This window comes from Bacillus rossius, chromosome 3 (assembly GCF_032445375.1).
Source record: "Bacillus rossius redtenbacheri isolate Brsri chromosome 3, Brsri_v3, whole genome shotgun sequence".
Classification (NCBI taxonomy): Eukaryota; Metazoa; Arthropoda; class Insecta; order Phasmatodea; family Bacillidae; genus Bacillus; species Bacillus rossius.
The window spans coordinates 19,757,086-19,829,174 of NC_086332.1; the positions used below are offsets into that span (position 1 = coordinate 19,757,086).

Consider the following 72,089-nt stretch of genomic DNA (forward strand, 5'->3'; position numbering starts at 1 on the left):
GGTACGACGGTAACATCCTGGTTTTCATTTTAGGGCCTATTACGCCACAAATGCGAAAATGCTTTTAATGAAAGGCATTAGGTCGATCTGCTGGGTGAAATCGGACTCCTGATGATACTCGAGAGGTTTAAAATAAGAAAAAAGTTAGGTTAGTCATTGAAGTTCAGTTCTTGCGCGAACCCGGACGAACGTTTGGCGACGGTGGCGCACTTGCGCCCTTGTCGCGCGGTGCCAGGGGTTCGTTCCTGCAGGGTCCGCCTCGAGGGGGGTGTGGGGCGAAGGGCACATCGCGTATGTGAAGAGGGGCCTGGGCGAAGGCTTGGCATACACGCCTCTCCCCCTCCTCCCCCTCTCCTTCACGGCCCCGCCACGGCGACGACGAGTGGACAGGTCAAGTGCGCCGCTTTATATCAGCGGGCCCTTCCTCCCGTCGTCGGCGCGAAGCCATCGCATTTCAGCCTCCTTTCCGGACACCCTTCCGGGACCCACCCCCTTTGGCGGGAAAGAAAGGAGGGCGACAAAAAAAAACCTTGACCCCCCTTCCCTATCCACCACACATTTCCGGAACTCGACAATGAGTCGCGCGGACCGCGGGCTTTACCCGGAGAACAGTTTTCCAATCTCCCGCGGGATGGGTGAGGGGGAGGGGGGATGGTGACCGAAAATGGATTTTTCGGGAGGAAAGTTTTGATGGTCGCGTTGGAGTTGAAATGACCTCCTCGGACCACCCCCTCTCCTCTGGCGCGTGCTGCGCGATACGGCAGTCCGGTGGGGGTTGGTGAAGGAGGAAGGGATAGGGATTTAGCCTCGCCGGTCTGACGGTGACGTGGATGACGCTATTAACCGAAGAAGGACCAGAACTCGCGCGCTCCCGCGTGGGACGTCCTCTCCCCCCCTCCCCCCCAACCATCTTGCTCTAGCGAAGGAAAACATCGAAAGCCGCGGAGGATGCTGGGAAAGGTTAGCCGGTGAGGTGAGGACTGGAAGAAGGAGAGGGTGGGGGAAGTCTTGTCGAGACGTCCTTCTTGACTCGGTCTGGAGGCCGGAGGCCGTGACAGCGGCGAGCTGGCCCAGTGAGATATTACGTCCGAGGGACGCACTTCCACGCCCGCCAGTGGGAAGTAGCCGCCCGGAACTCTTGAAATAAAACTGTAACAGAAATTCACACGGGCTCGGTACGGGCTCCTTTACGTAAAAAAAAAAAAAAAAAACCCTCAATGACATTAAAAATAACAGTCTCTGAATCTTATCCTGCCAACTTACACATGAATATTACCAATATTTCTTGTGACTTGTATGCTACATTTAAAATATAGCTGTATGTAAAAATTAATTATAATTTTATTTCCCAGTGTTTTTTTTTTTGTAAATTAATAGTCTTCAAGCTTAATTATTTTTTGAAGAAATATACTCAACTTCTAATTGTGTTGTCGCACCTTTGAATGTTGGCATCGCTGTTTAAATGAGTTATTTTTGAATCGGTTTACCCATTCACCTTGAAAAACCTTATTTTCGTGAATAATAAAACGTAAAATCAAAATCATATTATTAAGAAGTCACAGCTTTGTGTGGCACGAAATGTTTTACCAGGACTTTTCAGTAATTTCAAGCCTAATAAATTAAATGTTAACTTTAATGCGTATTGAAAGAGCACTTTAATAACAAATTCACATGATATAATTAGTTTTTTTTAAAGAATTAATTTCCTTTGACAAATTCAAGTAATTTGTTTTCCTAATAACTGGGCTAGCTAAAAAATTCACCAGTATTTTGTACCATAAATAATTAAACAATACACGTCTATCAAACTAAAACCATTGATAAGTTTACATGTCAGATAAGTGCACTCGTTGGTTTGATATAGGCCTACATAGACCTACTATATCAATCACAGGATTTTTTTTTTACAGTCACGGGCACTAAGCTCGTTAACTACCGTTACATAAGATTTCTAAGTCAAAACTGTCGGTTCACTAGTTTACAGTCGGTGAACCGAGGCTCGTGGGTTCTATTGCCAAGCGGGTTTGAAATTTTCACACCTGGTGGAAAAAAAAAATTCCTTGCCGGTTTCGAGACTGGGCCTTGTTTGGTCCAGTGACCACCACACCACAGAGGGCAATGGGAAATCACATCAGCATCTGTAGCCACGTCGTGGGCATCACCGTCGCGGCAATGGCTATAGATCCGGGCCAAAATGCTTGCTGTTTACATCTTCATCGTCATCCATATCAACATTATGATGAATAACTCGTTTGAACTTTTAAATTACTTAAAAATCTTTTGGTTTTAAGCTTTTATGAAACTTGCAATTCCACTGGAAGCAGAAATACAGATATTTAAGTATAATTTATTTTTATCCTTCCCGATGTACAGCGAGAGAAGGGGAATCTGGTAAGCGACGATCTTAGTTAACTCAAGAGGTCTTCCTTATTTTCATCCAGACTGTACAAGACGCTGTACCCAGTAACTATGGCATGGATCGGATGATGCCTCCAGCCAACGGGCGGCTTCGCTGGACGCCACGACGCCCTGTTCCCCCTCCTAGACGCCATGTACTCGCCACTTCTTCCTTACTTCTTCACCAGTCCGCACCCCCCCCCCCCTCCGGCTCCGGGGGCTGCTGCTCGTCTTAACGACGTGTCGAAAATTAGCAATTAGCAGTTATCGACCGGTCCGTGCTGCGTCAGGCGGAAATACTTCCCCGCAGGCCTCCGAGGGTCGGCGAGGCGACTGTAATTCGATCAACCGGTCACGTGACACACATGAATTTTTCTCCTTTTCCTGACTCCTTTTTTCCTGATTCTTCTTTTTCTTTCATTCCGTCTCCGTCTCTGTTCCTCGCGCCAGGCGGAAGAGAAGCCTACTTCCGGCGCGCCCAATCAACCCCTGTACCCCAACCTCCCTCTCCGACATTTCTACTCCAACGCCGTTCTGGCACGATCGATACACTTCAGCCGACAATCGATACGCGGTCCGAGTCAATCATATCCTTTGCTCTTGCGTTATCGCGCTAATGACGGTTTCCTGAAGAGTCCATGCCATCTTGCGAACTATTATTTTCGGAGGATGTGCTCGGGAGTATGACTGAAGACTCGATCTCACACCTTCCATTTTTTGGTCATTACATTTTTTTGGGCTATTTCTAAAAAAATTTTAATTAAATGCCTATCTTGCACCTTGCATTTGTTCTGCCACCAATATTTTTCAACAGATATTCACTTAGAATAATATCATGGGTGTAAAAAGTCGCGCAAGTGATGATAATTGCGAAGACTTGCGTACATTTTTACACCCTATGATATTACACTAAGTTAATATCTGTTGGATTCATGTTTTATGGTAGTACCGCAAATTCAAGTGAGGTATCAAGTTAGAATACTCTAAACATCCTTTACATAACAGTAACGAGGGGGGAAAAAAATCAACATTGTGTGTGACTGGAACCAGCGTTGTGTCACGATAGTACAAATACGTCCTTGGCATTCTAAACGAAAATATCGACTTTTTTTATCCATCGACCGTGACACCCGACAGTCCTCCGGATGCGAAAGTGTTACCTTCGGTCCGCAGCGAGCCCATCGGCGAGATGGCCAGGACGTTTTTCGAACAGGTTTTGCCGTAAGCATAATGCATAATCGACTCCCATTTAGATGAAACTTAGCGCGAGAACCGTCGAACTGCTCGCAATCCAGACAACATTCATATATAAGCGCAGACAACAATTTAAATAAACACTTGAAACGCAACACTAACGAAATAAAAATATATATCAAAATTTCAATACTTGTACACGATACATGATTCGTATTTAAAGAAAGTTCCATGAAATCAAATGTTTGTAAAATGACATTTTTAAAATAAAATAGTTATTTTATTTTGTTTTCGTGAATGGTTTTCAATGCACTTATATTATGTACTTAGACACACGCATTAGTTTAAGATTAATTAATAATGTTAATATTGACATGTATTTGCTCTTTTGTATTAATGATAAGTAATAACATTGACTATGTTTTTTAATGTGTATGTGGTGATCAGGGCCATGATCATACTTCATTTTAATACCAACTCAATATTTATGTGTTCTTTATTAAGATAGTATTTAATAACACCAGTAAATAATTTCAATATGATATCAGGAAAACATTTTTTTTCATGATATCCAATTACGGCTGACATTTGAATTCATAATTTTAAGACACAAGAAAACTCGGAATTATTTTAGGGTCAGTTCAGCGAGAGTTATGCTGTTAAAAATATAAACGTAAACGCAATATTACAGTGTATTTTTCGCGATAAACACGTTTTCATGTATGTGATATAGACCAACCGCGTCTCTCCTCCAGGCAGAAAGTCCAGGAAAAGCAGGCCTGTTGGAAATACCTACTCCTGACCTTTGGGAGGAAGATGGTATGACTGCAAAGCGAGGCAGCGAGAAAGATGACAGTTTTGACAGTCACAAATTTTCTGAACTTATGTCTGAGAACTCGTAACACGTCATCATCGTTACAACGATACCAGTTCATCACCCAGAGCCCAAGTTTCGCGGCTAAACCCCTTTAAATAGTTTTCCCCAAATTGTAACTAAACCTTTTACATTTTCTAGGTAGAAATTATTTGACTCCCATCATTATATTAAATGACTAATTTTGCTCCTTTAGACAAAGTCACGCTTAGTTAGAAAATACCTGCAGTTTCTAACAATTAAAATTAAAAGTAACTATAGCTTACTTTCTAGTAGCACAATAATTTTTTTTCCTCGAGTAAGGAATCTTAAAAGTGTGTCTACTCAGACAGTAGTCAGGTAGTATATTTAGTTTAACAAAATGTAACAAAATCACTAATTAAAAATATGTTTTTACCATATTTGATACAAATAACTAAGTGAAGCTCAAAGGGCAGCCAACCTTCGTGACGCAGTAAGATGCACTCTAGCTTCCGATGCGAGAGGTTCTGGGTTCTGGTCCCGAGTAAGTGATTCGATGAATCATTGCAATTGTCGAAAGAAGTCACAAAATTTATCACCATCATTGACATTGTCTAGACACAAATTAACATTGTAAAACTTTCGTCATTAAATAAGGGATGGTTGGCTCATTGGTGATAAACAAGCAATTCTTGTTTAAGGAACATCTGTCCGGATACGCAAACGCGCAAAGTTTGAATATCGCGGGTATCAGGGCAACCCTCCAAAAGTTGCGTAGGAAGCAGGCGACGTTTTTGTTTCTCTAGGCACTCTTTAAAATATATATGTTTTTAACAAACCAATGCCATCTCATTATCAATTAAACAGAAAAAAAAATATTCACCAATATATTACGTATGCTTTTATTTTCCCTCTATTCGTTACCTTTAATAAAAACACAAGAATAGGTAAATTTATGCTCATTGCGTTAATTTACTTTCAAATGGTCTGTTCATCGGTTACCTTGCTCGCTGCAGTATCAATGCCATGCAGCAAGCTGTAGCTATATTTTGTACACTTTGAGAACAAAAAGATTTCATTAAAAAAATGTGAGCGGACCTTTCAGTACTCGCCAGTGATGTATAAACATCGAACCTCAGTAACGAGCAAATTCATGTGTTCTCATGTTGCAAATACTTTTATAATACCAAACTCTGACACGAAATGCAACGTAGTTATCTTTAAAATAATTCCAAGCGTGATATATATATATATATATACGAAAATTGTGTTTTCAACTAGATTTCTTGAAGCGAATCACACGTAGTTTCTGAACCCCCCCCCCCCCCCTTATATATTTCGATGTCGGAGCAGCTACGTCGACTATCGAATCATTAGGTTAAACTGTGTAATGAAAACACCTCCGATGAAAGCAAAGAGACTTAAATAAAATATGAAACTCCGGCTTTAGACCTGAATTAATACAAGGAAGTGAATTAAAATACTGCCCGTCTCGTTAAAATTCATGAAACCATTAATAATATGTATAATGTTTCCCTTTGGCTTTGTGAACTTTATTCTGCGCCATCCACCAAGATGGTAGCATTGTGGTTACACATTTATGTTCCAAGCGACTTCTGTTCCATTTAAAAAATACCTATAATTTATAATCCAGTAATATTGTGTTGGATAAAACATGTCATCAAAGATGTTTAACATTTTGTTAGTTCTATAAAGCATTATGAACGTGGAGCTATATTTAAAGTATTTTTAAAAATGATAGTTGCAGTCCAATAGACACATTAAAACCAAATCAACCTGAAAAATTTTAAAATACATATTATAAAACTAAGTACATATACGTACATGTATTTATTTTTGCTTAAATTACAGAAATCAGTTCGTAAATACTTTCTACAAACAAACCTTATTGACCTTATTTAGCTTATTCAAGATTTAGGATTTTACAGTAGATTTCAAAGAAATTCTACCTATTGTAGCCGTTACCATGGTGTGACTTTCGGAAATTGTTATATAGTTTTTCGTTTCATAGTTCATCGTCATCTCAAAAGTTTATAAATATACATGTACATAACATTTTTGGACACAATTACTGTCGCAATTTTTCACAAATCATTTCTAAACTGATACATACAATTAGTAGTGAAAAATCGCGGTCGAGTTCGTTAATGGGCAATATCCGACCAAATGTGTAGAAATGGGGAAGGTTTTTGAAAAACTGAAAAATCGTTGTAACTTCCATAATATGGCAAATATCACATCAGTTAAAAAATATTATAACTCGTAGGAGTAATACCAAAAACTTTCGTTTAAAAACATTTTTGCTACGACCAAACATAATTGCAAGGGGTCAAACAAACAAGGGTTGAAGGCAAAAATAGGCACAATATTGATATTCGTACAAATTATGTATTACTCTTATAATTTTTATCTAAAACTGTTGTCTGAAATATTTTTGATTAGACAAACCATTGCTGCAAGGGGTGGAAAAAATAAGGGATATAATTTAAAAAATCATAACTCCCTTTGTTGGTACACTATCAAATTCGTTCAAATTGTCTGTAAATCTTATAATTTTTATATAAAACTTTTGTGTCTGAAACAATTTTTAATTAGACGAACCATTGCTGCAAGGGGTTGAAAAATGACATAACTTTCTTAGTAGTTAACTATCAAATTTATTCAAATTATTGGTAAATATTTTAATTTTTACCTTAAACTTTGGTCTCAAACAATTTTTGATAATACATACCATTACTGCAAGAGGTAGAAATAACAAGGGTAGAAGGACAAAATGTAATTTTAAAAAAAGTATACATATATAAAATTCATTAAAACTTATTGTGAAGCGCCTAAACATTATCTAAAACATTTGGATAGACAATTTTTGATTAAACCAACTATTACTGTAAAAACAGGGGTTGAAAATTTTTTATATAAAATTCGTTGGAATTTTTTAATAAATATCTTAATGTGACCTTAAAACTTTGCCCAAAAAAGATTCATACGCCCACGGTTTAGTGCAAGGGATGAAAAAATAGTGTTTGAAGATAAAAAAAATAATTGTTAGTAAGCATAATATGAAATTTATTAATACATTCAATGCTGATAGCATTAAGTTAAAAACATTCATAATATTTTCGCTGGATGGAATATAACAAAATGTTAAATACATTTTTTTATATGGCTGAAAATATAGGATGTTATGTTTCAAGAGTTTATAGACGTTTCCAAAAATCTTCCAGAAGAAATAGGTACTTAGAAATTGACCTACCACTGTAGGCTATAATAAAATTTATATTTTTGGTGGTATTTATTTTAATGTTTGAAATTATATAATAAAGAATAAATAATAGCTGTACTATTATAAATTTTTAGTTTTTAATCCCTATGCGTGGTGTAAATTCTGCGGTGTTCACAAAAGCAAAATATACGGATGAATTACGTGTGTCCGTCATCTTTTCTATATTTTTGAGACTTCCACAGATGACAGCACCGTGGTTATACATTACTGTTATAAACGACTTCCTTTCCATTCACGAAATCACTCCTACCAAATGCCGACAACCGATAGCTAAGATGTTAAACATCTAAACTTCACATTGATTTTATTGGTTCATTATTGTTTAGAATTTTTTTTAACGAATACGCGTTTGGAAGAACTGCGAAAATATAAGTTAAATATTCTGGTACCTAATTTATTATTCAGCATTTTTAGTTTGAAACAAAATCAACTTTCACGCAAAACTACAGATTTTCTTAAGATAATATCAACGTGTACTGAAATACACATGCTGGCACAAAATATATTTTATCTGCGTTTTGATGGCAGACATGTTCTTTTGAACTCGGCCGTATATCGTTTGAGATTGTGGAAACGTGACTGGTTTATTCACTTTAGCGCCGCATGTGATGTAGGATACTGGCATCTGATATTTCGGCGGCTTTAAGATATTTCATCTGGAACTGAAGTATTTTTAGCTGGGCTGTAAACTTTTCAGTCCCTTTCGTAATAATTCTCCCCGGAATGCCTATAACACGTCCATAAAATGTAAATGTTCTTCCCAGATTTTTTTTTCTTTTCGTTCTTTGAAGTGGTAATGCATTACTTGCAAGAAATAAACCTTTTGAAAAATCATTTTACATAGATGGCGTAGTAACGGTTAAACATTTTTATTTTATTTTAATGTCAGGGAACTACGAAAACGAGAACCATACCAAGGAAGAGTGCAAAGTGATTTAATGAAAAATTATATAAATGCCTTTTGATCCTATCTTGCCAGAACAAAAGATAAACGCAAGATAATATGTAGCTGGTGTCTGAGAAAAAACAATTCAGTTGCTTAAAAAAAGATCATTGCTTTCGGAAAATTTTGTTCCTTAGTCACTTCTTGTTTTATAAAGTTGACATGAATCACGCGGCATATGGTGATTACCGATATAGTTTTTTGGAAAATGTTTGCCAACTATGCCAGTAACCGAGTTTGAGCTATGTTGGACATGGCTTCTATATTCGATATATATCTTACAATACTAATAATTTCAATGATAACTTTTTACGTGACTGTTAGAATAGTTTTGTTTTGCAAATTACATTTAATTAAACTTTACAATTATTTAATGTTACTAGCATATGCCTGCTCTCGCCTGCAACTTCAACCATATTTTAGATGCTGAAGTAAGCACTAAACTTAAATTAATTAATTTACAAATAACGAATTTGTGACGTATGCAAGTGTTTTATAAGGGGTCAAGATTTAATTCTGAACCTTAAAAGCGCAGGTAATTAAAATTTAATTTTTTTATAACTAAAAATATATTATTATCTAAGTAATGGGGCTGGTGAATTACGTTGCATTTACATAATACGTATTTTCATCCAACTCTGCTTGAAATCGAACTGCTTTGATTGTCAATCAAGAGAATAATTTAGGAATTCGGCCTCATTCTACTTTCTTCTCCCGGTAGAAGAAAATTTGTTTTTTATATACTGATATTGCATTGAAGCTTTATAATTTCAGATTTTATATTTATACATAACCGACTACATAATGTTGAAGAATTGTAAATAATTCTTGGGTTTCTGGGAGAAGACATGTCACTCATAACCCCTGCCGTAGCCAAACCACTGAAAAGAGTTCAAACATTTTTAAATTAATGGTGGTTAATGTACTTGACAGATATTTTTTTTTCAATATTTTAGTAATATTTCTCAAAATACACCTTAATAGCCAGCAATCGTATGCAACTAGAGCAAATATATATTTTAACATTAAAAAAAAAAGAACTTGCTAGCCTAAAATGCGTGAGTGTCGACAGACAGACCAAAACACTGGAAGTTTCCTGTAAGTGCTAAGTGTGTAAATAATGAATTTATCCTTCAACTCCTTAATTTAACAGTTAAAACAACAAAAAAAAAACATATGTATTCCAATATTGCAATCCTTAACACAATTAGGATCTGTTACAATATGCATAGAAATGGACAAAAACATTAATTATTTTACGAAGATTAAAACGAGACGTATTATTTAAGACCAACAATCAGTCAATTAAAAATCCTATACAAAAAAAGTATCATTTATATTCTCGTATTCTCTTGGATGCATGTTTTTCTGAAAACGCTTGATAGATTGTTAATAAATGCCATGTGATTTTCAGGCCTATTTAAAAATTATTATCCCCAGGTGAGGCTCGAACTCACAACCCCGGCATTGCTCGGACACTGTCTTATAAGTACCGTGCGCTAACCGATTGCGCCACTGGGGACTACATCAGAAAATCATGTCAATATAATGAAATTTACAACCTTTATGGCAACATTGAATATTGTTAAACAGCTTATTTAGGCTAAGAAAAATAAATGACTCAGATTTTACTTTGAGTCTTGTTTAAATTACCGAACAAGGGTAGTTGTTGAAAGTCAGAGAAAATGTGACGATAAACCTGTCCTCCATATGCTTGTACGTTTTCAAGCATATTTAGCTCATATTTCGCGGCAAAAGTATGATACGAATTTCTTACCATTGCACACGCGTTACACAACGTCTTTCGAATAAAATCAACTGCGCTGTGAAAGAAAAAAAGATAGTAAGCAAGACAATACTTTTAAGTTATAGTTATTAGTTTGTAGTTTGAAATTTTTAAATCATATTTTTGAAAGCACATATAATTTGTTTTAATGCAGTTGTAACAGAAAACTTTTTAAACTGTCAAAATTGCCGGAAATACAAACGAATTATTATTACGACCGAAACCAAAACATTTTATAATTTATAAAGTTGTGTTTCTCTCCCTTTTCTAATATTTATTTCAAATATTAATGTTATTCTTTTTTTATGCATTTCGCTAAACTATGTTAAGCGATAAATTATCGTACATAGATAGTTATTGAAGAAGTGCATATAATAAACCTGTAACAGGAGGAACTTATACATTTAATACACAACTAAATAAGCTTTTTTACTAGCCGTGAAACAATGTAATAACTCAATAAACCCAAGCTGGGCATAAAAAAAAGACCTGAATCAAAAACGGATATTTTAAGTGAATATAAACAGTAACTTTTTCCTTAGTATAACCAACAGGTAACATATGGTGCTACATCAAGTCGTGAAAAAAAAATTTAGTACACCCATAAAATTTATTATTAGCAATGACGCTATAAAATATATATTTCTATAAAAAAACTAACGAGCTATGGAATTAAGTACAAAAAACTCAAACTGGTTTTTAGTATTTTTATGAGATGTTGCAATACAATCATTAAAAAAATTAAAGAACTAAGTGAGACCGACATAAAAAAAAACACTTTGCTCGGTTTGACATAAAACAGGAAAAAAATAGTTTTTTTTGTATAAATAATTCACTAATGTTAAGTGTTGATAAGACCACCCTCTTTTTTTTAGGTACATTTTATACTCTTGCCAGTAACCAAAAAATATATTTGTAAAATATTTTTATGAATAAAATTTAGAAGAAGAAAGTCTTTTAAATAGTGACAAAATTTGCTTTTTGGGTAAATGTTTTATGTTAAGTTTCATAAATAATAAATATTAAGATATTTTGTGAAAAAACAAAATTGTTAGAAATTTTTCAAAATTTAATCTCAATGGATAAAAACAAAAAGTAATAAAGTATTTTCACGACACTTTCAGTACATCTCTTAAACCAAATTCGATAGACCGTTTCTTAAATTAGTTAAAGTTTGACGCACTTTTCACCACCTGCCAGAGTCTCGGGCGTAATCCACACGCGTCAACAACGTAGGTTTCCAGGTACCGTCCGCCGACGCATTACGCAGTACATGCCAGTCAACCGGGCTGAACAGTCGGTCTGTGTAGCGTCGCCGACCCGGCCTGGTTTAGTCGGAGGAACTGAGCACTACGGATATGCATCACGAAGAGACCGAAGATCCTGCGCGTGCTCCACTTAAGGGGCCCCTCCTCGTCAGTGGCGTATGTGTGTTAGTGAGGCGGGATAATAAGCGCGACGCTCGCTGGTGCTTCTAGCGCGGTGTCGCCTCTAAGCGCAAGGCCCTGAACTGGCGCGCAGTCTTCTCGTCGTCACAGGATAACTGTTCAATTTGAGCGGTGACTGTAACATTATATTGCGGAGAAATGGAGATAAATGTGTAATGCAAGTCCCTTAAGTGCTTTAAAGAATCTGTACAAGTTGTTTTACATCTAAAAATTACTCTGAAAACATGCGTTTTAGACATTTTCACTCTTCTGAAAATACAGTTTAAAAACTTAATCCGAAATTAAAAGTACTTTTCGGTCCTCAGCGAACTCTTAAATGCTTTTCGTAAGCAGACCCCGCTCGGATTTCTCGAGTAGTTTTGAAATCGCGTTGATTTTCCTGAAGCTCTGCTCACTTTATTTGTGCCCGGGTAGGCGGGGGCCTTAAGGCCTGTGTTGGGTGTGACAGAAACAACGCAAAAATAGTTCGAATAATGTATTGGTCCGTTGGGTGGGGATAGTACATATCGTGGACGCATTGGTTTGACGTTGGGGCAACTTATCGCCTGGATGATGATGATGATGATGATGATGATGATATTGATGGCCACAGCCGCGGGTGGAAAGGGTCAGACTCCCAGCCGTAGATAAGTCCCGGGCCGCGCGCAGATCGCATCTGGAGGTGTTTGTCATCTGATACGTCCGTGCGCCGGCAGATTTATTGTGAGGTAATTACAAGGTAGCGGCGCCAGTTGTAAAACACAGTCGGTCCGCCTTCGCCTCGTCCCCGAACAGTCCGACACGTGTCCCTCCCCCTCCGCCCTCCGCCACAAGGACCGAGCCAACATGCATACCTAGTCCAGCGCCGCCCCCCCAACGCCCCCGCCCAATCGAGTTCATCCCCAGGCCCCCAGGCGGCCGGCAAGACGAGGATGAACGCAAGTCGTGACGCGGTCTTTGCTCTGACTCGGCCACGACCGCCACTTCCGTAAACACAAACTGCCACGTGACCGTTAAGAAAAGGGGGGGGGGGGAGAGGAGGAAATAATGGAGGTAAAAGGTATGGTGCGGGGTAGACGTCTCAGCTGTCCGCGCGTCGGCTAGGAGCGTGTGAAGACTATGGGCCGCCTCGGTAAGGGCGTATCTTTGTTACTGAGGCGACGCTCGCTCCACTCACCATATGTTGAAATGAGCATAGTTCTACCATCTGTCTGAACTGAAAGAAACTCTTTGCACCATATTTATCTGGGCATCACACACTATTATGTAAGTACAATAACTCGATTTCGGTAAAAAGGTTCGTTACCATCATTTACCACGAATTTAATCCACTACCACTTCTAATTTCGTAAAAGTACATTTACGGTAATGTTTCGTGTACTTTACTATAAAATTTATTTCTTAAACTTTTTTTTTTAATTTCAGAATTCACCTATTCCTAACTTTACATTTCCCTTAGCAGCCATCTATGCGATTACCAATACAATCAGTGCCTCACTGGGGGTAAATTCATTACAACATTCAGTATAAATTCATTAAATACAAGATTTGAACTGTTACGAATTAGAGAAACCTCACGCCAAAACAATAAAAACTGCTCCGACCGAACGAGTGAAATCCCTCCCGTTGTGTCACGTGACGCAAGTGCACTGACGAGCAAGCGATTTCCGCTACACGTCGCACAGATCAACCAGTCGCCGCGCGGAGAATTTCCCCCACCACGACCACCGAAGCCAAGACGCTCGGCGAAGTCCATTAAATCGTCGTTCAGCGAAAGCCGCTTCGTTCGAAGTTTTCGCGCGAGGCACTCACTGGTTCGGATCACCAAATCCGGATTACTCGGCGCAGTTAAACTAGATTAAGTTAGTATGTTAAGGTAGAGATATTAAAAAAAAAAAAGAAGTTAGGTGATTGCCAAGTTACACAGAAATATATTGTCTGCACCTTGAATCCATATCAGTTTTTAATATTATTTTTCGTGGGGACTTTTATTTCTTCGTTAATAAGCTATTATATGATCCAATTGTTCTGCATTTTCGTTATCTTACAAAAAAAAATATGTTCGTATATTTTATTTACCTGTTCTTATATTTAGCTGTTGTAAATCTCGCGGACGGCCATTTTTTTTAAAAGTGTTATTTGTTGACGTTATACCGACATTGAACGGTTTATTCACTTACACAGAAATTACACCAGTCGTGTGTAGTAGTGGAGGCAGTTAATACGTTTAGGTTATAAATACTCACAATAATCTGCATGTCCCAAGTTTTGGCGCAGTTATGTTGACACTTCATTACTGATGCGTTTAAATGTGTTCAATCTCAAATAATTATTTTATATTGTTAATAATGTGGTTATATAACTTGTGACTGTAGCTAGCAAGCATAGAAGATGATCTGTGGTGCTGAAGTACCTGCGTATGAGGAGTAACCCCGACGGTAACACGCACAGAATGCACGCGCCCAGTGCCGTGTCGGGAGTGTTTGCTCGCGGTGTCTGCAGGCGAGGCGGCGGCCGGGCGGCTGACTGACAAGCTGTTATCTCAGCCTCGTCTGAGGTTGGCAGGGCCGGCGGGTGTTGGGAGCGGGTGAAGGCTTGTCTTATCTCGCGGAGCCCTGAGAGGGTTCACGACGTCGGACAAGGGGGAAGAGTAGAGGGCGAAGAGACGCCTGCCCCCCCCCCCCCCCGCCCCTCAACGGTAGACAGCAGGCGGCGCGTCGGGTCGGTCTCCCGTCTGCTCGCTCTCGTCTCACTTTGTCACGTCGATGAAGTCGCCGCGCGAAGTCACCGTGCAACAGCGCGCCAACCGACCGGCCGGTGCTTTCCCTCGGGTCGTCGCCACAACGCCGAAATACCATAACGCCGAATGTCAACATTGACCATAACGCCGAATGTCAACATTGACCACAACGCCGACAGCTAGAAAACTGCCGTGTACCACAACGCCGAGATAACAACTGAATGAATTTGTGTGTGTTTCTTAAATGTACCTTCACGCCGAAATACCACAATCAAACCTAACCTTACCTAACCTAACCTAACCTAGCGTAATATAACCTAACCTAACTTAACCTAGCCTATCCTAGCCTAGCCTAACATAACGTAGCCTAACCTAATCTAGTCTAACCTTACCTAGTCTAACCTAACCTAACCTTTGTGGCAGTCCTGCAATGATATTTTTCGGCGTTAGTGTATTTCGGCGTTGTGGTACACAGCAGTTTTCTAGCTGTCAGCGTTGTGGTCAATTTGTCATTTCGGCGTTGTGGCATTTCGGCGTTGTGGTGCGTCCCCCTTTCCCTCCTCTGCCTCCACCAGAGACCCTCACGACTGTCTTGGCGAGGGACGGCATATTCGAGTCTCGCCTCTGCACTCAACACTCATCGTGGAGGTCCCGTTGGCACAACTGTTCGATGCATCGCTCTCCTCTTCACTATTCCTACTGTAAATATATGATGGGCTCATACAACAAAAACCTAATAAACCAATAGCTGCTATTGCAAAGAAAATATTCCTAAGTTACCAAAAACTTCTTTTTTTTTTTACCTCTTTCATGAGAGATTATATGTGAAATTATACCAAATCCAGGTAGAATAAGAATATATTCTGGGTGTCCAAAGAATCCAAATAAATGTAACACATTTTCTTCGGTCCCAGTCAATTTGAAGGGATAGTAAAAAAAAAAAACAATAATAAACATTCTTCTCATGATGCACTGGAAATAAGTGACATATTGTGTAGCCTTTGTAATAAAACCTTCAATTTTAAAGTAGCGTTTAAAAATATTGGACAACCTTGTTTTCCGAAATTTGAATATTTCCTGCACTTGTAGGTGAGTTCTTGACCTCCCGATACGAATTAGTATTTCTCGACTACAACTTCTGTGCATCCGAAGAGAAAACCTACTACTCACTGACACGGAGTTTCATACTAGAATAATCCACGTGTGTGCATATATATATATAAACGTAGAAACGGTAGAAGAGCTTACACAGCGAATCATTAAAGCGTTCGAATATATAAGGTCGACTCCACACATGCTCCAGCGTATCCGTGAAAACATGATTCGCTGTTGCCACCTCTGTGTCGCTCAAGATGGGCGTGTTTTTGAGCCGTTGCTTTAGGCTGTCACGTTGTTAAAACGTATGCAACAATTTCAATGTCGTGAAACATAGCCGAAGCTGTGATTGATTTCAGAGTGAAATTAAAATCTGTGCCACGATTAAAAAGGTTATTTCTCTACTCGAACGCCCACACATCCACAAAATAACACTTTACAACGGGTTGCCTACGCTGACTCTTTCTGGGGCTACAGGGGATTAACTACGCGTTTCCGGCAACATGTTTATTGGCAAAAATGGCTGCAAATAATAAGAGCTTTCTACCCTCAAGCGTTGTAACATGAACTTTGATACATCCTGTATATATATATGTATATGTATATATACATGTATACATACACATTTACTGTTGTGAAAGTAAAAATGTTAGTTAGATGATAGGTAGGCTACATAAAATCGATGATGAAGTTTTAAAACACTTAAAGATATTAATACTTTATTTTTTTTACTTTTTCATACGTCTAGGTGATTGTAACTAAAAAAACGGTTCGTTAAGTTATTAAATATACATTTGAAATACTTTAAAAATTTTAACATATGTGTACCGTGGAAGCATAAGACACCATGTCACAAAAACCATATTTTTAGTGAGAAAAGTTCATATAATTTTAAAGAGTACCTGACTTATTGACTCAACTATTTACTACTCAAAATATTTGAATTTTTGACATAACGTAGATCTAAGTGTTGTATACCCATAGAAAGAACGTCAAACTATGGTCAAGTTTATGATTAAAAATGCATTTTGTCCAAAAGTGGACATAGGGACTTGTAAAAAAGTATTTTTTTTTATTCCGACCATTAATTTGCACGAGTGAGCGGCGAACATCGATATGATCAGGACTGATCGGTGGTTAGTGAATCTCGAGCTTCTCACATTTGAGGATAGAAAATACCCTGTGTGCTAGCTGAAACGATATGCACGGTCTGCGCCATAGGCCGTGTAGGAGAAAGGGGTGGATTCAAAGAGGGGAAAGGAGGGAAATTTCCCCTCTAAGAACCGAACCTTGCAAAAAAAAATGGAATTAAATCCAGGTGAATGTATTTTTTTGTGAATAAATAAATTACTTTTAGTTTATTTGCCTAAGACCTTTTTAATGCCCCAAGTATTGCGTTCTATTTGATCTGAATTCTTTTAAAAACAATTAATTTAGCTTTCTAATAATATTTAATTCTTTATGTAAATAATTTTCAATTGTGTTTATCAGGTTGGTATCATCAGTATGTTTTATTCTATGTTGTATATTCTATGCCCGGGTTTCCATAAGCAGTGTTTTGTCAATAAAGTTCCTTGTTTTACGAATTAAGTCTCTGGATTCCATACCTGGTAAAATTTTTTTGTGATTAGCTGAAAGTCATTCCCTCAACCCCCTCCCCAGACTCATCACTGGATCCGCTCCTGGTAGGAGGGTAAAATGGCGGCGGAGAACCACTTATCGGGTTGCGTGTACGTGTATGAATGTGTGCTTGTAATGTAAGCAACGATGCTTGGAAGCGACTCGCGAGAACTTAACGAGGCAGACGTAACAACGAGCAACAAGCTCTAATCACGTCGATAATCACCGCTCTCAATTAACCAGTTTATTCTCCTTACCACAGGAAATAAACGAATGTACAAAACGTTTGGTAAGAGTGGAGGAGATGCAATGTGTGACCACAGAGATCCATACAAGATTTTATTTGCAAAAATTGCAGCTATTATTCTACAAGTTTAAAAAAAAAAGGAAAATATTAATCAGTTATAAAATATCAATATATGACTGGACAATTTATCTAATGATGAGATTTCTCTAGTATTCAAGAAGTATTTCCATTTCAAACGCGTGAATAATTTTTTATTTACTTTTATACTTAAATCATTAAGTTATTTTAATTTATAGGACACTATGTTTCACATTCCCATGCCTCTAGCGTTTCATTTAAAAAAATATTATTTTTTAAGTATATGAGTATCTAGAGACCTGTAAAATTCGCAATTTCAAATCCCTAAAGGATAGACTCCATGATCCTCTATGCACTCGTGCAAATTAAATATGCTGATTGGTTACCGACTCGTAACACCTGTTGACTGGAATGATCGTGATTCGCTTATTCTTCTGTTAAAGATTTTTCATTGGCCCAGAGCCCTTCAGATAAACTGTGGCCCAATCACTGAAGCAAAATAATGTCAAAAGCATTTGGACTCTATCCTATCGCGAAGTGAATCCGCGAATTTTACAGGTCTCTGTGTATACTATGAAGTACCACAGTGGAGATAATGTGGACTAGTAGGTAATAGTAACGTGTACACGTACAAGCCAGCTTTTGTCAATATCACATTACTGTGAAATGTTGAATGCTTGTGTCATATATTTCTCGACTGCGCAGATAGCTAGGGGTTATGGAAACCCCCCCAGGCGCGACGGGAGATGCGCCGCTGTGGAACCACCCGAGGCCCGCGGTTGTCACGTGACTTCCCGTGACGTCTCCTTAAGCGACGTCGCGGCGTCCCAGAGTCCCCCTCCACCCCTGCAACCCCGCCTTCCTCCGTCAACCACCCCTCGAGCCGTCAAGCATAATTACCGCCAGCTATTACGAAGGTGCGGCTTGAACACGTCAGATCAACCAACCCGTCTCCACCCCCTCGCCAGCCCAACCCTTTAGCATCACATCCACCCCGCCCTGTCTCCACGGCTAGAACAAACACTCTCCCGGCAGAGCCCGCTATTCAATTAGCGGCGACGCCCCGTAAGGGCGAGTTCCCGCGAGCGCGTCGAACGTCGAACCAACCTTACGGGGATCTTCCAGTTGGGAGGTCTTCATTTCACAGACGAGAGAGCCACACCCGAAGTTCCCCGAAGTTCATGCTCGCTTTTTTTTGTTTACATGATTTCACAGTATCTTTAATGTAGCTATCCTAACAAAATCAATCGACCACAATGTTTTAAAGTATTTATAATGTAGCTAACCTAACTTAATTGACCATTAGTTATCATGAGTTACAATGAACAAAAAAAAACCGAAGATGCATGATTGGGCGTTTGGCTCTCTCGTCTGTGAAAGGAAGGCTTCCCCTTCCAGTTCTTCGCTCGTGAGGCAGCACTGCAGCTTCAGCTCGCCTGTCTTATGCTCGTTACGTAAGTAGCTAAGCCGGCGCAGAAATTTTTAATATTCATCAAACCAATGTAGTAAATTTAAATAGTTACTGCTGAATCCATTACAGGGTGGAATGACCGGTGTTCGAACTCGGCTCCTCCCAATTCCGAGCCCAGAGTCTCACCACTGCACAGCCTCGCGCCACGGACGTACCCAGCAACGGGCACTGTGGTTGGCCCAACACTTGACCAATGCCACGTCTTCGAACCGAATCGTCGCGCCACACAGCCGCGAACGTGAAAATGGGTTCGCTTGTGTTCATGACGTGAAGGGAGTTATTAACCTCGGTTATTTTTTTTCTATCTTTTCTCTCTGGTTGCTTCAGATTCATGTGTTGGATGGTTTCGACGTTGTTCTAGACGAGCGATGGCCGATTTCACTAGTTTTGAAGGTATGATGATATTATTTTTGAAGCTATTCCGCGGGTCTGACACACATGGATATCTTAAAACTATTTTTATTTTTTTTTATTCTCTACAGTAAGCAATAAATATAAAATGTGACATGTGGTTAAAAAACCTTCTCTTTGAAATATAATATAGTATATTAAAATTATAAAAATTTTAATTAAATAAAAATAACAATGAAATAATTTATTTTACAAAAACAAAAATGTATATTCTTCTATACATTTTCAAGAATGCATTGGCTTTCTATAAGCGTCTGCTTATAACACAAAGTATACATGTGAAAACAAGGAGCAAGGAGGCTAATACTCGATAGTTTACCTGATAATATTTCTATAACCGGGCTGCCAACTAGCCGCTAAAGATGTAGACTATTTTTTTTAATAAATACTTCCCATAGAAAAGAATAGTAAATTGGAATAAACAGTAATCACAGGCATGTTTTTGACGTCTTAGTGTAAATTTCAAATCTTCAGGAACAACTTATCTTCGGTCAGATAATAAATATTCAAAGGATTGTACAGCATAGAAAACCGCACTTAGACATGAATTGAACTAGTAATAGTAGCATGCACACATAGAAGCTAGCTTTTGTGAATATTATATTTCTGTAACATGTGGTATATTTATTCCAAATATTTGTCGACTGCACCGATAAAATGGTCGAGTAATCAAGGCATCTAGAGATTTTTATTTATCTTTCTTAATATAATTTTTTCCTATGATATTTGTTGACTATAAAACTACATGCAGTTAGTAAAATTGCGGAACTTAGGTTAATAAAACGTTATAGTTCACCTGCGTCCACAACACTGCAAACCGCCAAGCCTGGGAGCCTGGGTAGTTGCCTATAGCGTAGGCTCCAAGACGGCGATGAGGTCGAAACACACGACGCCTCCTCACGATGTTCCTGCGGCCATACACTTGAGATAGCTCGTGACGTAGCCGTTATTTCCCTCTTAGAATTATTGTCTGACCCTCCAGGACCACGATCGCCGGATTAGTGCGTTTGGCCATTCCATCCTACTAGTCTTCTTACTCTGGGTGATTCCGCTGTTCCCTCACGGCAGTTCGTGCTCACACTACGTTGTAACACCTACTTTACGAACGCAGGGATGGCCACAAAATAATTACGACACACTTCACAACGTTACAATCTTGTGGCTTCAACCCTTTAAATGCCCATCCGTGCTTTCAACTTCAGACTTATAAAGAATTAAAGTACAGTAAACACGACAATGTACACACAGATGACTCTTCACCGCAACCAGTGCACAATAATAACCTCAATCACAATTGGTTTTATATTGTAAGTAGAGAAGTCCACTAGATGATTTGACAAACAATTTTAAATAAATAAACTTAAAGATATAGCACACGTCATAACACTACGTCATGTGAAATAGTATAAAGCTTAGACGGAGCTATAACGACCAACGGTTCCCGTATCCACGGGCCACGACATACATTTTTCTCATTAAATTCTATGTTTTTTTTCCAAATTAAATTAATGTATTTTATTTTAATTAAGTCAACGAGTGTCATGATTTTTTTTTCATAAATGAAATAAAAACAGAATTTATATACTGCCCATGGCTGTGCTTAAAAAATCTCAGTGAACATAAAAGACCACAAAGTAATTCAATAAGAGTGAAGAAATGTCATCAACCAGCCAAGAGAGTGGAAATCTGGGTTGCATGTTTCGAAGAAGGAGGGGAGAGGGTACGTGTTGTATTTACCACTTCCCCTCCCTGTCCTATACCTGTTACACACGCAGAGACGCTTCCAGGCGGAATATCATTTTTGAATGCCGGCAATCCTCTCGCGCCGGGGAGGGGAAGGATGGTTGAGGGGAGGAGGGAAGGAGGGGGAGAGAGCTCGTCGACAAATCACGTCGGGCGCGCAGTGACGGATGGGTCGGCCGCAGGACGCTGTGCAAACACGCGCTAACCACCTCCCCCTCCCCACCACCCACTAACCGACCCTCTGCGTGAGTAACAACCCCGCGATGACGCGGCGCTTAAGCCCGCCACCGCCATGCGCCTGACCGCCCGCGCGGAACGATTGCTGGTCTCCAACCCCCCACTCCCTCCCCACGTGACAAACATCCCTCATTTACCCAACCCCATCGTCGTACCGCAACACGTTTTCCGCCACCTCACCAGATCTGGCGCTTTAAGCCAGCGGCCCGGACGCTGTCCCTCAAAAGCAAACAGGTTTACCGCAGTTTCCCGTGACGTCAGCATGTATACCGGCGCTGTCTGCTGAGGTCACAGTGTTGCCGCGTGTTCCGAAATGTCCGTAAGCTTCGAAATTAATTTTTTTTCCATCTCGAATTTACGTATAACGCCGGCTTCGTATTACTTTAGGCATATGATTTTTTTTTACTTCGCCGACGCTCACTGTTTCGCACAAAAAATTTCGGAAATGGGGCTTAACCACTTTTGATGATGTTAAATAAGTGCGAATTAGAATCCCAGTCTTAAAAACCATTCACATCCATAAACCACAGCAATTTAAAGCCAATTTATACATATTACACTCCAGCCAATGGTTTTGGCCGTACAACCAACATGGCGCAAACCATGTGATGGAAAAAAAAGGATGTGAGCGAGATTTTCAGTAGTTGCCAGAGATGTGTTATATCTAACCTCGGTAACGAGAAAATGCATGTGTTCTCGTGTGGCAAATACGCTTAGCCTATAATACGAAAATCGGACACGAAATTTTACGTGGAATTCTTTAAAATAATGACGAGTGTGATAGGGAAATTGTGATTCCAACTAAATTTCTGGACACAAATCACACGTAGTTTCTGCAATCACCGCTAGAATTCGCTGCTGGAGCAACTATGTCAACAATTGAATAATGAAATTGCTCAAATAAAAGCAAAAACATACTTGAAAAAAAATTCTGAACCCCGGCTTTTGACCTTATTTTCGAAAAGGAATTTTATAAGAATACTGCCCATCTTGTTATAATTTATCAAACTGTTAATACTGTATTGTTCCCCTTTTTCTTTTGAAAATTGGTTCGCGCTACCGCCACAGATGGAAGCACCGTGGTTATTCCTACATATTTCCATTCGTTGACTTCCATCGCATTCACGAAATCACTACCACACAAAGTCTTACGATTATACAACTCATAAACTGCTTCACTTGGTTACAGTGTAATTATGCAGACGTGGCCATACCCTGACTCTGGCTCTTCGTAGAGCTTATGAATATATCAGCGTGCATCGTACTCTACAACAAACACATTAAGGCATACGAGCACGAACGTTTTCGTACGCCTGGTAACACTGGGTGAGCGCAGCTACAAGAAGCTTGAGGCGCAAGGGACCTCCCGAGATTTTAGTGGAATCCAACCCATTTGAAACCGACTCGGGGCTTGTAGGTTTCAGTCATGCCAGGGGCGTGTGACTCGAACCCGTGACCCTTTTCACGTGAGATTGACGCATTTAGCAAATACTTTCTTATGGTTCTCATCACTTGTGAGCTTGTCTGCAAACTTTTCAAAAGTTAATTGGCTTCTGAGAGTTTTCGCTATAATTCTAGGCGGGGAAACATTACCACTTATCTGCCAGAATATCAAATACTCACTCCACATGTTACGTTACCCTGAAAATTCTGTATTTTCTATAGATCAGTTTTTTGACATTTGAAGGGCATGGCATTAATATGTGCATTTTTGGGAATCGCAGAAGTTTCGTCGATCACAAAATAAAATTAAGTGTTGTTGGAAAAAATAATTTTATTTGTTTAAGTTAATGCTTGTGTGCAAATAAATATATTTCTATCTGTTGATTGATTTTGTGAGTAATAAAAGTTCTGTTTTTTTAAACACAAAGTCAAATCAATAACAAACGAAACATGACTTATCCAAATTGTTAGAACGAGTGTAAACAGGCGTATAATTTTCCACGATACTGCTCGGGTGCTGAAAATAAAGTATGGGTATTATGGTAATAAAAACACGAACATTTTAAACATTTTAATGATAACTGTTCTTTAATTAAATTGAGCAAGGTTTTTATCAAATTGTAAGAATTGGTAGCCTATAAATCTTAAGTATGAATAAAATGTCAAAGTATAATATATATTTTCCATCCAAGCCATCGACAACAATAAAACTCACAAGCATATAAACTACAAAAATTCTTGTGAATTCAAAAATAAATTTGTTGTAACTTGGTTTTCGAAGTATTTTCATTATCTTTGAAAATTTGAATTTTTTTGTGTTCAATATTTTTGTGCTGTCATTATTTGTGGGAGATTTTTCGTTTTCTTAGTCCATTTTTCTTTGTTTTCTTTGTTTGTTGACCATATTACAGTTATGGAATATTGTGTGGTGTTTATATCCTGTTGACAACAGCAATTTTTTGCTTAATTTGTGTTTTTGTCTTTTGGGTATTTTTTAGTTTTCTTGTACAAACATACGTGTGCTTAGCAATGGCGTATGTCCAAAAGCTTACATCAAGTATACGGGGGACATTATAAAGTTTACAAGACACTCTTGTGGACTATGAACAAATCATGGCGCCATCGTAAGAAGCGACTCTGCGCCGCGCGCCAGTGTGAACCCCGCTCGCCGCGCGAAGCCTCGTTCACGCGGGAGCGCCTCGTCGGAGTCGGCCCCACGTCGTGCCGATAGAGAAGGAGGAAGGGGGGGGGGGAGGAAAAAAAACCACAGCAGCCGTGGGCGTTGCGGCTGACCGCGACGTGACACGTGACACGGGCAGGTACGGCGCGGGCTGGCGGGAGAGAAGGGACGAGATATGTGGGTCACCCCTCCCTCTCTCCCACCCTCCACCCCTCCACACACCGTGAGGGGTGGCCGTGCCAGACTCCCCTCACTACACCGTCTTGCTCCCGTTTCCCGCGGTGGGTTCATGACAGACGCCGCCTTAATATACATATTCATTCAATCATAGAACAATGCGACCCTTTCGAACGTATCACAAAAAAAAAATGAGCTATCAAAACGGTGAACTGATAATTAATTGTAATGATATTTTTAAAGATTTAGAACCTTTTCAAAGGGCAAAAATCTCAATGAAAGACATTTTGAATTCTTAACTTTCTTGCAGTTAAGAGAACTTTTGATGTGAATAATATATTATTGTTATTTCATTGATAAGAATTAATTTAAAATTGACAAATTTAGCTATTATAATCTTTTAAGTGTCTTTTGTCATGTGTTTATGTTTGTGTTGTCCCATTTTCATTGTTGTGTTTATCATTGTGTTTGGTGTATGTTATTGTTATTTCTTTATGTAATATTTGTTAAGTGCCCATCTGTTAAAGGCTTTGACTGATGGTAGGCACTCAAATAATAATAAATAAAATAAATAAATATATATATATAGCCTATTTATAGCGATATTTTTACACGTTTTAAATCCTCGATGCCTCGTGCTACGAAACACTTCCACACACCGATTTCCACACAGACAGTCTTCCTCGCTGTCTTCACCGACATTCATTCCGATAGATGCCTGTAAACAATATTTAAAACAAACGTGTTTTAAACTCGTGGTACTGGAAGTGAAATTTGTTACCTATTATTGAGTATCATAAAATCATATATATTTTTATTTTAAATTGCGAAATAAAATTTTTTGTTTGCCTATTAAATTGAAAAATATATCTTTGCTGCACCTTCTCATTTTATATACTTAATACAGCAATTGAAATATGAAGGGCTAATATATTTTGAAACCAATGAACGAATGCATGCTTAGTTATTATAATGAGCATTATTTAGAAAAAAAAAATATGTATTTAACATACTACAAGCTCAGTATGTAGGCGTTGACATCTACTAATATACAAGATGACACAGAAAAACGGGAACTCTTGGCAAACGAATAAAAATTGGAATACCCGCAACAACATAAACTTTTACTGACAACATAATCGAACCTTCACAACATGTCTTTTAAGGAACAATTCAAATGATCAATTTGATTTATCGGTTAGTGATTTTTTCCTTGTGGGGCTGCCCCAAGAGTCGGGTCTAACACGATCCGGCCGAGGACACTGGGTGAATTGAAACAATGAATAAAAAACGAAATTCGTGGCATTCCAGCTGAGATGTTGCAGCGATTCACGGGGAACCTGAAAAACAGAAGTAGAAGAATGTATACGTAGACCAGGGTGCCATACGCAGGAGGTAATTTTCACTGTCATAATTCATCATTTGGATTGCTGTTCCTTAAAAGGCAAGTTGTAATTGTTCAATAACTATCAATATAATTTTGTGTAGTTGCGTGTTGCATGTTTGCATTTTTATTTGTTTGCCAAAAGTTACCGTCTTTCTGTGTCATCTTGTACATTAACAAAACAGATCAATTGCCCCATTGGTAATGAAACGCGTGACCATTGGCTGTTAATGGATAGCATAGCGTACAGAAATTTCAATATCTGCATCCCAAACGTCTGTCGATACCTAAGCTAGAATTGGAAAGAAACGCAGGTACTGTTATGCAAACAGACTAGAATTCACATGTAGGAAATCAACTAAGTTTATGCTGACAATGCCATTTGCTCGCGACTGTACCTAGTTTTCACAGACAGGTTACAGTAGGCTACTCTACCTGTGATCATATGATGAAAATCCAAAAGTTAAAATTTAAAAAAAAAAAAACCTTTATATATCCCCACCACTCTCGGCTTTTTGGCATAAGGGGCATTATATTTCGACCCAATAAACTTACGTTACTGGGTCGAACGAAGTTTTACTTCCAAAAGTGAAACCCTCTTAATTATGAAAAATTTTGACAAACATGTACATACTGAAGTAAAAACGGTGAGATTAAATTTTTAATTGATGTTTAAAAAAATCTAGTTGCTCTGACCTTAACTTAAAACATTTAATTTCTATTTTATAATTAGCTTTTCTGTCAAACTGGAATTAAACGAGGTTGCACAATAGTAAGGCAGTGAGTAGAATCACGTTCTAGAGGAACCGGAATTGTTTCCGGTACAAAATACCAAAATTGATGTGTTTCGTGGTTTCTCTAAATCACTCCAGGCCAATGCTGCATGGATATTTTTTAATACGCCACTTCACCCAACAAATTCATTTGTCAGTGTTGTTTTAACCATCTCTCAAAAAAATTAGTTTTGGACAAATCGTGAAGCCTCCAAAAATTAAAAAATAATTATAATAAAATCACGTGCATATTACAAAGACATTTTTCTTTGTCTTAGGCTTCCGGGGTCAGAGTCACTAACTACTGCTGGGTTTCTGGCTTATATATAAAAAAACGCACGTCTGTGAAAATTTTGATGAGCTCGACGTTAAATATAACATTTTTCTGTTTAGGGGGAGGGGGTGGGTGAGAGGAAGAACGACTAGTTAACTTCTTTCTTTGGCGATCCCCTGCAGTCACGTTGGAAACTCATAGTTTCGACAACCCAAGCGAAAATCATCTTTGACGGTTGACGCTCTGGAGATGTTTTTGGTACCGGCAGAGACATTCCGGTTTAGATGCCCGAAACTAAAATAAAAGAAGTTAGTATTAAAAATAAATAACTGTACGCAAGATTGAGGGTCGGTTCCATATGTCTTCCCCGTGCGCGCGCCAGCCACCACACCGAGATGTGACAAGTGCCGTGGATCCGAGCCGGAAACAATGGAGACGACTTCTGGGCCGGATCACGGCTGGGGTAACACGTCCGCCCTCATATCTGCGCGCGGGGCCCGCCCCGCCTATCAGACAATGCCTCCTCCCCCCCTTTTATACCCTTCGCGCAAAGCCGCTCCCTGGACTCTGATGCGGCGTCAGAAGAGTGACGAGCCACAAAAAGACGTCCTGCTCTCCTCTGAGCGCAATCTCGCCCACGCCCCCCCCCCCCCCCTCCCTTCTCACTCACCCCATCCAGCAACTCCGCCCCGGAGTGACGTTGTCGCTCATGCTTACAGCCGCTGTCTGCCGGGTTAATCAACGGACAGGTGAGTGGGCGCGGCGGGTCGCACCCCGCGTCACCCTAGCCGGCGCGGCCGGTCGCACACTGTCCTGAAAGTCTCGGCGATTTATATAAAATCTGTAAAAAAAAATAGTCATCGGTAAGATATGTAAAATCTCGCCGATTGGCATGTCTCTATTAAAGCCTGTGTAAATTGCACGTTTCCAAAACAAAACTCTTTCGATTTTCACACCCAATCAAGGTATCATGTTAGAAAAGTAAAAAAAAAATCTAATTATTAATTATGAAATTTTTTGGACATGCGCCATTTCAGTTTTGCACTTTTGTCATGGAAAAATTCCGAAAATAAAAAATAAATTAAAAAAATACGAAGATAATAAATTCACAGAAAACAAAGACTGAATCAGCTGATGACGGACAAACGGAACCAACGATGAAACTATAAACAGTCTGTTTGCACCTGATGACGGGTATAGATGTCAGTTCCCGAAACGTCGCAACTGTTGTCATTGGAAACCCTCTGTGTTCTTCAGTGCTGTCGTCGATGCGTTGTTTATCTTCAACGTTGTGTTTATTTGTTTGCTGCATTGTCCAGGTTTGTTGTCTGCCTGCATTTAATCTGTCTAATCGTTGTTAGCCCACTGTGTTCGTCTGTGTTGTTATATTATTTTTCATGGCTAAGTTCCTTGAACGGAATTCTTGTGCTAACTGATATTTAGAGGTTGAAAATTTTTTATCCGTGCTGCCGTCGTTGTGTTTCTGCTCATTCAGTCTTGTTTTCTGTGAATTTTTTGTCTTAGTATTTATTACTTTTTATTTTAGGAATTTTTTATGACAAACAGTGCGAAACTGCAATGGTGTGTTTTCCAAACAAACGGAATTAAATTAAAATTCCCTACTGCATGAATCATTTTAAGAACGTATCTTATTTTATTTTTTTGCAACCAGACTAAAGAAAGTATTTTTACAGAATATTGTTATTCTCAAGAAACTGATGTACATAAGTAATTTCTTAATTCCAATGTTTAAATTATATTTTTTAACTCTTAAAACAAGTTAAAAGCTTCAAGTGTGTATACATATAAAACTGTCAACTAATTTAGAAAAAAGTGGAATTTTGAGAAAAAAACCCAAACCCCATTTGCACACGTGACATTTAAAATAAGAAGAAAATTATAGTCTAACATATAGAAAAATAAAACGGATGGTCACTTTCTGCATGAGATTTTGAAAAACCAAGCCCATCCTTTGTTACAGCCCCTAAAAAAGCATTTGACACTACTTGATGGAATTTTGTTCCCTTTGCATTCAAAACTAGGAGAACATTACTGTCTACAAATGATTTATAAAAAAAGAGTCAGGTAACTGTCTACATGAAAAAAACACCTCCATTCCCTTTTCTCACCTCTTAAAACACAATTTTTAAAAAATCTTTGGTGAGATTTTTTTACACTTGGCGGTAAAATTTAGAGGAACTGTCTTTGTCTGATTTAAAATAAATTATAAATACCACTTTATACGACCCCTAAATCGGTATTATGATATTCCTTGATGAAATTTTGCAAAATTGACGTTCAAGTTAAGAGAATATTAACTGTCTATATTTAATTAAATATTTATCACCATAAATTATCTATATGAGATTTACAGAATCCATCCCGTCTAACTTTCCCATCACTTCAAGTATAGTAGCGGTACAGCATGATAACATCTTGCACACGACGTTCAAAAGAGGATGGAAATCACTGTCTACATATGATTTTCATAAAAAAAATTATTTAATACCCTATGTATAAAAAAATAACCCATCTCCACCTTTCTCACCCCTTTAAGAGAATTGTTCACTCGTTGATTAAGTTTTTCATACTTGATGCTAAAAATAAAATGAAAATTATTGTTTAAACTAACTTTTTCCTGGCTACATTAAGTTTAGAAATAACTACCCCCCCCCCCCCTTCACTTTATTGCCCTTTAAATTATATCATTGGTTTTCCTTGATGAAATTTTGAACAGTTCAAGAACAAAAAAAGGGAATATATCCTCAACATCCATTTGAAATAATAATAAGTTCACGGAAAAAATGAAATTACGAAAAAACAACCCATATTTCCCATTCCTACCCCTTAAAGTATTGTTTTGGCGTTTATAGACGAAATTTTGCAGACTTGACGTTAAACATATGAACACTACTATCTACATAATTTTTAACAAATTGTTAATTGAATACATGAGATTTTGGTAGACTTCTTTCATTCACTGCTCACCCTTCACTAAAATACAAAACCTGTTTCTGCCCCTTGAATCAGAATCGAAGCAACTCTTGATGAAATTTTGCACTTTTGACGTTAAATTTAAGGAGACAATTTTTAATGTCTACATACGATTTAAAAACTAAATCCTCTTCACCCTGTGCTCAACTCGCGCAACGCCGGGTACTTCAGCTATTGTTGTACATTTTGAGGCAATATTAATGTACGATTCTTTACCCCAATCAGAAATATATATATATATATATATATTAATATATATATACATATATTAATATATATATATATTCACAAGAATTAAAACCATTATTTTCATTTCTATTTTCAGAAACATTTTAAACATTAAGCATTAATTTTATTCGTTTTTTTCTTCAAATATATAACACATATTAAATCAATAAAAATTTACTACTAGCATAAAATAGACATGAAATATTAACCAGCTTAAAGTAATGTTTCAAACTTTCATTAAAACAAATCAAATGGATTTCAAACAGTATATTTTACACATGCACATAAAGACAGTCGTAAAATTACTTATTTCCCAAATATTTCTGTAATGATTAAGAATCGCTACAAGCAAAACTCTGTTATTCCCTTTCCCTCACCCCAGTTCTTTATACTAAATATTGATACGGACGCGGGAGACAAGGCTTTGACGTGCACCAATTACCTGAGCTGCCTTGTGCCCCCGCACGGCCACTGACGTCACGTGCATACCTTCGGGGATTATGGAGGTCCAACCTCGTAACGCCCAGCCATCCCCTCCCCAGCGACCTTCCTCGGCGCTTCTATCTATCCCCTAGAGGCCTGGGAATTCCGCGGGCTACTGCTTGGAGTGGCGTGAATGACGCGACATTGTCCTGGATGCTTCGAGCTCGGGGTCGGCCCGGGATGACGCAACACGTCACAACCACTCCAGGCCGTTCCAGAAAGACTGCCAAGGGTATAAAAATGGCGAAGCCGGCCTCCGCGAGAGTTCCGAGAGTTCCGAAAGTGCGAGTTGAGTGAAGTGCGAGTTCGGCGAGGAGGACGAGAGGAGAGACCCCCCCCCCCTTTTTTTTTTGGCGAGCGGCGCGACGCGGAGTGACGGGGCCGTGCGAGTGCGATTGAATGGCGTGAGACTGCGTGTGTGGACAGGTGCATGGTAAGGGGCGCACCACTGTTCAATGTGAACTGTGGTCTTGACAGATACTTAGTGATACGTGAACAGAAATTAAGTGTGGTGATTTAATTAGTAATGTAAATATTAGTAGTAAATAAAACTGTATTTTTAAATAATTGGGCTATCCTTACGAATCCTTTTTCCCCTACGTAACAAAATTTAATAATTTAAACAGGAATAACTTGCAGATGCCACAAAATTCCCTACGCATATCGTGTTAAAACATGAAACAATTTCCTGATGGAGAAGTAAATCTTCATTATTTGTTCACGACCTATTTTTTTTTATTCACCGTACCATTTTTCTTGCAGGTGACATAAAGAGAGATATCTATCGTGTTACAAAAAAGGAGCGAATGAATTCTCGAGTGGGCGGTGCATAGTGGAAATATTAAAAACCTAGTATAGACATTCATCACTAAAGTAAAAACTGACTTCTACTGTTTAAAGTTTTTCTCCCCCTTCGTTTTTCTCTCCAATGAATCGATTTAACACCCCATTATTTAAATCGCACGATTCCCCTACCCAAAAAAAAATCAAAACAATTTCTTAATAATAACAAACTTAAAATGTTTTTTGTTCGACAATCAGTTAAGTATCTAAGCAGTTATTACTAAGTGTACACTAGGTGTGTCACACATTTAATTCTGAAAAAAAAAGCAAGAAAAAAGATTCGTTTAAACCACGATGATGTACATTCTGTTAAATTAAAAAAAAAAACTGTTTTGGATATATCGAATTTGTGTATTGAACTGCTAACGACATTACTCGATTAGAATAGTTAATATTTGCATATATACTACTTATACAAAAAAAAACAACCTTTATGTCTAGACTTTGTTAGACAGAGTTTTCAATCTAATAACTTTTATTATAATGCATTACCATACTACTTAACTGCCATTGGTTTTGTAGTGGCCTCAGTATAGTTTTATTTCGTACCGATAGTTCGTCCATTGGGGGTACCAGGGCACCTTATACAGAACCAGCCTCGCCTCATACCTTTCATAATTCTCGCCCACTTGTTCCAGGCTTCCTCCGCCGGGGTCACTACCAGGGTGTCCACAAGGAAAAAATATTTCGTACCAACTTAGGCGAGAAAAAAGTACTAGAATTGAAAAAAAAAGTAGGCTACTAAATTATAATTTGTTATGGTTATAACAATTTAGGAAGTTATTATGACATTGCAATGCTCTAACTTAAATATCACACAACACACACACATACATTCCATAGTTTTTTAAAAATAATTACGCTTAATAATAAAACATATTTGAGTTACTGTAATAATATTATATTAAAGAAAAAAAAGTGCTATATCTGAGAGTAAATGTACTGAACCACTAAAAAACTTATAAAAGTACTAGATCCAGTACGAAAGTACTAACTGTGGACACCCTGGTCACGACCAAGTGTATAGTGGGAGAGCGCCCGTCCGCTGCTGTCTGGCGGTCGCGGACTGCTCGTCTCCCGTCACGTGCAGGCTCGTGCCTGCTCGTGCCTGCTCGTGCCTGCTCGTGCCTGCGCCTGGCACGGCGGTGCCGCTACCCCGGCCCGCGCGTCGCTTTCACGGGAAACTGCAACCCGACCCCGTGACACATTGAAATCAAACAAGGCATCGCGTTTCCTAACATTTTTTGACGTGACAACGTCTAATAAATCGATGAACGCCGGCTGCACGCACGGAAAAGTGTCCCGTTACGCACATTGTCCCGTTACGCTCATTGTACGCTTGCGCCGCATCTATCTCTCTTCCACTCGATTGGAACAACCATCGATTTGACTTTTTCGAGGCACATTAAACTTGAAACACTCCCATTCGTTTCCTACTTTTCCTATCATCGTCCTATCCTTAACAGAATAACACAGATTGGAAGAAGTTAAATAGCAAACATGTATAAAAATTATAGTTAAAATAATCTCCTCGTTAAAGTAATAAACATATTTGAATTAATGAGTGCAAATAAAAGTAAATTTATCAATTATATTGTCGATTTCATTTCACTCCTTCTTTGTATCTATACAAAATAGTGATAATTCAATAAAAGTAATTCAATTTTTATTCATAAACGTATGCAATCATTTCATCAATGTTTTGTTATGACGTCACGTTAAACTATCGTCCGTAAACCGACTTTACATACAGACAACAATTTTTTTTTTATTTCGAAGCTTAACAAGTTAGCTCTCGGTGTACGGTGTTTAGTAGGGATGATTTCGTGAACGGAGCGGAAGACGCATGGAACGGAAATGTGTAATTACCTTGGTGCTGCTATTTTTGGCGGATAGCGCGAGCCGAATTTCAAAAATTTTTCGGTATTAACTTTTTACCGAAATTCTACAACATGGGCAGTATTTTTTTTTTTTTTTAAATAAAATCAATTGTCGAAAATCAGGCACAAAGGCGGGGTTTAGTATTATCACAAGTCTTTTTTCGCTTTAACCGGAGTCGTTTCATTATATAATTTAGAATTAAGGTCTGCTGATCAAATGATTCAATATTCGACGTAGCTGCTCCAGCAGTGAATTCTATCGACGGGTGCGCAAACTATGTGTGATTCGCGTCCAGAAATTTAATTAAAAAACACAATTTGCATATATTTATCACACTCGGCATTAATTAAACAAAATTATTAGTTTGTTTTCGTGTCAGAGTTTTGTATTATAAGTGTATTTGCAACACGAGAACACACGAAATTGCTCGTTTCCGAGGTTAGATGTTCCATAAGTATCACTAGCTAGTACTGAAAGACTAGCACACATTTTTTTCACTTAACTATATTACACTGGCAGTTGTTTTACGTGCAAATGTGATCACTCATACTACAACGACGACCTTAGTATTTAATTTCACGAACCAAAAAAAAAAAACGTAATATAAAATAGGGAAAGGTTGTTGTTGACACTAAAAAAAAATGATCATAAGAGTTGCTAATTGGCAAGTTAAAGTTTCAACTATTTTTAATGGGTACCTGCCACTGAGAGGTTCGCAACACGATGTATATATAAGGCCATGTCGAAGTAAAATGTTGGTGTTTTAGTTTTTGGGGTTGAGGACAATACAGTTCCATTCAGTCCGATGCTTTCGTCGTTACCATGTTTTGACATGCCAATTGCAGCCAAAACGCACGTGTATAGTTCGTGAGGTGGAGCGAGTTGACGTAGTGGGAAGACGCTGGACCTTAACTGCGGAGGACGCCGCCATCCTGACGTCGAACTCGCCGTGCGGGGTTTCTCGGAAGCTGTCAGCTCACGACGTGTCGCGGCGATGTCGTGGGACGAACAGCGCTCCTCCCCACGAGCATCACTGAAGTGCGGCCGAGACAATGGGCGCTGTAAGGACGATTCTCCGAAGCACTGCGGTGGTGTCATAAAGCCACGTTCGGATGATGTAATTTATCGTATTTCCTGAAGACAAAAATACTCTAGCAGCAGTTTGATGCTGAAAGGGAAATTTAGCAAAAAAAAAAAAAATAAATAAATAAATAAATAAATAACATGTGAGATATATGTGCTATAAATCCGCATAATTCCATTAATTTATAGAAAGCCAACACAATAATTAAAACATATTTTGCGACACAATTAATTCTGCGTGATGAACTTATCATACAAACATTTTTTTGTATTAGAGTGTAGAATGAAATACTGGCTTTGAACCAGGCGAAAAAACAACACAATACAAGTGCAATGTTCATTTAAATTATAAGATTTGTGTGTGCAGTTCTTTAAGGAAAAATTAAAAGCCTCTTTTCAATGGGAATCCTGATAAAAACATACATTTTTACAACATGGATAAATTCTGTACATACGTAAGTAAAATAAAAATTGTTATAGCCTAATTATATATATAAGCTTAAGTGCACAACTTTAATCCAGTAGGTATATATGGTTTCAAAATGCTTTGTAACTATGAAAAAACGGAAAGCAGTAACTAAAATTTTTAATAATGTTTATGGAAATTTAATAATGGTTTACACCTTCCACGTTAAAAAAGAAAATATTTTGAAACTACTACTCTTTCAAACGTTGGTGAATATTTAAAATGAGAAAATGGTCTCTAAATCTTAAAAGTGTGAAAATGTGTGTAATTAATCAAATCAATACTTATTCAAGCGAAAACTGAATATAAATGTTTGTTAAGAAGAAAATTAAAGAAAGTACAACCAAAACATAGGTCTTGGTAAAGTTCTAGTGTTAGTTTACTGGCAAAATTTGAATGTAAGTATGTAGCTAATAAAAAACTAATCCAGTCGAACGTGCTGGCCAGCAAGTAAATAACTTTTTTTTTTGTGTTCAGTAGAACTCTTTTCGTGTACGCAGTTAATTCTTGGAGTGTCTAAACTGTGTGTGAAAACACGGTGGTTAGTATGTATCAGTAAGGGTGCAGAGTGCAAAGTAAACACTCGCGCACGATACCAACGTGAGAGCAGATTATTTATTGCCGTAGCAACGTGAATTGCTGCCACACTTGCGGCGGAAGTCTGGGAGATAAGGTGGCTAGCCTGTTGTTTTCCCCCCGCTTCGGCGCTCGGTTGGTATCCCTTGCACAAAGCGCGTAATGTGATCGAAAATTTTTTCGCAACTCCAAAATTGAGGTTACCAAGAATCTTCTCAACTGTTTTATTTCTCAAATATGACAAACTTAACATGTTTTTCTTTGAGAATAAGTTAAGTTTCCAAGCAGTTATTACTAAGTGTACACTAGGTGTGTCACACTTTTATTTAAGAAAAAAAAAGCAAGATTTTTTTTTAAAAAAATCCCTCGATGATGTACATTATGTAAAATTTTAAAAATTAAAAAAAAAAGTTTTACATATATCGAATTTGTTTGTTGAACTGCTTACGACAATACTCGATCAGAGTAAATAATAAATGCATAGATATTACTAAAAATACTTTATGTCTAGACTTTATTAGACATATTATTCAATAAAAAAAACTGTTATTTTAATGCATTACCATACTTAACTGCCATTGGTTTTGCAGTGGCCTCAGTATAGTTTTATTTCTTACCGATAGTTCGTCCATTTGCTGACGTTATGAATAAAATAAATAAAACCCAAGTCACACAAAAATCGTCAAAAGATGTCCTCTCTACAAACATGACCTGCAGACTAACAGCCAAGCGAATAATAAAAGTCTTCATTAAATGAAAATACTTTTGATCTCTCAACTCCGGAAGAAGACTTACCAAGGGAAATAACTATGCATCAATGAAAACTGCGTGGACCTTAAACAGTGTATATTTTTCTGGAATCTCTGCGCGCGCTGATCTGTAAGTATATATGGCAATTGTTTCACCTTGATATCTTTTTTTATTTTTCAGTTTCCATACAACGTTGCTTTCGGCTGCCGGAGAACCGAGCCTTAGGTACGCGGCGTAGACTGAATCAAACTCTCGACAGCCATAGACGTGTGGCTATTGAGAGTCATGCAGTGATTGGTAAGGGGAAGGTTGTTGTGTGTATAAGACGTTGAGGAAGGGGTGGTAGTGGCTATTGAGAGTCATGCAGTGCTTGGTAAGGGGAAGGTTGTTGTGTGTATAAGACGTTGAGGAAGGAGTGGTAGAGGCGCGACGGCAGGGAAAGCGAACACCGGGAATTGCATTCGCGGCGGCGGTGGAGGGTGAGGGAAGTGTTATTCCTCGCAATTCTCCGCAGTCACGGCCGAGTGTAAACGTGTGATTATATTTCCAGGAGTGACGGGGGAAGGGGGGGAAGCCAGCGGTAGGTAGCGGGGGTGATGAAGGGGGTGGAGGTGTAAACGGAAAGAGAAGCCTGGGGGATGGCACGGGATGTTGGGAAGCGTGTGGCCACCGAGTGCTGCTGATGAGTGGCTGAACGAGTCGCTGTAAATCAGGGATAATCTCGGCTGAGTTATAGGTTGTCAGGTGCCCTACCCCCTCCCGCCTTCAACCACCCCTCCTTTTCACTAAACTGGGGACCCCTTTTCTCCCGCGCCCCGCCAACAAATTCCCCGCTCATCGCGCCCCGGCAAAGCGCGCCGGCCGTCCATCGCGGCCCGTTGGCCAGGGGGGTGCGGGAGGGGGGGGGGGGAGTTGTGGGATTCAGAGACGGGGTAGCGTCCCATTTACCACCAACCCCCAACCACAGGACATTGCCAAAGATTTCCCGTCCTGCGCTCCAACCAGCGGATACTTTCTTTAAATGATTCGTGCAATGGCGAATTTTGATTTTAATACAATTTCTTGTACGTACGCCAATGCTGTTTTGCTCTGTTTGTCCACGGGAGAAAAAAAATCTCATGGAATGCAAAATAAGCATAAAACCAGCTTATGTCGAAACAGACGGACACGACGATGAACCCAAACAGGCATTATGGACAACAAAACGACGAAGGCACAGACGAAAAACATTCAGAAAGCACAAGCATTCCGTGGAAGAAATTTAATCATGTAAAAAAAAAATTGCCACAGAACAGACGAACAGCGTGGGCTTGCAATGACGAGACAGTTTCAACAGTAACAGTTAATGCAGCCAGACAGAAAAAAAATGGACAACGCAGAAAGTATACGAACCCAGCGATGACGATAAACAGATATTATGGACAACATAAAAGGCAACACCAACGAACACAGCAGGTTTCCATGACAAGCAGTGCGAAAATGCAATGGCATAGGTCTAAATAAATTGAATTAAATCAGCGGATACTTCTCGGCCTCTCAAGGATCGCAAAGCTCTAACTTAAGTAAGCTCTCCGACGATGGTGCACTCATTTTATAAGTTAATTGCAGGCTTATAATCCAACGTTAATTCAAATTTAATCATCGTTGCAATCAATCTTTGCTTGAGTGCTATACGTTTCACTTTTAAAATTATCTGGCATCTTTCATCTTTAATAGCTCATTATTTAATGTTTGAACAAAACACTGTTAAAAAATTTCACTATAAAATCAATTTTAAAAAAACTTCTCAGAAAATTCATAATTATAAAAATTATTTTTTAAAAGTATCTTAATATAATTAAAATTACTGTCACTTAAAACCAAAACTAAAAATTAAGTGGTTTTATGCATGTCATCGACAGCAACAAACAGTCGTCTCGAGAGTTGTCGAGTAATCGAGTTTGAGATATCGAGTGTCACACGTGCGATGGCAATACTCACAAGCCTAGCAAATAGGTGTATTGTACGAACTCGATGTAGCTAAATAGTGAAATAAATATGGCAATATCTTTCCCATAAAATTTCATATTTTAAAGATTTCTTTATTAAAGCCTCGGAAAAATTTCGTCACTCACTATTCGATATCACGACCTTTTTTTTTCTTCAGTTGCGATGGCCAAGCGAAGGTGAAGTTTAAGGTGACCTCTTTTTGGTAGAGCCTACTTGAGCATTTCAAATTCAGGTTTGTAATCGTTGTTGAGTTACTAGCTTATACTTTCCCCCTCTTTTAAGTCAAAAATGCAATAATGCATTTATGTAAGGGTGTTATTATATATTTAAATAATTTTACAACCTTTGCAACTTAGTTTAGTGATAAATTCACCCATGTTTTCCCAAATATTATAATAAACGTAATTTTAGTGTCCATTAGGTTCTTAGTACACTAGTTATAAAAATAGTTTTCACGTTATACATTACATGTTAACAAAGTGAAGTAAGAATGTATTTTAAGTTCATATATATATTTTTCTTACTCACAATTGTTATATTTATAGAAGTTAAGGAATAGAACTCCAAGATTTATACGCTACACCAGAGGAGATCAGAAGCGATGGGTGTTAAACCACGAGCCACAAAAGAAGGGGGCGTGTGTTTTTCCCATCTCGCAGATCCTTCGAGCTCTCTCGCTTTCCATCAGGGCGGGTCCCAATAAAACCGCAACCACCTTCTCTTCCCCGCAAGAAACTCTCAGGCGGCGCGTCAAAACACGGCAATTCGCTTGCAAATATCTATAAGGAGGATTCTGGCGTGAGCCCCCTTCTCGCTTCCTCGCCGCTCGGGCTCACCGCGCCAGACCGGTGGAAATATGCGATAAAAGCCCTAGGCGAGCACATCTTCCATCGCCGACCGCAGCCATATTCATAAAGCTGCTCCGTGCGCGGCAGGAGGATAGATTCCGGACAGCGCCCCGTCGGGGGAGGCAAGGGTGTGGGCGCAGCCGAAAATGACCTAATCCTTCGCTGGCGCGCTATCTACCGCTTGAGGCGGCCCGATCGAACGTTAACGTCAGTGGGCCTCGGCAAGGGGGTAGGGGGGGAGGCAGAAATACGACTCCCTCGTCGATTGCGGCAGAGGGACTGGATTTTTTTGACGTCCCGGCACGCGGGGCGAACCTACCCTCAACTCCTCTCCCCCCCCCCATTTTTTTCCTTTTACCATATTTCCAAGCCGCCAACCCTATGCGGCTCCTCCCCTCGGTGGTCCGCGGCAGTTTGTCGCATCAGCGAGGATGATCTTGCGCGCTGTAAATTATAAACTAAACGGCGGGGGCTCTGCGTCAGAAAATTCCCCTCCCACCTCCTATCCTCCTCCAACGCCAACCCCCTCGCAAACACCCACAACCCGTGCAGACTTCTCGTCCAGGCCTCCCTGCGGTTATCTTCCGCAGTGGGGTCACTTTTACAAGCCGGCCTCTCTGCCCCCCCCCCCTCTCGCGCTCCGACATCCCCTGCCGCCTCCCTTCGCAACCCCCTTGTTTGCAATTATTATCAGCGTTGTTCGCTAGCCCCTTGCTCCTCTGCGGCCGGGGATGTTGGGGGGGGGGGGGGGTGGACCAGGGTCGGAGACTCTTGTTACATGTGTAAGCCCGTGGCAAGCTGGCGTTTGTTGGTCCTCGCAGAACCACGAGAATTGCTTTTACCGCGTCGCTTCTTACAACCTTGGCCCGGTATCTTTTATAAACACGTGGAATGTTCAGCTTCATCATTCAAGCCAGAAGTACATCCAGATTTGCTTTAATGTTTTTTTTTATATAATTCAGAAAAAAAAGAACAAAAATATTAAAATTGACTCACGAAAGGTGGTTTGTTAAGCATGCGATATTCACTATTGAGTTCGTTTGAATATCTTTTCCTCATTTACTTTATTGTAACCAAGGCATTTTTGCCAAATACATGATTAAAAAATTTTTTTTTTTGAACCTATGTCATTGCTTGTTTACGCTGCACGTCATGTATAAACCTAAAAATAACGGGAAAAAACACAGAAAACAAGTCAAATCAGCCGATGTCAAAAGTCAATTGCATAGACAGCACCGAGAATTCCGTGAAAGGGAATACACAGATAGGCTAAATATTACAAAGAGACAAACACACTGCAATATGGTATACAGTAAAAAAAAAACAGTTTTAAATCAACTTTTCCCATTGCAAAAATCATTTAAATAACGCAATATATTAATGTTTATCTCGATTGCCTGAAGTAAAATTTCATCTTTGAAATGCCTATTGAATCAGCTGGCACAGAAGAACACAACGATCACAATCGCCATCTGTTAGTAAATTGCTATCATCGACAGCTAAGTCCCACACGTGACATTTTTTTTCCTGATCTCGGAGCTTACTTGTGTCAGGAAATTCTTGTCATTCTCAGAATAACTTTGATTCCTCTTCAAGATCATGGCTGTACAAATAGCGCGACTCAGCTCACTTCCCTTTTCTATCGTTATTTTCGCCACCTAAGTGATGGTTTTTGGGTCCTGCTGCCGTAATGAACCGGGTCATCGAGTCCAGGTTAAACTCCCGTGGTCTCTATCTAGATCCTCGCATGTTCATGCGTGGTGTACGTCGCCATGACCCCGAGGTTACACTTGCCATGTTACATTACATATTGCACTCTGATTCATGCATTGAAATTTGTGTTTAGTGCCAAAGTTTGTCCCCAGATCTGAACTTCATATTGTCCGCTAATGTAAGAGTCAGCCAAACACTAATAATTTACATTTTTGCCTGCCTAACTGTGGGGTTATTACTGACTACTCGAAATTTTATAAATTTACACAGCTTTGCGATGCATATAAAATCGCTTATTCAAATTTTTCTTTATAAAAATATCTGGAATTGGAGAAAAAAAAAATTATCTGATGGATGAAAGCTGATCCTTAAAAGTGTAATTTCCTTTACCCCAATTGAAATCTTTTACTTCTACATCAAATATATGGTTGAAGCCCTGTTGCAGCATACTCCATATTAATTCTTATCTAATGAATACGTCATCAGTTCTTTGAGTGTTATCCATGTTTAGGGTACCGTATGTATATAACATTGAAATATGTTTTATTCTAAGATGTTGTCAAGTAAATCGGGCGATTCAGATATAAAGTGGGAACAGAAAATTCTACCATTTTAGAGATTTACTGTGTGACCTCAACAATAATCAGTAATTAAAGCAAAGTGTTATAAAACCATGCGTGAGGGTAGAATAATAAATGAAAATTAAGATTTATAAATTATATTATAACGTTTAAGATTTTAAATAATATTTCTTTTTTAACATGATAAAATAATAATTTAGCATTAAACAAGGAAATTAAAAAAAATAACTAAAAGAATACAAAAAATTGTTCAAAACCGTAAATAAATTACGTGAATTTTTCCAACCTTTTTTGCCTTGCTTGTCAGTTGTGTGCAATGTATATAAATTATCATAACGTCATAATTCAGTGAAACAGTATTACAACTTATCTGCCACAAACTTTACGTGCTTTGATAACAAAGTTAGTCTGATAAGTGGAAAATATATGTTATCCTTTTGATCTTCTTCTACAAAAAATTAAAGATTTACAAACTTTTATATCTAAAACAGGTACAATTATAAGTAAGATGCTACAGAAAATATAAATTTAGTTTACTCAATTTGATTGAGATTTTACTAAAAATCTTAAAGCATTTCATTTTAGTATGTTAGTATTTGTTAAATAAGTTAAGTTTTGAAGTTCGGAAATATATGAAAGAATTTTATAACACCAAGTAGTAGATATTTTGGGAAAATAACTGCAAATTAAAGATTCAGTGACCACAACATTTCTCCGTTCTTACTTTGTATTAAACTCAAATTTTAGAAACAAATTTTTTCCAAATATACATCTAGTTTTTCTTAGCATCGCAAGGATATGCGAAATAATTTAATGTTAAACGTAAATAGTGAAACAAGGACAGTTCGAGCCATCTAAAAATGACGGAGAAACATTCAACACAAGAAATCACAGCGTGTAAATATTGTGGTGCACCAGCCTCATTAATATTAGGTAGATCAGTTCAGAACGAGCCTAGATTAATATGTGTTTACATCGGTTGACAAAGGAATAGGGAATGTAGCTTAGTTTGTTTTATTTTAACTCTTTTTTTGGTCCTTACAAACCTTCGGGGATGATCTAAAACTACCATATAAAGCAAAGCACTCTTTTTGGTTAAGTATTTTAAATATAACAGGATGATTGGGAAACGGCTTTCACGAGGGGGATCTTATTTATGAGTTGTTTGTGAGCGAGGGAATGTTAATGTACAACCGTCTTCGGGACACCTTTTCATTGCATTAAGTGCAGTGACGTAGGAAGCAGCATATTTCAATTATTTTTGTTTCATGGCTCCATCTTCTGCCCTTCGTCGCACGTGGTGTGAAGACTGTTAGTTTGCCCCGCCTTTACGTCTTCACGTCATAAACCCTCCTCTGACAGCTTGGCTTTAACTTTTTTTTTCATCTACTCTCGTCGCCACCTTAGGGTTCCCTGTGACAGCGCTTATTGTGTAGACATGCTTACGAGCAGATATTTATCCGCAAACACTATAAATAGAAGCGTTGATGTGTTGTTATAAAATATTACGGCTCGGTTGCATTCGCCAAGTTGATTTTTATTTTTTCATTTGATCGCCACTACCATCATTTGGAAGCTCTTTCTGAAATTTTAACAAGATACCTCCCTTGAGTTTGTTGTTCGATCAGCAATATTTTCATTAGATATTCACTAAGTGTGATACACTGGTTGAAAAATGCCACACATATTTTTACAATTATTATCACTAGCGCAATTTTTGTACTCATTAAATTACACTGAGTGTATAACTGTTTTAAAATATTAGTGACAGATCAACAAATCGTTTTAAAGTGACAGAAATAGCCCTTAACAAATTAATGAAAAAAAAGCGAAAGAAAATCAAGATGGCGTTTCAGACCAAACCTTAAGGTCACAAAAAAATCATTACACAAATTTTGTAATTTACAGGGAAAAAATATAATGGATGAAAACCCGTTGATTAAAATTTTTTTAGAGAATTTTTTTTGCGAAATATGAAAAAAAAAACATAGACAATATCATTTTTATATTTTTTTCTTAGTCAGCAAAGTTTAACAACGTTAACACCCAACCACGCATACTAGGGATAATGGGAAAGCAAAGTGTCCATTGCCTGTACAGAGGAGCTATTCCTGCAGCGACCTGGAGTGATTTCGCAACAGTAATAACCGAACCTCGGAATAGTTGAGTCGGGATACGAACACTGATCACACTGAATTCCAGTCCAATGCGTTCGCTTCGCAAATCCATTTTTTCTTCTCCCGTGCCCTCGACGGCGAAGGTCGCGGGTTAGATCCGGACTCCCCGACATCGTCGAAATTTATGAACAACGAGTTGGCACCCAAATGGTTCGGAAATCACCCTGATCTTAAGAGTCCCGTCGCCTCTTGACTTCTGTGCGAAACCGTGGGACATCAAGCCCATTAAAAAAAAAAAAAACAATTACTTTGTCTCCTCACAGAAATAAAATGGTTACGCAGTGAAGGCACTTTAAAACGGCAATTTTGGGGGTACGGCCGCGCTGGATAAGCAATTTTGAAGTATTATCGAACATTCATGTAATTTAAACAGTAACAGCAATGAAAAATTTAAATACAGTAAAATCAGGGGCGCAAAAACTAAATTTCCAAAGGGGAGGGGGCAATATACCTTTTTATAAAGAATCATCGATCCCCCCTATTGAAGCGGGGGGTCCGGGGTTCCTCCGCCGGGGAAATTTGTATTTCAAGGTGGAAAATGGTGCTATTTAAACAGTTTTATTATCTAAAAATTGATTACACAGCACTTTATTTGCCCCCGTTTGCCCCCCCTTCAAGGTTTCAGAGGGGGGGGGGGCATAATACCATTGTCCCCCCCCCCTGTTGTTGCGCCCCTGAGTAAAATAATATGTAAATCCAGTTGTAAGAAACTGTTGTATGACTAAAAAAAAATACGTTGATATAAAGTCTCCAAGGAGGTAAACAGAACACACGGAAAAAAATTAAAACGTGAGCGTTTTGATCGGTGCCGAACTGCAGAACGTTCCGAACTGAGTAATGCCGGATTGAAGAAGGGGGTTTTCGGGACGAGGAAAACTCCGCCGCGCGGGGCCTGGAAGAGGCGAGGGTTGTCGACGGGGCGAGCCACAGCTGATGCGCACTTCCTGCCGCGTCATAAACCCGTCGACGCCGCCTGTCTCAGCGGCGCCCCCTCCCCTCCCCCCCCCCCCCCCCCCCAACGAGGGAGACCATCCGAGCCCGCGGCGACAGATGCCGAGCAGGCGATCTCAACATCCCCCCCGGGGTTAGGCCCCCTGCTTAGAAGGCTAGAACATCAGCCTAAAGAATCTGTAAGTGCACGTGGGCAACCTAGATTGCCCTCGTGCACCTGAGAAACCTGCCTGGCGTCGCGTCAGCCGGACAGGTGGAGGGGCGTGCTTTCAAGCAACACGGATCCTTTGTGTCGATGCTTTGACCGGCCTATTCTAACACGTCTATCAGCTGTTCCCTGATTCTACCTTTGAGGTGCTGGTACAGGGAGGGAGGAGGTGCGGACAGCCGGACATGTTCCGGAAAACATGCAGGTTCGAGTCCCCGCAGGACTGTGGAGCCGCGATGCCAATGGCCGACCCGTTTTGGAATTCTGGGAAAGTCGGATGACCGAAGGTTGTTGGTGAGGTACTGAACAACTCTAGTTAACTGGGGGGTCCAACATTTTGAAAAAAAAAAAAAAACCTTAAAAAAGACTATTTGAAATTTTTTTTACATCTTAAAAAATAATTATTAAGGCCTGTGTTCAAGGACACAAAAATAAGGCATGAGGTGTTCCTAAGTGTAAGATAGGACACGGCCAGTTCCTTATTTTTAGGGAACGGATTTTGTTTTGGTGTCCCATTCATTACCCACCTGTTGACCAAATACGCGCATGCGTTGATTTCGTCCAGATGGCGTACCGAAACGTCTTGGAATACCGGCATAAAACTACGTTTTCTTCTAATTTAAGTGTACCAATGTTTAAAGTACATTACCACTAAAATTTTTAAAATGATAAATTTCGATTAAATATAATCGATTAAAAATATTAGGTAAATTATTTTTTGATCTCTCTACAAATTTCTTATTTTGCTTGAGGGGTTAATGCAGAAGGTGGGGGTGGGATATTGTCACCCTCGCGTCTCCCTCAGGCGAGACACTTCAACGTGTCGTAAGACGCGTGACAATGTTGCAACACGACATTGAAGTACGCCACTGAAGGTCCGCCCCTAGGGTCGTGTCGTCAGTCGTCGAGCGATGTCACAGCTCGCCCCAACGGAATCCCAGGCATCCAGACCTTCGTCCCTAGAGCGCCGTGTCGTGTTCGGCAACAGAAGACAAGGGAACACGCCCGAACACAAAGCGTCACCGACGATATTTTTAAAATAATAACCAAGTTTTGTATTAACACGTTTAAACAGGTTCTGGCATGTTTTTACACGACCTCACAAGTGTAAGGACCTGCTTTTTTGACGTGACAACGTCTAATAAATCTATGAACGCCGGCTGCACGCACGAAAAAGGATGACTCATTGTCACGTTACGCTCATTGTCCCGTTACGCTTGCGCCGCATCTATCTCTCTTCCACTCGATTGGAACAACCATCGATTTTACTTTTTCGAGGCACATTAAACTTGAAACACTCCCATTCGTTTCCTACTTTTCCTATCATCGTCCTATCCTTAACAGAATAACACAGATTGGAAGAAGTTAAGTATCAAAGTTAAAATAATCTGTTCTTTAAAGTAATAAACATATTTGAATTAATGAGTGCAAATAAAATTAAATTTATCAATTAAATTGTGGATTTCATTTCACTCTTTCTTTGTATCCATACAAAATAGTGATAATACAATAAAAATGATTCAATTTTATTCATAAAAGTATGCAATCATTTCATCAGTGTTTTGTTATGACGTTGTCACGTTAAACTATCGTCCGTAAACCGACTTTAGAGACAACCAATTTTTTTTAATAAACGTAGCTTTAGGGTCTGCAAGCAGGGTAGGGGGGCTTTAAAACATATCTGGACACGCGTCTCAGATACCTCATCGCCTATGTGCAGATATCGTAAATAATCGTGGATTCATTTCGCGATAGACAAGACAAACGCGTTCATTTTTTTCCTGCCTCTGTGATGGGATCACCGTTTATCAGGACTCTGAAACAATGTAAATAAACCGCAACAAAAGAAGTAGGGGAGACTGGGTACAGTTGTGCCAATTTTCATTTGATCGCCCATAATTTCGTAAGTATTCCAGTTAGCTAGAAGCAAGGTGTGTTTTATAGTGAAATGGGCATTTGTCTACGTATACATACTACCATTTTTTTATAAGAACAAAGGTTAACTTATACGAGCCATTTGAAAAAAAAAAAAAGAAACAAATGTCACAATTGTCCCCACCCCAAGGACGGTTGTGACAGTGCCTGGGGTCGAAAGTGACAGGTTCAAAAATACACATAAATGGTCGTTGATCAACTTTTATTGCACGTACTAAATGTCATACAGTCGTTTTGTGATGAAATACGCCGGTAAAAAAGAAACATTTGCATCACTTATCTATACTAATATTATAAAGCTGAAGAGTTTGTTTGTTTGAACGCGCTAATCTCTCGGAACCACTGGTCCGATTTAAAAAATTCTTTCAGTGTTGGATAGTACATTTATCGAGGAAGGCTATAGGCTATATTATATTATCAATAACATTAGGGATCCATACTAAAAGTCCAATTTAGAATCAAATGCGTTGGAGGGGGTTAGATACAACATGGAGCACACGTACGAAGTGTGTGTTTACAATGCCGCAGGCGCTAGAAGTTTATTTCCTATTGCCTATTAACATAACTGCCACGCATTAGATACCTTATCATTCTTAATTTTCCCATATAAGTAAAAAACACCCGTGTGATATTAACACGAAGCAATCAGTACCCTCATAAGAGTTCAATTAGTATTTAAATACTTTTTATCACTTTAAATCGCCAACCTAAACTATTGTTTTTTTTCTTCTCTCTGTGTTTAATTTGTTTTTTTATTGCCCTTTTTTCAAGTATATATATGTTACAGACTTGAAACTTCACAGTAATGTTCCTTATGTTACGCAGGATGACATTTTCCGAAAATTAGATCCCATGGGTGGTTAAACCCAGGCAACAGTGGGTACTTTGTCTGCATGAGAACAGGATTTTGCATTGTTCATGCCTTCTGCGTCTCCATGGCAACGGGCATCGCACGGCAGTGGCGTACCCACAAGGAGGGGCATGTATAATGAGCGGCGCAAGAGTGATCTGCCTGTAGACTGCCGTAGCGAAGTACGGGTACATCTTGTACGTTGCGTGCACGAGTCGGGAAACCATCGGTGCTATTCATTTTCTCTCTGGTACATTATACAGCATTGTAATAAATTTTCACTGATTTTTTTTATTTACCATTACTGTAAATGGGAGATGTGGCTTAATATTTTTCCATTAGTATAGCCGTGCGAAGCCGGGTCGGGCAGCTAGTAACTAATAAGACTTTGTAGCATCTTTAATTATTAACAGTCTTCATATTAATCAGCCAATAGGTTACTAAACTTAATATCATCTTAAGATTAAAACACAATTATGGTCAAAAATCACCTATAAGGCACGTAATAAATGTCATACAATAATTTTGTGGTAAAATACAGGAAACAAAGTAACAATTTTATCACTTATAACTATTAAAGCTCTATAGCATCTTTGAGTATTAACTGGCTTCATATTAATCAGCCAAAAGTTAACTTAAATTTAAATCAGCCGTATAACAGCTTAAATAAACATTTGTGTTAGTGAACATGCAACAACAAAAACAAAATCAATAAAATCTAAGGAAGTTCTTACTTCTCAAAATGTAACCTACTGAGATTTAGTAAAACTATTCACAGTAATGACAAATGTAATGGCGACTACCATCTGTGCACTCAAAGTGGGACCATAGCTTTCACTTTCCTTGGAATTTTATCCATCTAAAGGCACAAATAAATTAATTACTTATGTCACAACTGTACCTAGATAATGTGGCACAACCGTACTCATTGCATTAATTAGCAAAAAAAAACAACAATTGCCTTGACTATACCGGATGACCTACGTTCAAAGTAATCACTGCTATTTCACCACTAATGTTTAAGTTTTTACGAGAAATAAACACTTATCACTCTATCTGTATAAATAAAACAACATTCGCACAAATAAATCGAACAAAAAACTTACTATTCATCGAAAAATAGCAATGTGGTACTCTGTAAGCCGCTACGTCGCGCGTCGGCTGACGCAATACTGTGAAACACGTGTGGACAGGCACGCCACCCCTATTTTCTCTTGAACCCCCCCCCCCTTCCACCCTATTCCTTATAGTTAGAGACTGGAAAAATTAGCGCTTTGGATGACCTCTAGGATGGACTCCACAATCCCCTACATGCTCGGGTAAATGTCACTTGCTCGTTGGCTACTGACTCGTGACACCTGTCAACTGGAATGCTTGCGATTCGATACTTAGTTGGTTGAAGGTTTTTCATTGGCTCAAAGTCCTTCAGATAAACTGTGAGCCAATCAGAGAAGCAATATGAAGGTAAAGTTTTTTGAATTCTATCATATCGTGAACTGGATCCGCGAATATTTCAGGTCTCTACTTATAGTTTCGTCAATACGTCGACTGTCACGACCGTACTCTGACACAATCGTACCCAGTCTACCCTATCAAATCACAAGCAACCCAGATTACAAGCATCACGGGCCAGTAGCTAATAGCTAATGAGCAGGTGGAATTTGCCGAGTACGTAGAGGATTGTGGAGTCTATCCTAGTGGTAACTGAAATCGCGAATGTTTCCAGTCTCTATCTATGTGCTCCGGGTATCAAGCTGACCATATTTCTCGCTCCGAGCTCGCTTCCACTGAATGTCATCGGTAATCCTATAACTTCATAGTCTATTTTTAAAAATGTAAAAAAAGTGGGGTTGTCTATAAAGTCGGTTTAGGACGACAATTTTACGTGATAACGTCATGAGAAAACATTGATGAAAAATTGCATACTTTTTAATTTTCGAAATATAATTTACAGTTTTTTGCAAATTTAATTTAAATAATTTGTTTAAATATAATCACGAACAATTAGTTAAAAAGCCCGCCTTAATCTGTTTGATATTATAGAAGATTTTCTCGCACGGTGGTTGGCCGGTTCTTGCACGCTCGGCTCAGGCGGAACGTGACAATTTTTCGTGCGTGCTGCCGGCGTTCATCAATTTATAAGACGTTATCATGTCAAAAAAAACAGACGTTTTATCTTCTACCAAGCTAAAAAAGAATTTTAAAAAATCACTTTCGATTTGGTCTACAGACACAGGTTGATTTCGAAGTCCATATTTCTTTAAAAATATCTTGGAACCTTCTGGGACATTCTAAGAACTTCTGGACCATTCTTGAAACTTAGCGTACAAAGAAAGACTATATGTCTTCAAATATCAAAAAAATGTTAATAAACAATTTTCATACATTCTATACAGCCTAAATGTTCCAAATACTTTCTATTCAATGCCTTCAGAATTTTCTTAGTATTTATTGAATATTAATGATAAGAACCATATAGACACTAGCTTGACACTGTCTCCAGCAAAGGAAGTTCGGTTAATGAAAACTTCTATGAAAATAACATAGGTACCTAATATCTCCCATAGACATAAAAAAAATCAGTCTCTTGCGCTAAGGGTTATATTTAAACATTTAAAACCAGGATTGTTTGTAATATTTAGAATAATTACAACAATTTCCAATGGGCTCAATATTGTGATTACTAAGGGAGTAAATAATTTTTTGTTCTGAGACCTTATTTTTGCCACCCTTTTGCCGTAAGGGTTTTTACTATGAAGACGTTTGTAAGGAAAGATTATTGATATATTAAGAATGTTTAAAATAATTTAGAATGGATTTTATAATGTGTCTATTTAAGAAATTATGAATTTTTGTATCTCTAATACATTATTGGTTGGTCGTATAGTAATTTGTTTTAACAAAGGTTAATGAAAGTAACGCAAAAAGAACGCGATACTTTGATTACTAAAGGAGTAACGAATTTTTTATCCTTCAGCTACCACTTTTTCCACCCCTTGTTTAATGGTTAGATGAATCAAAAGTTTTAGATAATGTTTGAACTGTTTCATATTCGGCCTTCTAAGGTAGTTATGATATTTTATCTTCAATCCGTTCTCTTCCACCCCTAGAGCTAATAATTTATGTTATCAAAAAAAAATATTTCAACAAAAGTATTTGGTACAACTCTTAGAAGGTATAATAACTTCCAACTTAAAAAACCTTCCCTCATAACACCCTATTGGATGTAATTATACCCAAAACTAAATTCAATCGGAATTATCTTTTTATATATTTAATGAATTATCTGGAATTAACTTGTGCAAAATAACGCTAGTTTTCAAGTCCAGAAAAATTATATGTAAAATTTTGAGTTGACGATGGTTTTGGGACTACATGGTCCATTAAACGAAAAACTTTGAAAAAAAAAATTGTCCTGAAGGCGCTTCATGGTAACATTGAAAGGAAAAGAATAAAATGTGACGATTATCCGAGCTTATTGTTAGAGTGTTTACTATGTGAAATCCGTAACAATATATAATTAAGAAATATTTAGCCGATTTATTTAAAAATATTTTATGCAAAATTATGTTAATTATTTAAATATTTTAGATTGTTAAATTTTATTATTTTGATATAATATATTTTGGATATCTGAATGAGTTATAACATGTCATTGGCAGGCTCTCAAGAAGTTTATTCAAGTTGAAAACAATTAAACTCATTGCGAAATTGATGTTGATAACTTACTCTCATTAATTTGGTGGGACAAGATTCAGTGGTTATATTTCAAACCTCTGCATGAAACATGTTCATTGGCGGGCGCCTAGCCAGTACACTACTATTTCGGAGCTCACTGTTATATTGGAGGTCCCATCCAGTGGCATGCACAGGGTGGTTTGGGGGGGGGGGGGGATACTCCCCCTTCTTTCCAAAAAATTCTAAACAATCTAATATATCCACTAACAAAAAATAAATAAACTGACCGTAAACAGCTGGCCTTGTTCAGCGCTGCAGGTTATGGTACCATAGTTTATTTTGTATCTTTTAATTAATATTTACCTTTAAACATTATTTTTATTCAGTCTAAACATAAATGCAAATAGACACTTAAATTGTAATGTGTAATATTTACGTTTCCCCTGAAATTTAAAATAAATAAATAAATATTTAGAGAACGAGGCTCAACCTATGTTCATTGAAACTTGTAAAATAGTTTCCAAACAATTTTTGTCGAAAAGAGATATAAATTTTCCCAGCATCATGTGTATTTAATGTTTTGATACAAAAATTGCATGTATAGAATTATTTTGCAACCTGAAATCCCAATTTTCTGCCGAGAAGGCCTCCAGTTTTATATATCATATTTATGTTTTTTTTCAGTAATGACATTAACTAAAATTTGTAGATTACTAGATTTGAATTACTATTCCCTCCTACTTCACCCCTTTCTTGTGGAAGTGAAATCAGTCTTACTCCCCTGGTTCAGTCGCGTTAAGTATATATGTGTATAAACCTGTGAAGTTAAATTCTACCTCTGCCGATTTGAAGAACCGCGTTGGTTGAATTTTCAGTTCATGAACTTTCCACCAAGGCGATCTGGGTTCGATTCTCGGCGGGGAAGAAACCAGAATATTCGTGAGAGAGGAACGTGACGGACGTTGCCGTATCGGGTGTTTTTTTTTCTCGGGGGTATTTATCTTTCCCCCCAACAATGCATTTCATAGACGCTACATTGTCATCTCACCATCACCCTAATCATATCCAATAAAATGGATATCGACAAGAAGTTAAACTCAGTAAATTAACTTTCATGTCTACCAGTTCATTTTTTATTTAAGGGCATTGCTACATTTCGTGCTTCATGAAAGAGCTGAATTCTGTTACACGTTTGTTACTGCTCTGGTTAACAGAACCGATGGTTCCAACAAGCTGTAAACATTTCACACGCGATGCACTAAATTTGGTTTAAGCTATATATACACGCCATAACTTTCGACCAGCATAGTGAGGTATCAGCTGAAGATAAATTGATGTGCCCGTTTTTTCTAGATACATGCTTACGTCATTTAGCCCTGCTTGAAGATCTATCTCCTAACTGCCCTTAGAACTGGCAAAGATGCCTCTTAAAGACCGCGCCAATATAACCCAGGTATTACTGTAAAAGATAGGATATCCTTACGGAAATGTAAGCCACAGTAAATTATTCACGACAGTATAGTCCCCAGTGACAAAAATAGGTACGTTATCCGGGTATTTTTTATAAATTAAAATATTTTACCTGTTTTCTTAATTTTTGGGGTTTTAGCAAATATTGAAAGAGATGCCTACTCGAAGAATTCAACAGCTCTGAAGCTCCTAAATGGTAATATCCTATTGCAGTTGAGTTTTTTATTGACACCACATATGCGCGCATACTTAAAAGTAAAAAAAAAATACAATATATAATTTATACATATTCAAATATATAATTTCCCTAGTAAAACAATAAATTTAAGTATTTTATATTTTAAATATGTAAAAAAATACGCAAAATAAATAAATGTGTTCAAATGTACTTTGAGAAAAAATACCTCTTTTTAATAATTAGAAATATTCGTAGGAAATTGTTTTTAGTAAAAACTTGAAACTATTTAAAACTGTAAATTGCGCCCTACTGATAAAAAATTCATACTTTGTAACCTATTATTTTATTACGTAACTTTAGAACATAAAAGTGATTACAGATAACAAAGTATGATTTCTATTTTCAACTTACTGCTGTCATGCGAGGTCCTGATTTTCTATTTTTTTTCCCAATGATTTTTGTCTCCGTTGTATAGTGAACTAATTTTATCCAACAAATTATATATGATTGCGTTGAACTGAAGAGGAAAGAAAAATATTACCAAAAGCTGCGTCATGGTAATTTAAGTCTTCAGAAAGTTCTGGAAGCATTATATTTTGAAGCATGGCTCGTTGATATTGGTCTGGCTGAAGAGGCCTGCCTGGTTTCTGTCCCAGGTTGTGATAGCAAGCGTCAAACATCCCTATCTCACAATATTAACGTTTTCTTTGGGGCAGTCCCACACCCCTCATAAAGTGTGTCCAACCCCCTACCCATTGCAACAAACACCCTTTCATCCGAGCGTCCTGGACCAGATGAGGCTGACGGAGGTCGTAATTTGCCGTAAGGGCGTCAACAGCTTACTTGGAGCAAAAAAAAAGACCACGTGTGGTAGACACGTGACCCTTACTCGAAAGATCGGTGGCAGGCGCGTCTGCTGCAACTTAGGCGCGAGAACAAAATTAGCTTCCTTGCTACAAGACGCTCCGTTAGAATGTTTCGACTTGAATTAACAAAGAACACGGGTTACAATTCATCAAGGGATCTTCATAAATTTACGGATAACTTTATGAATATACGGAGAGCTTCAGAGTTTCGTTCGTCCTTATTTATTTATTAATCACGAACGGAAGTATTCGTCATAAAAAGTAAACTTTAAAGGGCTGCCAAAACAAAATGGCTAGCTTTCAACACATCTTCCAATATTTTCTCTTTCTTCCCTCACCCTCCTTCCATTGGATAAGATAGCTTTACCGAAGGGGTAAAGTTTTGACTTGGCAAACGTCAACCCTAAAGAAGGAGGGGGTGGGGAAGCACAGATGTTCAAAGCACCTGATTTTTCCCTGTATATGGGAAAAAACTAAGTATTTCATATTTCCATTAGCCCGAGGCTGAATTACAAGTTTACCATAATTACTTTAAATAGTATGTATACCATATTTTCAAAACGTCTTTTCAGACATTATTGTACGCGCACTAATACTCTTGGCAAGTTATTGCGCGCGCACGATATTTATTTAACTGTCGAAGGTTTTTCTCTCGTAAAATATATTATTATCATCTTTGCTTTTATTTCGTTAGAAAATGGTGTTTGAAGCAGCACTCTTTTGGTCTACATGTCCCTTGGTGACTTCTTGAATCGCATTTTGCCCCTCCTACTGGATAGCACCGTCAGACCTGAAGACAGATGTATGGAATGTATCATTATTAGGATATAAATGTATGTGAGTAGTATATAATAGTTCCTCAGGGCACTGGGTTCTGGGTGAGGAGCCGAGGAGCTGACCGTCATCTTTAATTTTGACGTCACGGCGGCCATCTTGGATGACATTGACCTTGAACTATGATCTTGACCTTTGACCTTCAAAATAAGCCAAGATTTTCCAAAATTTGACCAAAATTCCTCATAATTGGCCAAACTTTCCATTTTTTAGGGAAATAATTTCGCCAAAAAATCTCAAAACATTAGAACAATAAAAAAAAATTTCCTTTCTAGAGAAAAATTCCCGTTTAGAGGGAAAATTTCCCGTTTTTAATCCATAAAAATACCAGTGGCTAGAAATGACCATATAATAGGCTTAAGCATCCATGTCTACAGCCTCCGATAGGCCTCTGACGTCATAATGGATAATGACGTCACCGTTGCAATTTCCGTTACGGCTGCCATATTGAAAATCTATATGTATTATCGGATTTTAATGAAAAAAAATTAAAAAATTTATAAAAATTAATTAATTTAATTTTAATAAAAAATATTTAAAAACAAATGTTGCAACTCACCAAAAAATTAGACTGACAAAATAATTTTCCAACTGAAAATTGTTTTGTTTAGTCAAATTTACAGCTAATTATTTTTCTTATATTTAGTACAAATTTTTTATGGTTCCATATACATACCCTAAATTTCTTTTTTTTATCATTATTTGCATTAAATTTTATTGAACATTTTGAAGTATGAAAAAAACGTATGTGTATGTTTGAATTATATTCGGAAATTTTTTTTAATATCAATGATTAGGCCTATAGGCGAAGTGTTACCATATGCCCCAACCACTCCCGTGTGCACAGCACTTCGTGACTGTCGACACCGGTGAGAATTCAGTGCTCGCCATCAGCGAACACAGTTGGCACGAGACTCTACGGCTCTGAACAGTCAAGACCCAGTTTCGCGGTCCATCGCGTCGCAGCTAAGTGAATCCTCAGCGCCTCTGAAATATAGACGGTGTCATGTAACCCGTCTTACATTTGACAGTTGATGCCTTTTTCCCAACTGTTACTTGCAAAGCAACGTCTGCAGCTACTGTTTGCCACACTGTTAGAAAATACATAAAATTAAAATTTTTTTTAAAGAAGAAATTTTCTGGAAAAAAACTAAGAGTTCTTAGTAATTCGAGATGACTGGATCTTCGTAAACAATACGCCGTATTGCAACCTCATAGTTCCGTGCTCCGCGGTAAACAGGATAAACAAGGCAAGTGTGAGGAAGGATGTTCTTGCTGTTGATCTGAACAAGTTTTTTGAACGTTTTTTGTATGGTACGCCAAGACGAATTATTGTGGATTCGTGTGTCAGTGTCAGTGAAATCATTACCATTTTTGATTTTCGAAGATAAAGGTACATTAACGAAGAGCTCTGGGAAATTTGCAACCCTGCGTTCTTCGTAAGATTAAGGAGTTTTTTTTTTACAGTCCAAATTTGGGACAAGTTGCGAGACACAGACTGTAGGCTACCGGCTTGTGGACCGGACGGGTGTTCGGCGGGGAAACGACCGGTAGTTACCGGGGGAAGAAACAGGAGTAGGAGGAGGTGGAGAGGGTGGGGTGGTAAAAAGAGTCCCGGCACCTCTGCGTCACCATCCATCACGGAGAAGGCGAGTGAGCGGGCACGGCGGCCATTGTTCCTCGATGACCAGAAGGACGCCGCAATGGCAACGCGCCGTGATTTACCGATTCGTCCCTGCTCTCGCGAAGCCCTCAGGTCCTCCCCCCTCCCCCACCCAAAACCCTCCCCCCCCCCCTTGTTGGACGTACTTTACACTCACGAAGTCGCCCCGCCGGCTCCGCCTACAGTCTGGCCAGGAAAACATTGGACCCGCGATCAGTTAAGACTCAACCACACCTGTCATGTTCCATTTTTTCCCCCTATATTTTTCAAATGGTGAAGAAAGATTTTCGAAAAAAAAAAAAAACCGTTACCTGGATGCCTAAAACCGTGAAATCATCTGTCAGTTACCACGACGCAATTACTAGTCAGGAATAATTTTCAACTACGAAAAAAATTTCCCGATATTTAGGTTTCAAATACGCGATTACAAATTGCAAATATCTGGCTACAAAATCGGCCACAGAAAACCACAACAACAACAAAAAAAATCAACGCTTGAATACTGTACCTACCGTCCAGAGAAATTTAACTCGGCATGAGAATGCAATAGCATTTAGGCGTGACCGCTGGCTCCTCCGGGTGTGCGCAGAAGTCTGACAGGTGACACTCACCTACTTTCCTTCGGGTTACAAGAGAATATGAGTAGAGAGCGCGGTCACCGCATCTAACCGTGCCTGCAGACACGCGACGCAGCCATTGAGTAATGCTATTCAACTGTACGCGCAGAAAAAAATCATCTGAGGAATATTTGTTTATTTTTTTTCGTTTAGTAATCAAGAAGTTGACGTCTGAGACGTGGTACAACCCTTTGCAAGAACTGCAGCCGCGCGCATTATGTAATAATCTACAGACCTAGAAATTTCGCGGATTCATTTGGCGTCAGACTAAGAGTCACTCTACCTACATATGCTTTACTATTGGCTGATATCTTACTGAACTGCATCCCCTGCTTTAGCGGGTCGATGTGATTAGGCCAATCTACTTCCTACTCTACAAAAATTATTTTTTTTTAATGGAACCGAAATTTCATCTAAAATTATAGGTATTTGTGAATTTGTATAATTACATGAAAACAACCGTATTACTACAAAATAGAAATTCTGCTTTCGGATTCTTACCCGGGCATAATTACCTCCAATAGTTAAAGTTATTTATAAACCATTACCCGATCAGCTTTCTAGTATTAACTGCCCATATAAATAAGCCTAATACAATAAATTAAAATTCAATTATTGCATATTCGATAATATTTTCCATGGTTTTAACAAATATATATTTGCTTGAGTGAAACAAAAATAGAAATACAAAATTATGCTTCAATTTCTGTAAAAAATACTCAGTATTATCTTTAAAAAAATTGGTTGTCTGTAAAGTCGTTTACGGACGATAGTTTAACGTGACATAATCATAACAAAACATTGATGAAATGATTGCATACTTTTATGAATAAAATTGAATCATTTTTATTGAATGATCACTATTTTGTATGGATACAAAGAAGGAGTGAAATGAAATCTACAATTTAATTGATAAATTTACTTTTATTTGCACTCATTAATTCAAATATGTGTATTACTTTAACGAACACATTATTTTAAATATAACTTTTATACATGTCTGCTATTTAACTTCTTCCAATCTGTGTTATTCTGTTAAGGATAGGACGATGATAGGAAAAGTAGGAAACGAATGGGAGTGTTTCAAGGATAGAACGATGATAGGAAAAGTAGGAAACGAATGGGAGTGTTTCAAGTTTAATGTGCCTCGAAAAAGTCACATCGATGGTTGTTCCAATCGAGTGGAAGAGAGATAGATGCGGCGCAAGCGTACAATGAGCGTAACGGGACACAGCGTAACGGGACAATGTGCGTAACGGGACACTTTTTAGTGCGTGCAGCCGGCGTTCATCGATTTATTAGACGCTGTCACGTCAAAAAAAGTATTTCATTTATGGAAAAATATCCATAGTCGTTTGTAGTACAAAGTTAAAGTATCTTTCTTGTAGTACTTATTAAAAACTTTTTCTTGGCAAATGGTTTCCAAAGGATTCTTTGGTTAAAATACAAATTCCCCCCCCCCCCCTTGTGTACCTGACAGTCGTACAGAGCAATGTTGAAACAATGATGAAAGAACTGTCACACAGTAGCAGTCACGCAGGTCGGGGGCCGGGGGGCAGTCACGCACTCGCGCCTCTCGGCTCTTGGCGGCGCCCCCCAGGCGGACCCGCGCCGACCACTTACACTTAAGTGCGGGGACAAATCACGCCGGGCGATACAGAGGACACTGGATGACGTACACTGGTTTTGCTGCCAGCGAGTATTGAAATATCGCACCCGATCTATACATTATTCACATTTGCAAAAAAAAAAAAAAACTGTTGTCTGTAAAGTCGGATTACGGACGATAGTTTAAAGTGACTACGTCATAAAAAAACATTGATGAAATGATTGCATACTTTTATGAATAAAATTGAATAATTTTTATTTTAACAATAAAATAATAATTAAGTACTTGAAATTATTAAAGTAATCAGATTTTTAAAATGCAAGAATAATTAACCTTCATTGCCGAAATTGTTGATTGTAATAAGAAATAAAAACCACATTAACTTTTCACTTCACTTTATAAACAGTCGACGAAACAGTTCACGTGTACATTACTTGTAATTAATTTTAAAAACTGGCGTTTAGCTATAAAGTTTAAATATAATTATAAACAAGTTTTCATATATATAAACTGTAATCAAATATCTTTCATCAAATATATGAATCACCACATAATGTTTTAGACAATTGTAACATAACCTATTATTACTGCACTCGCCGACAGCGTAACGGAACAAAGCATAACGTAACAATGAGCGTAACGGGACACAGCGAAACGGAACAATAAGCTTAACGGGACACAGCATAACGGAACAATGTGCGTAACGGGATAGTTTTTCGTGCGTGCAGCCGGCGTTCATCGATTTATTAGACGTTGTCACGTCAAAAAAAAGTACCTTGAATCTAGACATAAGTTTAGTACAGATAAATATAGATAGAGGAAAACAAGTGTGTGTGTACATATATATATATTTAAAGGAGAGATAGATTAATAATAAAAAATATGCTTAATAAAACTCTAAAACTAACTGACCTAAAAACATGAAACGTTAAAACCAGCTGGTACAAAATGATTATGCTAGGAATTAAAAAAAAAAAAAAAAATGTATTTCAAAGACTTACTTAAGATCGTTTAAACATTTTCACATCATCATTTGCCAGATGATTATTTAAAGCTTATTCCTTTTTCAGAATTTTTTTTCGGCACAGCACACACCAGTGTGTTTTAGCGATATCTAATTTAACTGGTCACTTAGTGCGGCGACAGGGTGTGACAGAAAAAAAAACATATTCGCAACAAGTTTTTGTATTAGTTTAGGCCACCTTGGATTATTTCATAACTGCGGCTCAATTGAAGACGTTGCAAAATGACATACAAGTTTTTTGAGTTAAACTTGCAAAAAAAATGTGCTAAATTTTGGTCTGTAGTAATAGGCATAAGTTACAACGCGAAACATGCACTACCATTTACATTAGTAGATTGCAGCTAGAATAAACCTAAAACATATTTTCTCTTAAAGGGAAATAACGCCAATCTTCGTCAGTTACAGACTACCGCAATGCAAATGCAGTCACGCAAAAATATGGTAATGCTAAGTACTTCAAATTTAATAGTGATGAGATCTGGGATGTGACTTCGCTTGGTATCAAAAAATTATTAGCATTCATTTGACATACGGAGAAAAAATAGTTGATACAATGAAATATCAATTGTACAAGTACGCTAGATCATTAAAAGTTATCAATGTTTGTTTTGTTATAAAACTTAACTGGGTAATGATTAGTTTCGTGTCAGTTAAATACATGGAGAATATCATGTAAAGCATTTGCTCAGTTATAGTGTTTTCTGACACATTTGAAAATTCTTGGCTTACTACAGTTATAATATAAATATATGATACGCCGTAATTATTTAATTCTTTGATAATACTTTCCCTTGGTGGTCCACAAGTACTGTGATTGGAGAGCCACTAAAATCAATTACAGTATTAAATGTCACGTATGGCAAAGGACGTACACATAACTACATGTAGATTCGCTGGCTCCCTTGAAGAAATAGTTGTTACGGCAGTCGAGGCAAAGAAAAATTGGCTTGAGAATTACATTTTTATTTATACTTATAGTTATTGACCACACAAATTATTATTCATCATATTCATCAAATAAGACTAAAAATTTTTTTGCCTTCTTCAAGAAATAAACATGTTTAAATGATCACTTTCTTACTTTTGTGTCAAGGTGTGTATGATATAAATAATTTCGATGAAATTTCATGTTAAAATTTTCAATATTTACTTTGTACTATTCTATTTTTTGTTGAAACTTGTTGCCGAACATAAGAATTTCACATAGGCATAAATTATATATCTAATAACCAATAAAGTTTATAGTTTATCAATAACGTTTATACCAATGCAAACATGTTATATCTTGAATCGTCGGCAATAACTTAACGCTTCTTCTCATGGTATTCAAAGAAATTTTTTGTATTTTGTGAAAGTGACTTTGGTCAATATTATTTGACAAACACAGCACTTAAATTGCGTTCTAAATTATACAATTTTTCATGTCAGACAAATGTTAATCGTTACGTAAGTTTAGTGACTTTAAAATTAATTTTAAAGAAATATTTCTTTTAGATCGTCTTCTAAATCGGCACATTTATTTGTGTTCGTTTGAATTCAACTGTATAAATGTTTAATTTTATGTATTTTGGAGGATCTTAACTAAATTATTAAGGGCAATATTTTAATGGTTCTACATTGAACCATTTTAGATTATTGCAACTCTTTTTTCACAATTTTTAACGCATATCAAAATTAATTTTAAAATATTAGAAATATACCCGTGGGAAGTATGTTTAACCTTAGACCACTCATACTTCAACACTGATTTAAATCCCGTTCATTTAGTTTTAATTACAAAATCCTACCATCAGTGTAACGGCGGAAGCTGAATTAATTTATTTTACAATTAGTATAGTTTTATCTACATGGAACTAGAGGTTTAACACTTATGTACGTAAATAAATAACAAATACTCACTCGAACACGTACAATCTGGCTTTGCAGTGGCGTGTTTTCTCTGTTGTAAAATAAAAGTATAATCTTGCTTGGTACTATTTTATGTGGGGTAATAATACTATTATATCATAATCGGTACTATTTCTCAATAGAAACAATCATTGAGTAGCATTGTACAAATTCAAAACAAATGTTTTTAGTTTTTTTTTATCGTAGACTCATAAGGTTTTACTTTTAAAATATATATGCTCGTGCGAGCTTAAAAATTAAAAATGTAAGTTTATTATTATGCAATGCTTGTTTATGTGTGCATGCGTTTATTAAATTATTAATTTTGAAAAGCACAAATTCAATGTATATGAATACCACAAAAGATATAAGTTACTCCACAGTAAACCAAACACTTAAATATCCCGCATTTTGCTTATATATGATATTGAGAACAGAAAGTAATTATGTTTTAATACTTCTCTCCTATATAAATTTATCTCTCGCACGCTCTCTACGAATATTTAAATAAAAAAAAACTTGTCAAAAATTTATTACACTAAAGAAATAATAAACCGAATTATACTCAAAAGTAGTGTGTTCTTTAAAAACTAAAATTTAAGACTTACTCTTGACCATGGACATAGTTTAAAAAATTTCCCGAAACAGCAATAAGCCATTTCTTTTCAGTTCTAACATCTTGTACAAATCTGAACACGTGCATTGTTGGACCGTTCGTACAGTTTCGTCTGCAGTTTGGAACACGCAATTGTTCAGAATTTAAAATTATTATCTTTATAACGTAGCATCGGCACATAAATGCACCCTAAAAACGAGCTAAACGTTAAGAACACAAAACTGCCGACTGCCACAGAGATAACAACAGGGGACGCACCACAACGCCGAAATACCACAACGCCGAAATACACTAACGCCGAAAAATGTCATGTTGTGGTCAATTTTGACATTCGGCGTTATGGTATTTCGGCGTTGTGGTAATTCGGCGTTGTGGTACAGTCGGCGTTGTGGTCAATTTTGACATTCGGCGTTATGGTATTTCGGCGTTGTGGTAACGACCCATCACAACACAGCTACGCGTCCAGGCAAGGACGCGGTGACTGCCTCGCTCGTTTAGGTAGCGTGGTTTAAGACGAGGGAGGGGGTGTTAGTGGGTCGGCCTACTATGCGTGACGTCACGCCGTCAGGTCTTCGATTGAGTCGGTGTCGGTACAGCTGTCTGCGCGCTGCCTGGAACCAGGACACCCCGGGATGGGGGGGGGGGGGGGGGGTAGGGGTGGATTGGGGGTGAGGCGCCCCTCGGGTGAAGGACGGCCGCAGCGACGCAGCCTTCTAGGCCGCGGAGGGGTGAAGGGTGCTGGGGTGAAGAAGAAGGGGTTGGTTGGTTACGCCGCGACGGCGCTCAGACGCTGTCAGCACAAATCATTTTAATGGCCACACCAAACGCTCTCCTTTCCTCACCACGTACCTTTTTTTTCCCCCTTCGAGCAATCTCCGGGCCCACCCGCCAGAGACGCCACTGTCGCCGCTACTCCCCTCCCATACACCCCCTTCCCCCCTCACCGACAGTTTCCCGCACGGATCGACGAATTCGTATTATCTTCGTCATAATTATTTACGATTATTACACTGTTTGCGTTCGCGAAGTGCCGGCGTGGGGATGAGGAGATTCAAGTTTCGGTCGCAAATGGAGATCCCGGACATTTTCCTGGAATCTCGTTCCAGCCGTAGAAAAAGATCATTCATTTCGTATTAGCGGATATAATTTCGAAAAATATTCTCTTAAAGTAAATTAAGTATTTTGTGATTTTTCAGTGAACAAACCTGCCCACCGTTTCAAAAATAAAACACATTTCCCGTGATAAAATTCTTAAAAAAATGGAATTTTGAAATTAGCTAACATCAAAACACGTATTATATTTATTGTTAATATATATACAAATTTTCACAGATATGACTTAGAGAATCCAGGAGACAGTTTTTTTTTTTTTTACAAAATAAAACTTTTGACTGCAATTTTAGAGGTAGAATTTTATGTATTTTTTTTTTTAAATTAAATTTGTTTGGAATTTTTTTCTCTTTAAATAGTTACAAACCACATAAAACTAAGTGAAAATGTCAGTAAAAGTATAGTGTTGAATATTGGTACCAATACTGGCAAATACTGGAAAATACTGGCGAGGACGCGGATCTGTGTTCCACGGCTCGATGTAAGAGTAAAAGACAGGCCGATGACATTTGAAAAAAAATGTTATTTTACTAAATATTTTCTAACTTCGAAAATCTTTGCTTTACAGCTTACTTGGCCAAACCAGTGGACAAAAATACTTGTTTATTCTGACGCATCACCATTAAACCTTGCGGCACAGAAATAAACCTAATTCTTGGAAAATTTCTTGAGACAAGATGGAGAGGATTATTGTCTCGGATCATTTTGGATATTATAAGGGCTGTGCGGTTTTGGTTTTTATTGGTTAGTTCTGCGTATTGCCGTCTTTTGGACCTAAGACTATGGTCCCTAGCAAATATATAAGAAAACAAATTGAGAAAGTAAACCAGGAGATGGAGACAGTGTAGCCTGGCGTCAAACAAATGTTTGGTGGATGTTGACATATCTTTATATTGTCTAGAACGGGCTATTTTCATAGCTTCGTATAAACATTTAAGATCAAATGTAACTTTTTAAAAAAGGTCTACACCATGTCTACCTGTATTTGCAAGTCTTACCATCACACTTTTATTCAGATTACACAACCTTCATTTACCCAATTTTCCATACACCCGGGTCAAACTGATCCTCATAGTCCTATTTTTATATAAAAATAAATAAATATATTATTTAAAGAAACCTTTCTGTTTTCTAAAAAATAATAATAAAAGGATGGTTGATATAAATAGTTTCCCCAAGCGGATTCAGTGGCATTTGGTATACATTTTATACTTCTTTGAAAATTTCCTACTGTGTGATCTCAGTATTAACGAAGGCAAAATTTCAATACCAAACGATGAAAAAAAATTGTTCCTGCATAACAGCTTTAAAAACCATTGTGCGGACTTTAGTTCCTGGCTCATCCCCGTTAAAAAACGAGAGAGTGTTAAAGCTGAATCCGTCGACCCGCTCGTAGAGTGCGCTGTGACAGTCGCGCCACTCTTCAGAACTGGAACTCCAGGCGGGAGAGCGGCTGGGCTCCAGGAAGCAGAGGACCTGGATCCATTATTAAAGCGGCGGCGGGTGGGCGGGACCCAGCCCTAGATGGGGGAGGGGAGGGGGCAAATACTGGCGAGGGCGCGGATCTGTATTCCATAACTCGATGTAAGAGCAAGAGCGAGGCCGGCCGAGGACACGATTCCCTTTCCTCCCCTCCTTCCCCTCCACCATCCCCTCCCCCGGCTTCCTTACTTCTCCGCTCCCTTCCCCTCCTTGCCCCTCTGATCCTTTTCCAACTCCTCGGGCAAAAACTCGCATGGTTTATGAGTACTGTCGACGCTTCCCCGTGCGACCCCTATCTCCGTCCTGCGAAGCCTTCTGTCTCTCTCGCCCCGCGCCCCGTAATACAATTGAGGCGGCCATACAACAGAGTAATTTATGTCAGTCGTCCCAATCTTTAGAGCGGCCATGTTAGCGCGACACACACACACACACACACACACACACGTTCGCGCGCGCACATTTTGATAGCATTAACAAAACAAGTTCCCGGGACATGCGCGCCCGCTGCAGCAGATATCCTGAGGGGGGGGGGGGAGAGGGGCGGGGGAGGCGCTGGAGGGAGGGAGATAAAGGACGGCAGGACGATGGCGAGCGAAGGGAGTTGGTCGCCAAGAGGAGAAAAGGGGTTGGGCCACGTGCGGGGAGGCGGGAAAGGTAGTTCCCCAGCCGACCGTCCATCTTAACCATGTCGCCTCTTGGCGCGTTATCAGCGCTCCTAGTGGCCGTCCGCCGAACTACTGGACCCTGCCGCCTCCCTTAATTACAAACTAGTGGCGTGGCGGAGCTCACAACCCCTCTTCCTCCCGGCCTCAAAACCCTTCGCCTCCCCCCCCCCCCCCCAACCCAACCCCTTCGCTAATTCCACCGCCACACCGACGATGTCACACATATCTTCCCCCTCCCCTCCCCCAGCATGTCCTATCCCTTCCAGCTCCTTCTCCCTGCAGCAGCACATCTTCAACCCCACCACCCCTCACCCTCCTCTTCCAGTGTGCCCGACTGCCAACTGCCCTCATATTTCTCTCTTTGCCTGTTACCAGGCCTGCGCTGCGACGCCGCTGCGCCGGTACACGACGTCAGAACACCGACTTGTCGCACTTGGCAGTTAAGACTAACCCTCCCTCCCCCTCCCCTCCTGACAGACATTAACTAATCAGATTTTTACTCGCCAAGAAAAAATAAAAGTTTGACTTTGTTCACTTACGAAGCTAAACTTAATAATCTCGACAAATACATGACGTGTGTAAACCTTTATGTTATAAATTCAAGCCATGTAGAGAAAACACAATGTTATTAGACACCGTGCAAACGCTCCTCGATATGGCATTCCTCACAACAGGGATCCAGTGTAACTCTTTTTATACCGAAACAGCTCTAGTTTTAAAGAGGAGTATTTCCGGGGCCAAGTTAATTGGCATTTCTGCTTCCTCAGAATTTTTGCGACATTTCAAAGTTTTGTCATGTATACTTATAGTGAAGATAAAAAAATGACCTCCTCGGTCCTGTAGACACAAACAAATGTATTAATGTGATAACTATTCTTGTGCCAGGAGAAACAAGTAGGATCTGCTTCGTTAAGAGGCAGGTTATCAATCTCTGCTTCACACGGAGTTTAAATAGGGGCGAAGGACACAATTCAGCGTGTAGGCGAGAATATTGTGTTCTGGAGCCACACAGTTCAAAAGGGGAAAACAAATCATTTACTGTGCAAAAAAAAATTGGTTGTCTGTAAAGTCGGTTTACAGACGATAGTTCAACGTGACAACGTCATAACAAAACATTGATGAAATGATTGCATACTTTATGAATAAAATTGAATCACTTTTATTTTAATAATAAAAGAATAAAATTTTGAAATTATACTAGTTATCAGATTTTTAAAATGCAAGAATAATTAACCTTTATTACCGAAATAGTTGTTGTAATAAGCAATGAAAACCACATTTACTTTTCACTTCACTTTATAAACAGTCGCGTGGAAGAGAGATAGATGCGGCGCAAGCGTACAATGAGCATAACGAGACACAGCGTAACGGAACAATGTGACTTATTCGACCGAGCCACTCAGGACGCGTTTGCTTCCGTTCTGAATTACTGTGATTGGTGTTTTAATAATCGTCATGTACCTGAAAGAAACTCACCCAATCACGAAACACAGACGATGCTACAGTGTTTTAACTTTCAGCTGGTCTCGGAATCTTTTCGCGAAATATGCATGGCCCTACCTATAACTAGAGACCGGAAAAATTCGCGAATTCATTTCGCGATAGGCTAAAACACAAATAGTTATACCTCAGTGCTGCCTCTGCTATTGGTTCACAACTCACCTGGATGACTCTGGACCAATGAAAAACACCCAACCATAGCTTTATCGAATCACAGGCTGCTACGTTGGGACGTCTCACAAGACAGTAGCCAATGAGTGGGTGACATTTGACCGAGTGTATGTAGAGCTATGGAGTTCATCCTACAGGTCATTGAACCCGCGAATTTTTCCGGTCTCTACCTATAACTAGAGACTGGAAAAATTCGCGCTTTGGATTACCTCTAGGATAGACTCCACAATCCTTTACACACGCCGGCAAATGCCACCTGCTCATTGGCTACTGACTCGTGACACCTGTCAACTGGGACGCTTGCGATTCGATACTTAGTTGGTTGAAGGTTTTTAATTGACACAAAGTCCTTCAATAAACTGTAAGCCAATCAGAGAAGTAATATAAAGGTACAGTTGTTTAAATTATATTATATCGTCTCTACCTATAACCGTGTCCAGTGAGCCGGGCGATGGAGATAACACGTTGTGACGCCCGCCACCGGGTGGATGTTGTACTCATGTATATGCGGTGCGAAGGGTGGAGAAAGGGTGGCGGCTCTTAACATCCCCTCCTTCCCTTCTCATCCTCCCTTCCTCGCACACCCTCCCTCGCCCTTCCTACCGCCGAACCATCGTGTCCAGCCAGCAAATAAGTAGGGAAGCAAGGCAAGCAAAGCTCTATAGTAGTTCGGAGGGAAGAGTTGTGTCATACAGGGATTCCCCCTCTCCCGTCCGCGCTCTTCGACCTGTCCCTCCGAGGACCATGGTGCCTACACTGCGCTCAATACTTCGTGGACCACGGTGCCTACACTGCGCTCAATTCTTCGTGGACTCAGGCCCACAGTGCGGGGAGTGTTGCATCATTGCGGCGCCGAAAACTTGTTTGACGAAGCTGACAAGTGTGTGCTAAATGAAACAATCTGTTGGTTATTAAATTATTTCCGCTGTTTTGTTTTTTTAAGTTTGGTTCGCTTGGAAATTTCGCAGTCTTGAAAGTTATTGCTAATTGGCTGTGATCTACCGATCCTTTGACGTCTAGAAACGTCTTTAATATTATACATTTTCTTCTAAAGTCCATATTATAAAACACAGTTTTTAATTTCAAATTAAATACAAATAATTTTTTTTAAACTAAAGAAATAAATGTGTGGAATACAATATTACACTTTTGAAGACTACAAAACGTAATAGCCAGCTATATTTTTAATACTGTAAACATTTATTCTTTATTGTGTTAGTAAGGCGTTGGTTTTGATACAAATAAAATTAAGTTGAAAAGAGTAAGTTAACTATTAAAACATTAAATGATGAACAAGAGATTTCAGTGCACAAATTCTCTTCTAAACCAGTATGATATCCTGGCCCCACATATGCTATTTAGGCCACTCAATAACATATACCATATGTATGTTATGTGAGTATAATGCAAATTTTAAAAGTTACCGCATACAATTTTGGAAAATGTTGGTTTCCTCTGAATTTACGAGATGTAAATGTCAATAATCTGTAGTGTTTGTGTTTCCACGCTGATGTTTTGTGTAAGTAGCTCATTAGCCAAATAATGGTAGCATAGTGCCTTCACTAGCTAGGCCATCATTTAAAACCATTTTTTCAACAGCTCATAATTAAGTACGGTTCATACATTTACGAAATTTTAAATGCGAAAGAATAAATAAAACGGCGAACATGAAAACAAATGCACACAATTGCTTTTTTAATGCCTACGGCATCCAAAAAGTGTAAGGTATTTCAAATGTTCACAAAACGTGTTGCAAATACACATAAATAGTAAGGAGTAAGTATAGCTGTCGTTGAAAAAAATCACACACAGTTCATATCATTTGCAGTGCAATAACTGTAGTGAAATATTAATGCATCAATTGTTTATTGCATGCATCACACGTTATTCGTTTTAAATCTTACAAGTTAGTGTAGTTTATATGACATTTTAAATATCATTTAATTTAATTTTTAGTACAGATTAAGTATTTGATTTTATTCCTAATCTCATACAGAGTGTAATGAAAAGTTGTGAATGTGAATTTAAAGTACCTATAAAAATACTTGTAAGGTTTAGAAATTAAATTGAGAAGCACTTTCCATAGATAATAGTAAGAATTCAAGCTGTGAAGGACGCACCAAACGAGAGTGTTGGTCACATTTAATGCAACGCCATCTATTACGAAGTTCTAAACTAAAATGTTATCAGCGCCGTTAGTTCGCTAGTTACCATGAGTATTTTTTTATAAGCAGACGGGTCTCGCAAATAAGAAGGATATGAAGTTCCCAGACCTTACTATATGATAGTGTGGCGGACATTTCTCCTATCCCTGTACGCGTGATATATTTACCGCCTGCGAGTGCTGCGTTATGCATCCCGCAACACTGTATTGCTCTGCTCGTAGCCTAATGCCACGAATACGTAGACTTTGCTAAACAAAACCAAACCAATTTGTAACGAACAATATTATTGAATAAAAAAACGAGTTAATATTGCACGGTTATCCAGTTCTGATATTTGTTCAAAGTTTAAAGTCACTAGCTCATTGGGAAGTTAGTTTAAAATCGATTGCAATATTGGTACCGAACAGTAAACCGACAGACAATAAAGCGAGTTTATAAAAACGTTTTAAATATAAAAGTTAAGAAAAAGAGGTAAATTCTAAATACACAATAATTTCCTAAAACATATTCTTAGAAGCTGTACGCCCCAACAGAAAGTATTGTTGCTTCTTTAAATTACACTACCATCGTGTAGTTACACTCAGTCAGAAAAAAACACCGCACATATTATTAAATGTCTACAGACACAAAATTATATCAATTGAAGTTTATTTCTTAATTAGAAAGAACTTTGCCTTAAAAACACTTATAAATTCAAAACTGAATCTATAAGGGAGGCAGTATAAGATACTCAAAGTTTGGAGACAAATTATGAACCCTACATTACAACAGACGTCGTAAGTTATTTTCATGGATATAGTACCTCAACAACAGTCTAATTTAAATTTTGATTATTTTTAATACTCTTCTTTTCACAGTGATAAGAAGAGTATTTACTTTAGAATTTACTTTAGAATGACAAAATAATTCACTTTATTGTTCACTAATCATTCATATATTTCATATTTTACACGGCAGCAGGAAATAATAAATTATATAGGCTAAATACTGTTAATTTTAACAGTGTTCATCTTCCTGATAGATTGGGGTTGGCATCTCAATCACACAGTAAAAAAAGGGTACAAAAATTCAACGAAATATAAATCAAATTTACTAAGTGTCCGTTTAGCTACAACGTGTGCGTGTTGGAGAGTAATACTCCACAGTCAATGGCTTAGCTGAAGCCGGCCTACGCTCACGTCAAGCTTGAATATTGTATACGAGTCACTTTGAATTTTTTAAGTGTTTGAGCTCCAATAACCCTGGCAACCAAATCGGCGTTCCTGAATGATTCCAAGTTGCACATTGCCACGAATCTTCTGCAATCTGACTGCTTCACCATTAAATCGCACGCAGAAAAAAAATCTCTGTACTTTAAAAAAAGATTCCTTTGGAAACCAGTTGCCAAGAAGTAGTTTGTAATATTCTACAAGAAAAATATTGTAACTTTGTCAAACACATGGCTACGGTTTTTTTTCCATATATGAAATATGTTTTTTTTTCGAGATAATACTGAGAATTTCTTATAAAAATTGGCGTATTATTTTAATTTATGTTTTATTCAAGCATCAATTTTTAAACCACGAAAATGAAAATCAAATATTCAAAATTTGACTTTATTTTGTTGTATCATGTGCAGTTAATAATGGAAAACTACTTAGAAAACAGTTTAAAAATAACTTTAACTATTGGAGGTACCGACACAACACAAAGCATCAATTCACGGTTAAGAATCTAAACCCAGTTTTATTGCAAAATATTTTTGTGGTGATACAGCTATTTTCATGTAAATGTAATAATTTACGAATATCTGTAATTTTAACCCAAATATTTATATTATATTTACAAAAAAGTACACTGTAACACCTCAAAGATCATGGTAACCTAAAACACTGGAGTATCCGAGTTAACAATCTTCTAATCTAACAAATCTACTGTTTACTCAGTTCCTGGATCAGTGAGCGCTGGTAACGTGACGTTGTTGGAAAGACTCGACGCAAGGTGATCTCACGATGGGTTTACTGTTGCCATTCGCGGCGGCGTAAAGATTAAAATGTCAATACAAAAACCCAGGGAAGGAAAACTGGTGCAACTACACAGTACAAATTGTTGTAGGCCTACTATTTACAAGGAAAATCCTTGGAAACTCAGTTTGCCAACGATATCACTTGTAAAACTGCAAAAAGGAAATTTCTACAATTGAAATGGTGCAAAGCTCTGACTTGCAGTTTTACAAGTGATATAGTTGGCAAATAAGTTTCCAAGGATTTTCCTTGTAAAAGTACAAAAAATGTTTTACAGTGTATTGAATAATCTCGGCGAATGAGGAACCATCAGCAAAGTCTCCCCGGACGGCAGGCAATGAACAGGTGACATTCGTATAGTATAATATAGTATAGAGAAGACTGTGGACTATATAGTGTAGGTTAATGAAAACAGGAATTTTTTCGGTCTCTGTCTACACTGAAAGAATTTTTTGTATATTTTACAAGGAAAATCCTTGGAAACCCTGTTGCCAAGGATACCTATTACTTGTAAAACTACAAGGCAGAGCTTTGTACCATGTGCGATTTTGCAAGGCTCTGCCTTCTAGTTTCGCAGGAAATGTCCTTGGCAACAGGGTTTCCAAGAATTTCCCTCGTAAAAGTACAAATATTTTTTTTTAGAGTGTATGTTAGGGTTATTCAAATTTGCGTTAAAAAAAGAATTTGTGGTCGCAGTATCTAATAATTAGGTGCAGTTTGGGGATTTTAAAACTTTTGAAATAAAGATAAGTACATACAAGTTGGGAACCCTGGGGTTGCCAGACACCATGACCACGGTTGCGATCTCGCCGACGTCAAACGACGCAAGGCAAGCCGTCCTGGGTCGCTACAGACGCCTCAGCGACCAATCGGCTCGGGGCTAGCACAACGGCGAGCAGTGTCCGGTCGCATCTCGGAGGCCTGCGTCGGGGCCTTGTGCCGCGACCCAGGTCTGGTGGCCGCGAGGTCACGTGCCCGGGGGGTGGGGTGGGGGATTAAGTAAGCAGAACTGCCCGTGTCCCCACTCGACCTTGCCGCTGCCATAAACTCTCCCGCTCGCAGCCGGCCGGATCTCGTCCATGATGACTGGTCGCCTTATGCACATTTCTGCATTCCCTCTCCTCACACCCTCTCGGCTTATTTTCATATCCCTCTCGGCAGACGCGTCGCGAGTGCAGAAACCGCCAGCTTCGGCCGGGGTGAGGTCACCTCTGCGTAAACACGACCCGCCAGGCC

The 72,089-nt window shown here is 38.4% G+C and overlaps 1 non-coding gene across 1 annotated transcript; it reads right to left on the bottom strand.

Annotated features, from left to right (window-relative positions):
* Positions 1-10,105: 10,105 nt before the first annotated feature.
* Trnai-uau (transfer RNA isoleucine (anticodon UAU)) lies at positions 10,106-10,195 on the bottom strand. The gene is given in 2 exon segments: positions 10,106-10,141; positions 10,158-10,195. It is a non-coding gene; the product is annotated as a tRNA-Ile (tRNA).
* Positions 10,196-72,089: the final 61,894 nt, after the last annotated feature.